Raw genomic sequence first — 53,781 nt, 5'->3', positions numbered from 1 at the left:
CAGGCCATTATTTAGTCCAGTCTATTACCTGGTGATGTGAGGGGCTGGGGAACCTCCATCATGACGTCCTTGTACAGATCTTTGTGTACTTCTAAATACTCCCACTCCTCCATGGAGAAATAAACGGCGACATCCTGACACCTTATAGTAACCTGACATATACAATGATACCGTCACCCCCCCGCTCCGTTCATAATGTTACTGTATAATGTCCCAGCATTCCCAGCAGTGTCACCTCTCCAGTCAGCAGCTCAATCATCTTGTAGGTGAGTTCTAGGATCGTCTGATCATTGATGTCCTCATGTATCAGGGGGTGACATGGAGGCCCCGTGATTGGGCTCATGGGTCTTCTCCATCCCTCAGACAAAGGGGCCTGACAGCGCTCACTATAGGTCTTCTTCACTACAGCGTAATCCTGATTAAGGAGAAACACATTAATAAATCTCACTACAGACATTTCCAGAGTCCTCACCTCTCCAGTTCTGTCCATCTGTTATTCCCATAGATAAGAATGATGTAATGTGACGTCATCAGAATCTCTCACCTCTCCAGTAAGCCGGAAGAGGATCTCTAGGGTGAGGTGTAATATCCTCTCGGCCATCTTGTCCCTGTCCCTATCCATCCTTGATGGTCAATCAGGAAAATTCTCTTCTATAGAAGATCTCCACTGAGAGGATCCAATATTGTAGGGACCTAAATGTGGAGAAGATGACCTAATGGAAATTCATAAAGATCGCACGTAATAAATTACTGGAGATAATAAGTGGAAACATGTGAGGTGAAATAATGTGTAGATGTCATATTCTTTCGTAAGGACAGGAACTGAGTAGACTATTAATTGGCTGTAGCGATAGCATGTTCATCCGGACAAAGCAGGAAATACAGAGACTAATGGGAGACCTGAAATGGAAGTAGTGGGGGGTCGTTTAGCTGAGTATTATTATTTGTTTTATTTTGCAGAACGCTGCAAAGTTTTTTCTCTATATCTATTTAGTGATAAAACCGATTTATTTTAGACCACACACATTAACAAGCATGTTCTTCCTCGGAGTCGGCAGCTGAATATGTTGCTCATAGTGACCTCCACTGAATTCAGCATCACTAACGCTGCAGGAGCCAGGTTCACAAATAACTACTACACAACGACATGACAACTCCATTGCATACTACAGTTGTATATATATATCTACCCATAGTCCTACATGGATGACATTACCACCATCCGCCTGTACAAATCCTCTCTGAACTGAGATCCATTCCCATGTTAGAACAGAATAAAAGATATAAAAGCTGGTTCACACACACAGCATTGTGAGACTTTATTTTTGTCCAAAAAGCTGCAGATTGATGTTACATTAGCCTCTACGCCAGTTACTGTCAATACATCTACATATACAGTGTTCTTAGCTTCCTTGTAATTTCTCTTTACTCTGGATATGGTGTTATTTTCTGTCATTTTCCATTAGGCTTCACTATAGGAAAAAAAGGGAAAGAAAACTAGTGCTTAATTATTCAGAAAGCATCACTGTGGAGCTGTCAGACTACAGGAGGCTGAATACAGAGGGTGAGGACCACGTTCTCCAGCTCCGAGCCTGTTATATCAGCAGACCGTACGTGACTGGGATCCTGTCAGAAACATTCAGTGGAGGGAAAACTTCTTATCTCTATATATAATCCTGCATGGAGAAAGAACTACATCTCCCATCAACCCCCGGGAGTGAGACAGGAACGGAGAGGAGCCAGAGAGGTGAGGAGAGGAGAGTAGCTGGAGGGATGTCAGTCCTGTCAGGAAGATAATTGAGAGAAGAGGATCCACTATAGTCTGACTGAGAGTCTTCTGTTTTATCTGAGGAAGAAAGTGAGAACATACTCCATTCTTGATTAAAACTGAGAAAAAGCTTCTTCCATTTTCCTGAGGCAGACAGATATTATTATTATTTATTATTATAGCGCCATTTATTCCCAATCCCAATATGGAAGATATTGTCTTCCAATTTATATGAGGTATATTTAAAGACAGCCTCCTCCATTATATCTGAGCTAACGGAGACAAGGCCTCCTCCATTATATCTGAGCTAACGGAGACAAGGCCTCCTCCATTATATCTGAGGTAACAGATAGAGCCTCCTCCATTATATCTGAGGTCCCTGACAGAGATAGAGCCTCCTCCATTATATCTGAGGTCACTGACAGAGATAGAACCTCCTCCATTATATCTGAGGTCACTGACAGAGATAGAGCCTCCTCCATTATATCTGAGGTAACAGATAGAGCCTCCTCCATTATATCTGAGGTAACAGATAGAGCCTCCTCCATTATATCTGAGGTAATAGAGATAGAGCCTCCTCCATTATATCTGAGGTAACAGATAGAGCCTCCTCCATTATATCTGAGGTAACAGATAGAGCCTCCTCCATTATATCTGAGGTCACTGACAGAGATAGAGCATCCTCCATTATATCTGAGGTAATAGAGATAGAGCCTCCTCAATTATATCTGAGGTCACTGACAGAGATAGAGCCTCCTTCATTATATCTGAGGTAATTGAGATAGAGCATCCTCCATTATATCTGAGGTAACAGATAGAGCCTCCTCCATTATATCTGATGTCACTGACAGAGATAGAGCCTCCTCCATTATATCTGAGGTCACTGACAGAGATAGAGCCTCCTCCATTATATCTGAGGTCACTGACAGAGATAGAGCCTCCTCCATTATATCTGAGGTCACTGACAGAGATAGAGCCTCCTCCATTATATCTGAGGTAACTGATAGAGATAAAGCCTCCTCCATTATATCTGAGGTCACTGACAGAAATATAGCCTCCTCCATTATATCTGAGGTCACTGACAGAGATAGAGCCTCCTCCATTATATCTGAGGTCACTGACAGAGACAGAGCCTCCTCCATTATATCTGAGGTAACTGATAGAGATAAAGCCTCCTCTATTATATCTGAGGTCACTGACACAGATAGAGCATTCTCCATTATATCTGAGGTAACAGAGACAAGGCCTCCTGTATTATACCGGAGGTCACTGACAGAGATAGAGCCTCCTCCATTATATCTGAGGACACTGACAGAGATAGAGCATTCTCCATTATATCTGAGGTCACTGACAGAGATAGAGCCTCCTCCATTATATCTGAGGTCACTGACAGAGATAGAGCCTCCTCCATTATATCTGAGGCAACAGAGACAAGGCCTCCTCCATTATATCTGAGGTAACAGAGATAAAGCCTCCTCCATTATATCTGAGGTCACTGAAAGAGATAGAGCCTCCTCCATTATATCTGAGGTAACCGACAGAGCTAGAGCCTCCTCCATTATATCTGAGGACACTGACAGAGATAGAGCCTCCTCCATTATATCTGAGGTCACTGAAAGAGATAGAGCCTCCTCCATTATATCTGAGGTAACCGACAGAGATAGAGCCTCCTCCATTATATCTGAGGTCACTGACAGAGATAGAGCCTTCTCCATTATATCTGAGGTAACAGAGGCAAGGCCTCCTCCATTATATCTGAGATCACTGACAGAGATAAAGCCTCTTCCATTATATCTGAGGTCACTGACAAGAGATAGCGCCTCCTCCATTATATCTGAGGTACAATGACAGAGATAAAGCCTCCTCCATTATATCTGAGGTCACTGACAGAGATAAAGCCTCCTCCATTATATCTGAGGTCACTGACAGAGATAGAGCCTCCTCCATTATATTTGAGGTACAATGACAGAGATAGAGCTTCCTCCATTACATCTGAGGTCACTGACAGAGATAGAGCCTCCTCCATTATATCTGAGGTAAATGACAGAGATAGAGCCTCTTCCATTATATCTGAGGTCACTGACAGAGATAGAGCCTCATCCATTATATCTGAGGTTACTGACAGAGATAGAGTCTCCTCCATTATATCTGAGGTACAATGACAGAGATAGAGCTTCCTCCATTACATCTGAGGTCACTGACAGAGATAGATCCTCCTCCATTATATCTGAGGTACAATGACAGAGATAGAGCCTCCTCCATTATATCTGAGGTCAATGACAGAGATACAGCCTCCTCCATTATATCTGAGGTACGATGACAGAGATAGAGCCTCCTCCATTATGTCTGAGGTCAATGACAGAGATAGAGCCTCCTCTATTATATCTGAGGTACAATGACAGAGATAGAGCCTCCTCCATTATATCTGAGGTAACTGACAGAGATAGAGCCTCCTCCATTATATCTGAGGTCACTGATAGAGATAGAGCCTCCTCCATTATATCTGAGGTCAATGACAGAGATACAGCCTCCTCCATTATATCTGAGGTACAATGACAGAGATAGAGCCTCCTCCATTATATCTGAGGTCAATGACAGAGATAGAGCCTCCTCCATTATGTCTAAGGTGAATGACAGAGATAGAGCCTCCTCCATTATATCTGAGGTACAATGACAGAGATAGAGCCTCCTCCATTATATCTGAGGTCAATGACAGAGATACAGCCTCCTCCATTATATCTGAGGTACAATGACAGAGATAGAGCCTCCTCCATTATATCTGAGGTCAATGACAGAGATAGAGCCTCCTCCATTATGTCTGAGGTCAATGACAGAAATAGAGCCTCCTCCATTATATCTGAGGTACAATGACAGAGATAGAGCCTCCTCCATTATATCTGAGGTAACTGACAGAGATAGAGCCTCCTCCATTATATCTGAGGTAACTGACAGAGATAGAGTCTCCTCCATTATATCTGAGGTCACCGACAGAGATAGAGCCTCCTCCATTATATCTGAGGTCACTGACAGAGATAGAGCCTCCTCCATTATACCTGAGGTCACTGACAGAGATAGAGCCTCCTCCATTATACCTGAGGTCACTGACAGAGATAGAGCCCCCTCCATTATATCTGAGGTCACTGACAGAGATAGAGCCTCCTCCATTATATCTGAGGTACAATGACAGAGATAGAGCCTCCTCCATTATATCTGAGGTCAATGACAGAGATACAGCCTCCTCCATTATATCTGAGGTACAATGACAGAGATAGAGCCTCCTCCATTATATCTGAGGTAACCGACAGAGATAGAGCCTCCTCCATTATATCTGAGGACACTGACAGAGATAGAGCCTCCTCCATTATATCTGAGGTCACTGAAAGAGATAGAGCCTCCTCCATTATATCTGAGGTAACCGACAGAGATAGAGCCTCCTCCATTATATCTGAGGTCACTGACAGAGATAGAGCATTCTCCATTATATCTGAGGTAACAGAGACAAGGCCTCCTCCATTATATCTGAGATCACTGACAGAGATAAAGCCTCTTCCATTATATCTGAGGTCACTGACAAGAGATAGCGCCTCCTCCATTATATCTGAGGTACAATGACAGAGATAAAGCCTCCTCCATTATATCTGAGGTCACTGACAGAGATAAAGCCTCCTCCATTATATCTGAGGTCACTGACAGAGATAGAGCCTCCTCCATTATATCTGAGGTCACTGACAGAGATAGAGCCTCCTCCATTATATCTGAGGTCAGTGACAGAGATAGAGCCTCCTCCATTATATTTGAGGTACAATGACAGAGATAGAGCTTCCTCCATTACATCTGAGGTCACTGACAGAGATAGAACCTCCTCCATTATATCTGAGGTAAATGACAGAGATAGAGCCTCTTCCATTATATCTGAGGTCACTGACAGAGATAGAGCCTCCTCCATTATATCTGAGGTACAATGACAGAGATAGAGCTTCCTCCATTACATCTGAGGTCACTGACAGAGATAGAGCCTCCTCCATTATATCTGAGGTCAATGACAGAGATACAGCCTCCTCCATTATATCTGAGGTACAATGACAGAGATAGAGCCTCCTCCATTATATCTGAGGTCACTGACAGAGATAGAGCCTCCTCCATTATATTTGAGGTACAATGACAGAGATAGAGCTTCCTCCATTACATCTGAGGTCACTGACAGAGATAGAGCCTCCTCCATTATATCTGAGGTAAATGACAGAGATAGAGCCTCTTCCATTATATCTGAGGTCACTGACAGAGATAGAGCTTCCTCCATTACATCTGAGGTACAATGACAGAGATAGAGCCTCCTCCATTATATCTGAGGTCAATGACAGAGATAGAGCCTCCTCCATTATATCTGAGGTACAATGACAGAGATAGAGCCTCCTCCATTATGTCTGAGGTCAATGACAGAGATAGAGCCTCCTCCATTATATCTGAGGTACAATGACAGAGATAGAGCCTCCTCCATTATATCTGAGGTAACTGACAGAGATAGAGCCTCCTCCATTATATCTGAGGTCACTGATAGAGATAGAGCCTCCTCCATTATATCTGAGGTCAATGACAGAGATACAGCCTCCTCCATTATATCTGAGGTACAATGACAGAGATAGAGCCTCCTCCATTATATCTGAGGTCAATGACAGAGATAGAGCCTCCTCCATTATGTCTGAGGTCAATGACAGAGATAGAGCCTCCTCCATTATATCTGAGGTACAATGACAGAGATAGAGCCTCCTCCATTATATCTGAGGTACAATGACAGAGATAGAGCTTCCTCCATTACATCTGAGGTCACTGACAGAGATAGAGCCTCCTCCATTATATCTGAGGTACAATGACAGAGATAGAGCCTCCTCCATTATATCTGAGGTCAATGACAGAGATACAGCCTCCTCCATTATATCTGAGGTACAATGACAGAGATAGAGCCTCCTCCATTATATCTGAGGTCAATGACAGAGATAGAGCCTCCTCCATTATGTCTGAGGTCAATGACAGAGATAGAGCCTCCTCCATTATATCTGAGGTACAATGACAGAGATAGAGCCTCCTCCATTATATCTGAGGTAACTGACAGAGATAGAGCCTCCTCCATTATATCTGAGGTAACTGACAGAGATAGAGTCTCCTCCATTATATCTGAGGTCACCGACAGAGATAGAGCCTCCTCCATTATATCTGAGGTCACTGACAGAGATAGAGCCTCCTCCATTATACCTGAGGTCACTGACAGAGATAGAGCCTCCTCCATTATACCTGAGGTCACTGACAGAGATAGAGCCTCCTCCATTATATCTGAGGTCACTGACAGAGATAGAGCCTCCTCCATTATATCTGAGGTACAATGACAGAGATAGAGCCTCCTCCATTATATCTGAGGTCAATGACAGAGATACAGCCTCCTCCATTATATCTGAGGTACAATGACAGAGATAGAGCCTCCTCCATTATATCTGAGGTCAATGACAGAGATAGAGCCTCCTCCATTATATCTGAGGTACAATGACAGAGATAGAGCCTCCTCCATTATATCTGAGGTAACTGACAGAGATAGAGCCTCCTCCATTATATCTGAGGTCACTGACAGAGACTCCTCCATTATATCTGAGGTCACTGACAGAGATAGAGCCTCCTCCATTATATCTGAGGTCACTGACAGAGATAGAGCCTCCTCCATTATATCTGAGGTCACAGCAGAAATAGAGCCTCCTCCGTTATATCTGAGGTCACTGACAGAGATAGAGCCTCCTCCATTATATCTGAGGTAACTGATAGAGATAAAGCCTCCTCCATTATATCTGAGGTCACTGACAGAAATATAGCCTCCTCCATTATATCTGAGGTCACTGACAGAGATAGAGCCTCCTCCATTATATCTGAGGTCACTGACAGAGACAGAGCCTCCTCCATTATATCTGAGGTAACTGATAGAGATAAAGCCTCCTCTATTATATCTGAGGTCACTGACACAGATAGAGCATTCTCCATTATATCTGAGGTAACAGAGACAAGGCCTCCTGTATTATACCTGAGGTCACTGACAGAGATAGAGCCTCCTCCATTATATCTGAGGACACTGACAGAGATAGAGCATTCTCCATTATATCTGAGGTCACTGACAGAGATAGAGCCTCCTCCATTATATCTGAGGTCACTGACAGAGATAGAGCCTCCTCCATTATATCTGAGGTAACAGAGACAAGGCCTCCTCCATTATATCTGAGGTAACAGAGATAAAGCCTCCTCCATTATATCTGAGGTCACTGAAAGAGATAGAGCCTCCTCCATTATATCTGAGGTAACCGACAGAGCTAGAGCCTCCTCCATTATATCTGAGGACACTGACAGAGATAGAGCCTCCTCCATTATATCTGAGGTCACTGAAAGAGATAGAGCCTCCTCCATTATATCTGAGGTAACCGACAGAGATAGAGCCTCCTCCATTATATCTGAGGTCACTGACAGAGATAGAGCCTTCTCCATTATATCTGAGGTAACAGAGGCAAGGCCTCCTCCATTATATCTGAGATCACTGACAGAGATAAAGCCTCTTCCATTATATCTGAGGTCACTGACAAGAGATAGCGCCTCCTCCATTATATCTGAGGTACAATGACAGAGATAAAGCCTCCTCCATTATATCTGAGGTCACTGACAGAGATAAAGCCTCCTCCATTATATCTGAGGTCACTGACAGAGATAGAGCCTCCTCCATTATATTTGAGGTACAATGACAGAGATAGAGCTTCCTCCATTACATCTGAGGTCACTGACAGAGATAGAGCCTCCTCCATTATATCTGAGGTAAATGACAGAGATAGAGCCTCTTCCATTATATCTGAGGTCACTGACAGAGATAGAGCCTCATCCATTATATCTGAGGTTACTGACAGAGATAGAGTCTCCTCCATTATATCTGAGGTACAATGACAGAGATAGAGCTTCCTCCATTACATCTGAGGTCACTGACAGAGATAGATCCTCCTCCATTATATCTGAGGTACAATGACAGAGATAGAGCCTCCTCCATTATATCTGAGGTCAATGACAGAGATACAGCCTCCTCCATTATATCTGAGGTACAATGACAGAGATAGAGCCTCCTCCATTATGTCTGAGGTCAATGACAGAGATAGAGCCTCCTCTATTATATCTGAGGTACAATGACAGAGATAGAGCCTCCTCCATTATATCTGAGGTAACTGACAGAGATAGAGCCTCCTCCATTATATCTGAGGTCACTGATAGAGATAGAGCCTCCTCCATTATATCTGAGGTCAATGACAGAGATACAGCCTCCTCCATTATATCTGAGGTACAATGACAGAGATAGAGCCTCCTCCATTATATCTGAGGTCAATGACAGAGATAGAGCCTCCTCCATTATGTCTGAGGTCAATGACAGAGATAGAGCCTCCTCCATTATATCTGAGGTACAATGACAGAGATAGAGCCTCCTCCATTATATCTGAGGTACAATGACAGAGATAGAGCTTCCTCCATTACATCTGAGGTCACTGACAGAGATAGAGCCTCCTCCATTATATCTGAGGTACAATGACAGAGATAGAGCCTCCTCCATTATATCTGAGGTCAATGACAGAGATACAGCCTCCTCCATTATATCTGAGGTACAATGACAGAGATAGAGCCTCCTCCATTATATCTGAGGTCAATGACAGAGATAGAGCCTCCTCCATTATGTCTGAGGTCAATGACAGAAATAGAGCCTCCTCCATTATATCTGAGGTACAATGACAGAGATAGAGCCTCCTCCATTATATCTGAGGTAACTGACAGAGATAGAGCCTCCTCCATTATATCTGAGGTAACTGACAGAGATAGAGTCTCCTCCATTATATCTGAGGTCACCGACAGAGATAGAGCCTCCTCCATTATATCTGAGGTCACTGACAGAGATAGAGCCTCCTCCATTATACCTGAGGTCACTGACAGAGATAGAGCCTCCTCCATTATACCTGAGGTCACTGACAGAGATAGAGCCCCCTCCATTATATCTGAGGTCACTGACAGAGATAGAGCCTCCTCCATTATATCTGAGGTACAATGACAGAGATAGAGCCTCCTCCATTATATCTGAGGTCAATGACAGAGATACAGCCTCCTCCATTATATCTGAGGTACAATGACAGAGATAGAGCCTCCTCCATTATATCTGAGGTAACCGACAGAGATAGAGCCTCCTCCATTATATCTGAGGACACTGACAGAGATAGAGCCTCCTCCATTATATCTGAGGTCACTGAAAGAGATAGAGCCTCCTCCATTATATCTGAGGTAACCGACAGAGATAGAGCCTCCTCCATTATATCTGAGGTCACTGACAGAGATAGAGCATTCTCCATTATATCTGAGGTAACAGAGACAAGGCCTCCTCCATTATATCTGAGATCACTGACAGAGATAAAGCCTCTTCCATTATATCTGAGGTCACTGACAAGAGATAGCGCCTCCTCCATTATATCTGAGGTACAATGACAGAGATAAAGCCTCCTCCATTATATCTGAGGTCACTGACAGAGATAAAGCCTCCTCCATTATATCTGAGGTCACTGACAGAGATAAAGCCTCCTCCATTATATCTGAGGTCACTGACAGAGATAGAGCCTCCTCCATTATATCTGAGGTCACTGACAGAGATAGAGCCTCCTCCATTATATCTGAGGTCAGTGACAGAGATAGAGCTTCCTCCATTACATCTGAGGTCACTGACAGAGATAGAACCTCCTCCATTATATCTGAGGTAAATGACAGAGATAGAGCCTCTTCCATTATATCTGAGGTCACTGACAGAGATAGAGCCTCCTCCATTATATCTGAGGTACAATGACAGAGATAGAGCTTCCTCCATTACATCTGAGGTCACTGACAGAGATAGAGCCTCCTCCATTATATCTGAGGTCAATGACAGAGATACAGCCTCCTCCATTATATCTGAGGTACAATGACAGAGATAGAGCCTCCTCCATTATATCTGAGGTCACTGACAGAGATAGAGCCTCCTCCATTATATTTGAGGTACAATGACAGAGATAGAGCTTCCTCCATTACATCTGAGGTCACTGACAGAGATAGAGCCTCCTCCATTATATCTGAGGTAAATGACAGAGATAGAGCCTCTTCCATTATATCTGAGGTCACTGACAGAGATAGAGCTTCCTCCATTACATCTGAGGTACAATGACAGAGATAGAGCCTCCTCCATTATATCTGAGGTCAATGACAGAGATACAGCCTCCTCCATTATATCTGAGGTACAATGACAGAGATAGAGCCTCCTCTATTATGTCTGAGGTCAATGTCAGAGATAGAGCCTCCTCCATTATATCTGAGGTACAATGACAGAGATAGAGCCTCCTCCATTATATCTGAGGTAACTGACAGAGATAGAGCCTCCTCCATTATATCTGAGGTCACTGATAGAGATAGAGCCTCCTCCATTATATCTGAGGTCAATGACAGAGATACAGCCTCCTCCATTATATCTGAGGTACAATGACAGAGATAGAGCCTCCTCCATTATATCTGAGGTCATTGACAGAGATAGAGCCTCCTCCATTATGTCTGAGGTCAATGACAGAGATAGAGCCTCCTCCATTATATCTGAGGTACAATGACAGAGATAGAGCCTCCTCCATTATATCTGAGGTACAATGACAGAGATAGAGCTTCCTCCATTACATCTGAGGTCACTGACAGAGATAGAGCCTCCTCCATTATATCTGAGGTACAATGACAGAGATAGAGCCTCCTCCATTATATCTGAGGTCAATGACAGAGATACAGCCTCCTCCATTATATCTGAGGTACAATGACAGAGATAGAGCCTCCTCCATTATATCTGAGGTCAATGACAGAGATAGAGCCTCCTCCATTATGTCTGAGGTCAATGACAGAGATAGAGCCTCCTCCATTATATCTGAGGTACAATGACAGAGATAGAGCCTCCTCCATTATATCTGAGGTAACTGACAGAGATAGAGCCTCCTCCATTATATCTGAGGTAACTGACAGAGATAGAGTCTCCTCCATTATATCTGAGGTCACCGACAGAGATAGAGCCTCCTCCATTATATCTGAGGTCACTGACAGAGATAGAGCCTCCTCCATTATACCTGAGGTCACTGACAGAGATAGAGCCTCCTCCATTATACCTGAGGTCACTGACAGAGATAGAGCCTCCTCCATTATATCTGAGGTCACTGACAGAGATAGAGCCTCCTCCATTATATCTGAGGTACAATGACAGAGATAGAGCCTCCTCCATTATATCTGAGGTCAATGACAGAGATACAGCCTCCTCCATTATATCTGAGGTACAATGACAGAGATAGAGCCTCCTCCATTATATCTGAGGTCAATGACAGAGATAGAGCCTCCTCCATTATATCTGAGGTACAATGACAGAGATAGAGCCTCCTCCATTATATCTGAGGTAACTGACAGAGATAGAGCCTCCTCCATTATATCTGAGGTCACTGACAGAGACTCCTCCATTATATCTGAGGTCACTGACAGAGATAGAGCCTCCTCCATTATATCTGAGGTCACTGACAGAGATAGAGCCTCCTCCATTATATCTGAGGTGACAGCAGAAATAGAGCCTCCTCCGTTATATCTGAGGTCACTGACAGAGATAGAGCCGCCTCCATTATATCTGAGGTCACTTACAGAGATAGAGCCTCCTCCATTATATCTGAGGTACACTGACAGAGATAGAGCCTCCTCCATTATATCTGAGGTCACTGACAAGAGATAGAGCCTCCTCCATTATATCTGAGGTTACTGACAGAGATAGAGCCTCCTCCATTATATCTGAGGTACAATGACAGAGATAGAGCCTCCTCCATTATATCTGAGGTCAATGACAGAGATACAGCCTCCTCCATTATATCTGAGGTACAATGACAGAGATAGAGCCTCCTCCATTATATCTGAGGTCACTGACATAGATAGAGCCTCCTCCATTATATCTGAGGTAACTGACAGAGATAGAGCCTCCTCCATTATATCTGAGGTCACTGACAGAGATAGAGCCTCCTCCATTATATCTGAGGTCACTTACAGAGATAGAGCCTCCTCCATTATATCTGAGGTACACTGACAGAGATAGAGCCTCCTCCATTATATCTGAGGTCACTGACAGAGATAGAGCCTCCTCCATTATATCTGAGGTCACTGACAGAGATAGAGCCACCTCCATTATATCTGAGGTCACTGACAGAGATAGAGCCTCCTCCATTATATCTGAGGTCACAGACAGAAATAGAGCCTCCTCCATTATATCTGAGGTCACAGACAGAAATAGAGCCTCCTCCATTTTGTGTAGGAGACACTGACCATTGATTTTTGGGAAATGAAGAGACCAAGCTACATAAAAGAAGACTGCTTTAATACTGAGGTAACTGGACAGATAGGAGAAGCATGTGTGTCTGGTATGTAACTTACGATGGACTTATGGATAATGTCCACGGCATTAATATCTGCCCACCAACTAATTATACCTGGGAGGTTTGGACATTACAATAATCTAACCCTGTTCTGAGTGTAGATCAGTAGGAGATCTCTATCCACCAGGACTCCCCTCAGCCTCCTATAATCCCTCCTGGCCAATGAGGCCAGTGTCAGACTGAATACTTCTCACTGTTATCTAGTGTAGTAGTTATAGTGGACAATCTGTATATTGTGAATGAGACTTTGTTTGAGAGGAGATTGCTAAGATAATACCTGTGTCAGTTATGAGGTCCGTTTTGTTGTATTGTATCGAGAAGAGTTAATTTAAAGGGGTATTTCCTTCTCCAAGATCCTATCCCAATATGTAGTAGGTGTAATAATAATAATATTAGCAAATACCTCCAAGTAGAAATGTATAGTTCTTCTGATTCACTGTATCTCTTTCCTCATGTGCAGGCATTGCAGGACCTTAGGTACCCATGGTTACGACCACTAGCAACTAGCTAACTAACTGTCGCTATATCAATGGCCGTAACCATGGATACCTGAGGTTCTGCAATGCCTGCACATGCGGAAAGAGTTATAGCGAATCAGAAGAACTATACTACATTTCTAATTGGACGTATTTGCTAATATAATTATTATTACCCCTACTAAATATTGGGATAGTATCTTGGAGATGGGAATACCCCTTTAATGGTTCAATATGACTCTTCCGCTGTAATATTCTGAGTTTCAGTTTTGAATACATTTTTGAGAAGATAAATAACCAGAGCACATTACTTTGTGATTACTTTAGGACTACACAGGTTCAGTAAAGATCTAGTTTGGGCAGAGATGTCGGTGAGTTACAACAGATCTCTAAAAGCTTAGAGCTCATACAGAGGTCAGTCTCTCTTGTACAAGTTCTGCCCCTGATTTTCACGGACAGAACACGTAGCTATTATAATCTATTGAGCTGTTCACATGTCCGTGTATTCTTGCAGATTGGGTGGTCCACAAAAAATCATGGAGACTTGTCCAATATTGAAAAGAGTCTAGGATCAAATGGGCAAATGCAGGTCTATGGATCTGTGAAAAATTTGGACAGCAGTCGGATACCAACCGTGTGCTGACTGTTTATAATGAACTTTTTGATATGAGAATCAGTTTTTTTTTTCACTTGACAAAAACTGATGAAGCTCTGACCAAATTCTAATGGTAAAAATTGACCAAATTCTGATGACACTCTGATCGAAAAACGCTGATGAAACTAGGGACAGTTTTTTTTATGTACGAGAAAAAAAAATCACTGTCGGCTAAATGAGGCCATAGACGACGGAAGAGTCACGTCCAAAGGAAGATTTAAAGCCTACTCTCGTGAATCTGGGCTTCCCATCTCCAATGTAGGCTGAATATAATACATATTCAATATGCTGTACATCTTTTGCTCTCTTTGTTTTTAGATTCTCTTACATCAATTTCACTAAACTATATTATAATTTAGCCAATGTGTTTGAATTCATTGATCTTAAAACTTCAAATCTATTCTAAAACATGTATTATATAGTGTTTATATCTATTTTTAAAGCAATCTTATTACCTCAGTGCATCTCCCAAATGATTGATCATTTTATCAACCTTATTGTAAAAGTGACAGGTCTTAGTGTTGTATGGTTGGTGGTGCTATACAGTCTAATATGAGTCTTATCATGTAAATGAGTACATCATGGAGGACAATTAGAAAAGGGTGATTGGATGACCAGGAGCAGAAGCGGTGAGAAAAAAAGGGAAGGTCAGGCTGGGGTCGGATAGTCCCATTGAGGAACTTACCACTTATTTTACCTTGCTTAGGTAGGCTGCTCACCTTTACATACTATTAATCACATTGATAGGCTTAGAAACTGTGCCTGTGCTATGTAATCATAGTGATTAATAGTATGTCAATGTGAGCACCATGACATAGGATTGACCCCTGGAATATACTGTATGTAACAGCCATGATCAGACATAACTGTTGTCTCAGTTGTTTAACCTCTTTAGAGGTTAGATAAAGGGAAGGGTTGATGTTGACTCCTGGTGTCTTTGACCCATTCCAATGGGTTGCCATGGCTGCCTGGTACTGGGTTCAAATCCCACTCTGGATCAGCATCTTCAATGTTTGTGTATGTTTTCCCCGTGTTTACTAGAGTTTCCTCTCCACACTCCAAAGACATCCTGATCAGGAAGTTTATATTGTGAGCCCCAATGGGGACAGTGATGTCTGTAAAGCGCTGTGGAATATGATGGCACTATATAAGTGAGTAAAATAATACACACAACACAGACCTGAGCCGACCCGTAGATCTGCTGCACACAGTGCAGAAACCCAGCTATGGAGTATATATTATTAGTTAGTGCACAGGGTGCACTGATGGGGTCATGAAAGAGATATCATACTGTGTGTGCAATATGTGTCCGTCTGTCCTGCCTTTCAAAACTAGGATGTGTATCTACATCAAAGCAAAAGCTATATGTATAAAAAAAAAAGTTCTGACTATAGAGAGAAATACACCTTACTAACCCCCACACTGAGGTTTAAGGGGTAACGTTTCAACTTGTGGAGAGAGACATGCCTAGCCTGGCATGTCAGAGTAAGGATATTTATAAGCCATGCATGCTCCTCTAGTAAATTAAATATGCAAATTGTCTCTTCAGAGAGGAAGAGGACTAGAACTCTAGCGCCATCTATTGGAAGCAGTGATCCTAAAAGTCAATATCGACTCGTTAACAAAAACAAACCTTGCACTATGACTTAGGATAAAAGCCAAACCAGAATCCCAATTTGCAGACACGGTGTTTCAATTTGCATATTTAATTTCCCAGGGGAGCATGCATGGCTTATAAATCTGTTCAATCTGACATGCCAGGCTTGGCTTGTCACTCTACACAAGGAAGAACGTTAAGCCCCCAGTCCAGAGCTTCTCACCTAGCCAAATCAGATCTCATAATTTGCACTGATGAGGGGCAATCACCCTGAAACACAGTGTCTGCAAATTGAGATTCTGGTTTGGCTTTTATCTCAAGTCATATTGCACGACTCGTTATAGAGGTGATATTGACTTGTATCATTGCTACTTCCTATAGGTGGCGCTAGAGTTATAGTTCTCTTCCTCTATGAATAGACAATTTGCATATTTAACATCTGACTCGTTATAGAGGTGATATTGACTTGTATCATTGCTACTTCCTATAGGTGGCGCTAGAGTTATAGTTCTCTTCCTCTATGAATAGACAATTTACATATTTAAGATCTGCACTGAAAGGGTTAATGTCCCCTGCCCCCAGTAATGAGGAATCTCCACATACCTCCACCTGCAGAGCCACCACCACATATATGGCTGTTCTGTGCGCACAGGACCTGTGATGAGGTCACAGGAGGGGAGGAGTCAGGGGTCACATGATCAGGGGCCTCAGTGGATGCAGGACTCTGCTGTGCTGGTTGTCATGGTGCTGGATGAGGGGAAGGTTATGTGTGGGGTCAGGAGGGGTTTACAGTGTGGATGTAGCAGAGCCGCGTGTGTACGAGGCGTACGGAGAGGAGCCGCGCGTGTACGAGGTGTACGGAGCGGAGCCTCGTGTGTACGAGGTGTACGGAGCGGAGCCGCGTGTGTACGAGGTGTACGGAGCGGAGCCGCGTGTGTACGAGGTGTACGGAGCGGAGCCGTGTGTGTACGAGGTGTACGGAGCGGAGCCGCGTGTGTACGAGGTGTACGGAGTGGAGTCGTGTGTGTACGAGGTGTACGGGGCGGAGCCGCGCGTGTACGAGGTGTATGGAGCGGAGCCGCGCGTTTACGAGGTGTACTGAGCGGAGCCGCGCGTGTACGAGGTGTACGGAGTGGAGTCGTGTGTGTACGAGGTGTACGGGGCGGAGCCGCGCGTGTACGAGGTGTATGGAGCGGAGCCGCGCGTTTACGAGGTGTACTGAGCGGAGCCGCGCGTGTACGAGGTGTACGGAGCGGAGCCATGTGTGTACTAGGCGTACGGAGCAGAGCCGCGTGTGTACGAGGCGTACGGAGTGGAGCCGTGTGTGTATGAGGTGTATGGAGCGAAGCCGTTTGTGTATGACGTGTACGGAGCGGAGCCGTTTGTGTATATGAGACATACAGAGCGGAGCCATGTGTACGGAATGCAGCTGTGTACGCAGTTTACGGAGCAGAGTCGTGTGTAATGTGTGCTGAGTGGAGCAGTGAGTACGATGGGTATGGGTCAGAGCCGTGTGTGTGCGGAGCGGAGCCGTGTGTACGATGGGTATGGGGCGGAGCCGTGTGTGCTTACTGTAGCGGCAGCAGATCTGGATGTGTTCATCTTACTTCTGAATATATCCTTTTTTACTATAAACCAGTCAGTTAGTCTCTCACCACACCCGCAGTTATCTTCCATCACTGCTTTGGTTCAAGCCACATAAGATACTGGGACTCACAAAAATGCTTTTATTTCTTCACATCATAGTAAAATCATCATCTTGGCATGTAACACCGCTCGTGTCAGACTCCGTGTCCTTACTGACAGTCACATTTTACAACTACTATAAACTATTCATACAAAATAATTCACCACGTCACCCTCCCGCATCCCCTTACACTTCTCAGTGGTAGTGGGACATCACGTGAAAGACATTTGAAGTTAAAAACATCACACAATGACATTAACAACAAAACCTAGACAAAGGTTGAAATTCGTTAATAATGGTATACAGTGGCATGTAGAAGTTTGGGCACCCCTGGTCAATATTACTGTTATTGTGAACAGTTAAGCAAGTTGAAGATGAAATGATCTCTAAAAGATCTCAAGTTAAAAGATGACGCATTTCCTTTGTATTTTAGGCAAAGAAAAAAAATATCCTGGTGTTTGCGTGGGTTTCCTCCGGGTTCTCTGGTTTCCTCCCACACTGCAAAGACATACAGAAAGGGAATTTAGATTGTGACCCCCGATGGGGAGAGTGCCAATAATGTCTGTAAAGCGCTGTGGAATTAATGGCGCTGTATAAGTGAGTAAAATAAATAAATAAATATTGTAATTTTTTACATTTAAAAAAAAATACAAAAAGGAAAATGGGCCAATGCAAAAGTTTGGGCACCCTTGGAGATTTATGTGTTCAGATAACTTTGACCAAGGTTTCAGACCTTAATTACCCTGTTAGGGTTATGGCTTGTTCACTATCATTGTTAGAAAAGGCCAGGCAATGCAAATTTCCCAGCTTTATAAAAAGCCAGCCTATTCTAACCTTGTGAGAAAAACAAAAGCAATAGGTTCTTCTAAGCAGCTGCCTAGCACTCTGAAAATGGTGGAGGCCCACAAAGCAGGAGAAGGCTATAAGAAGATAGCAAAGCATTGCCCTTTCCTCAGTTCAAAATGTAATTATGTAATGACAGTTAACAGGAACAGTGGAGGTTAAGATAAGGTCTGGAAGCCTAAGCAAAATTTCAGTGAGATCTGCTCGTAGGATTGCTAGAGAGGCAAATCAGAACCCCCGCTTGACTGTAAAAGAAAGATTTAGCAGACTCTGAAGTTTTGGTACATTGTTTTACTGTTCAGAGACACCTGCACAATTATGGCCTTCATGGAAGAGTCATCAGAAGAAAACCTCTCCTGCGTCCTCACCATAAAATTCAGCGTCAGAAGTATGCAAAAGAACATCTAAACAAGCCTGATGCATTTTGGAAACAAGTCTTGTGGACCGAGGAAGTTAAAATAGAACTCTTTGGCCACAATGATCAAAAGGTACAGGTGCTTCTCACAAAATTAGAATATCATCAAAAATTTAATTTATTTCAGCTCTTCAATACCAAAAGTGAAACTCCTATATTATGTAGAGTCATTACAAACACAGTGATCTATTTCAAGTGTTTATTTCTCTTAATGTTGATGATTATGGCTTACAGCCAATGAAAACGCAAAAGTTATCTCAGTAAATTAGAATACTTTATAACTCCAGCTTGAAAAATGTTTTTAAAATCTGAAATGTTGGCCTACTAAAATGTATGTTCAGTAAATGCACTCAATACTTGGTCGGGGCTCCTTTTGCATCAATTATTGCATCAATGCGGCGTCACATGGAGGCGATCAGCCTGTGGCACTGCTGAGGTGTTATGGAAACCCAGGTTGCTTTGATAGCAGCCTTCAGCTTGTCTACGTTGTTGGGTCTGGTGTCTCTCATCTTCATCTTGACAATAATAATAATAGATTCTCTATGGGGGTTAAGTCAGTCAAGTTTGCTGGCCAATCAAGCACAGTGATACTGTTGTTTTTAAACCAGGTATTGGTACTTTTGGCTGTGTGGACAGGTGGTAAGTCCTGCTGGAGAATGAAATTTCCATCTCCAAAAAGCTTGTCAGCAGGGGAAGGCATGAAGTGCTCTAAAATTTCCTGGTAGGCGGCTGCGCTGACTTTGATCTTGATAAAACACAGTGGACCTACACAAGCAGATGACATGGCTACCCAAACAATCACTGATTGTGGAAACTTCACACTAGATCTCAAGCAGCTTGGATTGTGTGCCTCTCCACTCTTCCTCCAGACTCTGGGACCTTGATTTCCAAATGAAAATTTTCTCCTTGGCCCAGGTAAGACGCTTCTGGCGTTGTCTATTGGTCATGAGTGGCTTGACACAAGGAATGCGACACTTGTAGCCCATGTCCTGGATAGGTCTGTGTGTGGTGGCTCTTGAAGCAATGACTCCAGCAGCAGTCCACTCCTTGTGAATCTCCCCCAAATTTTTGACAGGCCTTTTCTTAACAATCCTTTCAAGGCTGCGGTTATCCCGGTTGCTTATGCACCTTTTTCTACCACATTTTTTCCTTCCACCCAATTTTCCATTAATATGCTCGGATACAGCACTCTGTGAACAGCCAGCTTCTTTTGCAATGACCTTTTGTGGCTTACCCTCCTTGTGGAGTGTGTCAATGACTGCCTTCAGGACATCTGTCAAGTCAGCAGTCTTCCCCATGATTGTGAAGCCTACTGAAACAGACTAAGGGACCTTTTTAAACGCTTCGGAAGCCTTTGCAGGTGTTTTTTGTTAATTATTCTAATTTACTGAGATAATGACTTTTGTGTTTTCATTGGCTGTAAGCCATAATCATCAACATTAACAGACATAAACACTTGAAATAGATCACTCTGTTTGTAATGACTCTATATAATATATGAATTTCACTTTTTGTATTGAAGAACTGAAATAAATTAACTTTTTGATGATATTCTAATTTTGTGAGAAGCACCTGTATGTGTAGAGACAAAAGGGCGCAGAATTTCAGGAAAAGAACATCTCGCCAACTATTAAGCAGGGGGGTGGATTAATCATGCTTTGGGGTTGTGTTGCAGCCAAAGGCACGGGGAAGATTTCCCGGGTAGAGGAAAGAATGGATTCAATGAAATTTAAACAAATTTTTGATGCAATCATAACACAATCTGTAAAAAGAAGTTGAAGTTAAAAAGAGGATTGCTTCTACAAATGAATTATGATCTTAAACACACATCAAAATCCACAATAGACTACCTCAAAAGGCGCAAGTTGAAGGTTTTACAATGGCTCTCACAGTCCCCTGATCTTAACATCATTGAAAATCTGTGCCTAGACCTCAAAATAGCAGTGCATGCAAGACAACCCAGGAATCTCACAGAACTGGAAGAATTTTCCAAGGAAGAATAGATGAAAATCTCTCAAATAAAAACTGAAAGAAAGACTCTTGTCTGGCTACAACCCCTGGCAAAAATTATGGAATCACCGGGCTCTGAGGATGTTCATTCAGTTGTTTAATGTTGTTGAAAAAAAGCCGATCACAGACATGGCACAAAACTAAAGTCATTTCAAATGGCAACTTTAGTGCTTTAAGAAACACAAAGAAATCAAGATAAAAAATGTGGTACTCATTAAGGGTATTTTTTTTCAGACCAAGCAGAGGGAAAAATTATGGAATCACTCAATTCTGAGGAAAAAATTATGGAATCACCCTGTAAATTTTCATTTCCAAAACTAACACCTGCATCAAATTAGATCTGCTCGTTAGTCTGCATCTAAAAAGGAGTGTTCACACCTTGGAGAGCTGTTGCACCAAGTGGACTGACATGAATCATGGCTCCAACAGGAGAGATGTCAATTGAAACAAAGGAGAGGATTATCAAACTCTTAAAAGAAGGTAAATCATCATGCAATGTTGCAAAAGATGTTGGTTGTTCACAGTCAGCTGTGTCTAAAATCTAGACCAAATACAAACAACATGGGAAGGTTGTTAAAGGCAAACATACTGGTAGACCAAGGAAGACATCAAAGCGTCAAGACCGGAAACTTAAAGCAATAGGTCTCCAAAACAGGAAATGCACAACAAAACAAATGAGGAACTAATTGGAGGAAAATGGAGTCAAAAAAGACTAAACAGCGGGGGAGGAGGTGGGAGGAAGCATTGTAATTCACACAGGAGGCATGGATTTCTTCCAGTCCCCGGGACTGGAACACATCAGAATCTTGTAGGAATAAAAAGACAAGCAACCAGCCCTCTAATGTGAGGCATACAGCTAGGTATAGATTTACATTTCTATCACCTGTATGCCCATATTAGGTCAGATAAGTCCCAGGGGGTGGTAGATTTCCTTTAAAATTCAAAGGAAATGTGTCATCTTTAACTTTAGGCCTTTTAGAGATCATTTCATTTTCAACTTGCTTAACTATTCACAATACCATTAATCTTTACCAGGGGTGCCTAAACTTTTACATGCCACTGTATTATACCTCTGATTGAAACTTTGTGGAGATCTTGTGTGTTAGGCTGCGTGACCACTATGCGTTTTTAAAGCGTTTTTGCCGCGGAATTTCCTCAGCGAAAACGCTTAAAAAACGCTTGCCAATACGTGCTCCATGGTCCCCAATGAAATTTCCGCTGCAGATTATCATTGCGGAAAAATCCGCAGCATGTCCATTAATTTTGCAGACACGCAGCGTAATTGCCGCCATTGACTTGCATTGAATCGCTTAATATCCGCATGACTACATGTGCACATGCGGATATTAAGTGATTCAATGTGTGGATGGTACCCGAGTCTGGGTACCATAGCACCTGCTAAAAAAAAAAAAAATATATACATTATATACATTACACTCACCTTCCGATGTCCCCCGGTCTCCTCTATGGTGCGTCCTGGCTCCCCGGTGGCTCACGATGGGCCGCGTGACCTGTCATGTGACTAAATGATGTCATGGAAGGTCCTTTTACACCACCGCGAGCCGTACAAAAGACTGGACGCACCGGAGAAAAGACCGCGGGCCATCAGAAGGTATTATGGTTTTTTTAACATTTTTATTCTTTTTTTAACTATTAACTTGGTCACACTATATAAATCCATGCCGGTTGCATGGATTTATATAGTGTGACAGTGTGACACTATATAAATCCATGCCGGTTGCATGGATTTATATAGTGTGACAGTGTGACCAAGTTGTCAAGCGCTTTTCCAAGTGATACTAAAATCACTTGGAAAAGCGCTTGATAAGCCGCATGCATAAATGCATGTAAAAAAACGCTTCTACTTGGTAGGAAAAACGCATGTAAAATCCACACGTATTTTTCCTGCCAGTTAGATGCAGAAAACATCTGCAGCATTTCTGCATCGTGGGCACTTAACCTAAAGCAAAGGTCCAGAAAGGCTAAGAAGTCATTTTCTCTTATCACCACCACTGGTGTGTAATTTAATCCCTTTACCATCTTGTATTCTTCCGTTTTCATTTTTTGCTCCCCTTCTTCCCAGAGCCATAACTTTTTTATTTTTCTGTCAATATGGGCGTGTGAGGGCTTATTTTTTTGCAGGACGAGTTGTACTTTTGAACAACACCATTGGTTTTACCATATCGTGTACTGAAAACGGGGAAAAAATTCCAAGTGCGGTGAAGTTGCAAAAAAAGTGCAATTCCACAATTGTTTCTATATTTTTTTTCTTATTTTTACAATGTTTGCTAAATGCTAAAACTGACCTGTCACTATGATTCTCCAGATCAATATGAGTTTGTAGATACCAGACATGTTTAGGTTCTTTTTTAAGTGGTGAAAAAAAAGTCCAAAGTTTGTAAAAAAAAGAAAATAGCGCCATTTTCCAAGGCCCGTAGCATCTCCATTTTTCGTGATCTGGGGCTGAGTGAGGGCTTATTTTTTGCGCGCTAAGTGGACAATTTTATTGATACCCTTTTGGAATAGATACAATGTTGTGATCGCCCATTATTGCATTTTAATGCAATGTTGCGGTGACTTTTTTATTAGGGTAGAATTGGGCAATTCTGAACGCGGCGATACCAAACGTGTATTTCTTATTGTTTTTTAATTGTTTTATTTTGTCATGTCTCCGGAAAGGTGTGGGCTCATCGTCGGAGCCCGCGCCAAAGAGGGGGATGCGACCTTGCATGTACTCACACGTCCAAGGTTGTAAAGGGGTTTAAAGTGGTAGTCCCCCATTAAGGAAACCTTTGTCCTCTGGGGAATATGACTGTGCAATGCTCACTGTCCCCAGGTCCAGCGTTGAGTATTTGGCGCTGCTCGAGTTGTTCAGTATTGACTGCAGCACTGATGCCGCCTCAGCAGCAAATAGCTGTACTCGGCGACTCTAAGGTGGGCGTTCCATTTACAAAGGCAAAGCCGCTGAGGACAAGATTTTCTGAAATCTGTATGTGATTTGAATATTGATATATTTTTTATACATATTTTTAAAAACATTTTCTTTATTTTTTATTTCTTTTAGGTGACTAACTTTTTTACAAAAAATGTGATCATGGATGTTGGCTCCTGATCAGACCGAAGACCCATAACCATCCTATAGGCCTGTTCAAATTTTACTAAAAAAGCAAAAAGAGCTTCTTGCATGTTGGTTTTAAGATGATCTAAAATGTCGACCGTTGTCGTATCTTCACCTATGTGTCAATTCATTGTACTCATTTAATTTGGGTGTGGTCTGTAAGCTTTTTGATGTGTGATTGAAAAATGCCCGCATTATAAAAGGCATCCATCTTATAATTGTAATTTGCAATGTCTTTTATAATTTTCATTATTTGATCATGTATTTTAAGATTAAGTTGTACTGCTCTGTCGTGTAATTTTTTCCATTGTAGTTCATCCGGTTAACATGCATTACAATTGCAATGGGGCATAGAGCATACAGGCTCATACACACTGGCAGTATATAGGTTAACATTAGTGTTGAGCGAGTATGTTCTATTAACCCTTTTGGCGAGTATGCTCGGGCCGAGTATTTACAGCTGCTCGGTGATATGGTTAAATCGCTCCTGTGTGCATGATTTGCAACTGTTTGACAGTTTTATTACATGTGAGGAATGTCTATTTCTTACACATTCCTCACATGTAATAAATCTGTCAAACAGTTGCAAATCATGCACACGGGAGCGATTCAACCATATCACCGAGCAGCTATAAATACTCGGAGCTCGGCCCGAGCGTACTCGGACAGAACATACTCGCTCAACCCTAGTTAACATGCATCACATTGATAATGGGGCAAGTTTGCTGTGGAGCTATAGAGCAGTGGTGATGGAGTTAAATTATTCAAGAATTTGAGTACCCACACCTGGGTAAGGGGTTTTATAAGAATGTTGGTTATTTTGAATGTATATTTTTATTTGTACCTGATGAAGAGAGCAGCTCGCTCTAGTAACGCATTGTTTTAATAAAAACATTGTTTTTTTTACCAATTCATTGTAGTGACAGTGCCATTGGATCGTCATTTTTTAATATTTTTTATTTTGGATCTGTATCTTCCCCCTCAGCTGGGGGCTGATGACAAGGGCTGCAGTCTAACATCAGAGTTGTGCCTGAGATTGCACAACGATTCCAGGTGACCCTTTTTAGTCTTGGGCTCGAGTAAGTCCGTCTGATTCACTCTGTTTCTTTTCTTGCATTGAACTCCACTCATTCCTAGGTCAGTTTAAATATTATTTCAACTCATAGACTTACATTGGATACTATTTTTTTCCGGTTTCATCGCTTGATATGGTGACTTGCTGCTATCCTTGAAGCTTCTAGTAGCCATTTTGACATTTAAGTCCTATAGTTCTGACAAACAGAACAGCTGTCTCTGCCAAGATTCTCAGAATATCTCAGACACTTCACATAAGCCTTTACCTGCTTGTTGGACCTAAGCATGTTAAATCAAGTATATTATCATTAGAATATTAATATTTTACAGCAAGGCACTAATTACATATGTCACGGATATCTACAGTATCTATCTGTCATCTATTTAGTCCATATCTATCTAGCTATGTATCTAACTAGATGTTTTGTTTTTTTTAATTCGTTTATTAAACAAAAAAAAGTACACGTTTTATATATAATCAATATAACGTATACACACTCATCATAGTAATAATAATAAAACAGCAAATTTGTATAATGAGTTATTTGTATAAACTTCAATTCCACAAGTCCATATTCTTTTGCGAGGCTTATGGAACAATTGAGGATTAATTAGAAGACTTATTATTCAAATTTATATACGTTTGGTTCTACATAACTCAGAATGATATAATAGATATGTTGGATATATTGTATTCTTAAAGAAAGAAAGACTAAGACTACCCTGCTGCCAAGAAAGATTTATACATATTCTTCAAAAAAGAACCTATTACGATTGTGACATTGTTAATAACATTGTGATGCTATCAAGTGTGGGTCAATGAATCCTTTACTACAGCTATTTTAATGGTACCAGACCATTATCTACGTGTTGATATAGTAAGAGGAGACGAGTTCCACACATCCCAAATCTTATTGAATTTCCCCAAGCAGCGTCTATTCTGATACATTGTTCGCTCGTAAGATATAATTGAGTTTACCAGTTCAATCCAAGCTCCAAGAGATGGATGCAGATTACCCATCCAGTGTAAGGCCAATATTTTCCTAGCTAAGTCTCCCGTAGGAAAATTTTAACATGGTACCCCCATATCTCTTCTTCTAGCACCCCAAATAAGCATACTAATGGATTAAGAGGAACAGGAGTAGATATAAGGGAAGTTAACAACGAGGCTACCTCATTCCAAAAGGATAGGTAGCTGGGCATCCCCACACCATATGTATAAAATCCGCATCCATTTTATGGCATCTTAAGCATTCTGAAGTTTGAGATCGTCCCATTCTGAATAACCGTAACGGGGTCAGGTATGATTGGTGTACTATATATAATTAGGTCATTTTGTTATTAGCCTATGGGGACACCTTGGTTGGAGATTCAAGAATCTCTTCCCAATCTTCATCTTGGATATCAGGAATGAGGAGTTTCCATTTTTCTCTTACTGTCAATAGAGTAGAATCAATACTCATGGACAACATGTATGTATATAAGGTGGAAATAAGGCCTTGGGGACCTTGTGATTTGAGGATCCCTATTAAAGGGAAAGACGATATTGTTTGAGTTGTATTTATGTTACGTAAGTGTGATTGAATTGCTGATCTGAGCTGTAGATAGCGAAAAAACTGGGGCCTGTGAATTCTATATTTAATTTGTATTTGTTCAAAGGACATTAGGACACCGTGATCATATAAATCTTTAACCGAGGAAACATTATGGGAAATCCAAAATTGAGTGGATGGGTGGTTTAATAGCACTGGGAAGTAAGTATTATTCCATAATGGCATTTCAGCTATGATGCCATCAAAGCGAATCACTTTTTTAATTTGTCTCCAGACTGATCGTGCCAATCGGAGTAAGGGTAACAATCTAGGGGTATTGGGTTTATCTGCTTCTAAAAAACCCAGCAGGCAATCAACCTTTTCAGCGTGGGCCAAATGGCTCTCCGAATTAGGTAGGTAATTATTGGGCATCCACTTATTCAAAGCTTTGATTTGCCCAGCCAAATAATACAAAAAGAAATCCAGCAGTGCCGCTCCTCCCATTTGTTTAGACCTATGTAAGGTGGACAATTTGAGTTTGGGTCTAGTCTTCCCCCATATGAAGGACGAGATTAATAAATTAAGATTTGAGAAGAAAGATTTAGGAATAAATACTGCACTATGCTGGAGGGAATAACTGAGCTTTGGAAGTAGAAATCTATGTATAGCTTTGCACATATTTAACAACTAAAAATCTGTAATTTCTATTCCAGTACGTATCAGATGGACGGCACACGCATGACGCACACGTTCACAAGTATGTCATATGGACACACAACACTGATAACACTGGTACTGTTTTTTCCAGTACCAGTAAAATCAGAACGAGTAAAGGGGGCCTAATTCTATAATAAGCCGATGTCAAAACAATCGACACAGAAAACAATTAAGGAGCAAAGGATGGCAGTGGGTGGGGAAAACTGAAAAGAGGACGAAGAACTGTGCGAGTAGGCCCAAGATCCCTACATTTGTGGCTCAATAGCATACAAATTACAAAGAGGATTACTTTGCAACACAAAGAAGAATTCGAAAAACAAAGCTATGGATTGATTCTCAATTATAGCTACCTAACAGAGATGTGTTTGGTTTGTAGTAGTAAAACTTACTTACAGCTTCCTTTTAGACTGGCTGTCCAACTTGGGAAACCCATTCTTAATTACTATATTCCACCATGTAAAATAATAATATTCTATACTCACCTCTGGTGTTGGCACAATTCCAGTGACGTTGGCTAGCGAGATATAACATTCAGCATCCGCTAAAGGCCAGCTTCATTCTCACTTCCTTCTGCTGCTCTCTGACTTCCTCTGGATATCAATTTTATACGAAGGATATGAGAATAAAGCTGATTGGCTGCAGGGCTGGTGCAACATAATGTCCTGGGATTCTCAGCATCCACATTGCCGGAACGGAGGGGTATACAAGCTGTTACTATTTTATATGAGGAGTGTAGTAATTGATAAAGGGTTGTTTGACCCATTTAAAAAAATGCAATTCTGACGTTATTTTTTTAAGGATTTGTTTTTACGGCCTTCTTTATGTGGTAAAAATGACTTGGCAAAACAAAATCTTCCAGGTCAGATTGACAATACCAAACCTAAATTTAAAAAAAATAATTGGTTTGCGTTGCCATTCTCTGAAATCAATAATGTTTTATTGATACTATAGATCGCTGGCTCTATACACGTGCAGTATATAAATATTTGACATGATACTATGAAGCCCAGCCCAGCCAAAGGCTAAGCTCTATAGCTGCACCAAGATGGCTGCAGTGAGGCTTTTAACAGGCCCCAAGCTACCACCATGGCAGCTCATTGGCACTCCAGGATTGCATCAAAAGCACCAGCAATTTTACAATTAACAAGCTTCTGATAGTGAATGCAGCAAATAAATGACTAAACAGGAGCAATCAGAGCTAGAACTAGTCATTGTTATTACGGGTGTCTGCCAGCTGTATGATTCAGCCGGCATCTGCCAGGTTTGGTGCAGACGACTCAACTCCTGAGGCAGGTTTATACATACAGAACTGACATAGGGTGTACTATTAAAGTGGTAATCTAGGGAGATACAAATGTATTTCAATCTCCATTCTGTGTAAACTTATGAAGGCCTGATTTTAGATGTAGCTTCATATGACTTTACTACTTCTCACTATGACCTCACATGATAGCATTAGTGCTTCTGGGTTCCCTGGGGCGGTGTTTGATTTCCCGGGCTGGAAAGATGTCACCAGTGCGCCGTTCTTGTCCACAGACAGAGAGCAATGACCTGGACGGTGGACCAAGGTTGCGTAAAGTTATCTGCTTATGTCTTGGAGATTGAAATACATTTTTATCTCTCCCAACTACCCCTTTAAGCCCTACAACGAGAAAGGATTAAAATAAAAATATAATGGCTCCTTAATTTTTCTGACATGCAACAAGGTGTAATTTCTCTGTAAATAATTTTTAACATTCTGAAGATTACTATGTCTTTTCCCCTGTGTGACTTTTTTGATGTCTAACAAGATTTGGTTTATGGTTAAAACTTTTCCCACATTCTGAACATGTAAATGGCTTCTCCCCCGTATGAATTCTCAGATGTGCATCAATATTTGATTTCTTATTAAAACATTTCCCACATTCTGAACATTTATATAGCTTCTCCCCTGTGTGAGTTCTATGATGCCAATCAAGATGTGATTTCTGTACAAAACATTTCCCACATTCTGAACATGAATATGGCTTTTGGACTCTGTGAGCACTTTCTTGAGAAACAATTACATAACAGACTGAATGTTGAACATCAGTCTTTGACGAATCAGAAGATATAATCTGCTGAAAAGGATCAGATGATAACATTTTTCTGTCATGGACTGGAGGTAGATCTGGTATAATGGCATGTTCTCCATATGTAGACGGTGTGAAACCATGATCATCTTTTTCAGAATCGTAAGATTTCAGATATCCCTCTGAGCTCCTGGTATAGTCATCTGCCAAGAATAAAATTTAATTTATTTTTCCATAAGACCACAATAAAATTGTATAATGAATTATAAAATTACACTTCTCAACACATAGTTGTACACACGTGGTCAAAATTGTTGGTACCCCTCGTTTAATGAAAGAAAAACCGACAATGGTCACAGAAATAACTTGAATCTGACAAAAGGAATAATAAATTTAAAATCTATGAAAATGAACAAATGAAAGTCAGACATTGCTTTTCCACCCTGCGTCCACAGAATTAAAAAAAAAAATTAAACTCATGAAATAGGCACAAACAGAAATGACTGTACCCCTGAAAATAATGTGACAAAAGGGACATGTTAACCCCTTAACGACCTTGGGTTTTTCCATTTTCATTTTTTGCTCCCCTTCTTCCCAGAGCCAGAACTTTTTTATTTTTCGTTCAATATGGCCATGTGAGGGCTTATTTTTTTGCGGGACAAGTTGTACTTTTGAACGACATCACTGGTTTTACCATATCGTGTGCTGGAAAACAGGCCTGTGGAGTCGATAAGTCAAACCTTCGACTCAGACTCCTCAATTTCCATGACACCGACTCCAACTCCGACATACATGGCTCATGTTTAAGTGATACATTTACGGTAGGACACATTTTTCTCAGCTAAAAGTCTAGACCCTTAGATCACGAATAGGACATTTCACAACTTTCCCAAATTCTTATGAAAAAATATTCCCCACAAACTGCATTGAAATACTGTACCCAATTTATTATATATTGTAGGAGTCGGTCCATTTTATATTGACTCTAACTCCGACTCCACCAAAATGGGCACCGACTCCAACTCCATGACTCAGACTCCACAGCCCTGCTGAAAAATGGGAAAAAAGTGCGGTAAAATTGTAAAAAAAAAATGCAATTTCACAGTTGTTTTATGTGTTTTTTTTTTTACCAAGTTCACTGAATGCTAAAACTGACCAGCCATTATTATTCTCCAGGTCAAGTTCGTAGACACCAAACATGTATAGGTTCTTTTTTATTTAAGTGGTGAAAAAAATCCAAAGTTTGCGAAAAAAAAAAAAAAAATGGCGCCATTTTCCAAGACCCGTAACGCCTCCATTTTTCGGGATCTGGGGTTGGATGATGGCTTATTGTTTGCGCATCGAGCTGACGTTTTTATTAATACCATTTTGGGGTAGATCTGATGTTTTGACCGCCCGTTACTGCATTTTATTGCAATGTTGCGGAGACCAAAAAAACTTAATTCTGGTGTTTAGAATTTTTTTCACGTTACGCAGTTTACGGATCAGATTAATTCTTTTTTTATATTGATAGATCGGGCTATTCTGAATGCGGCGATACCAAATATGTGTATGTGGGTTTTTTTTTATTATTATTTTATTTTGAATGGGGCAAAAGGGGGGTGATTTAAACTTTTTTTTTTTATTTTTAAAAACATTTTTTTTAGACTTTCTGCTTGCTTCAGTAGTCTCCATAGGAGATTTGGTCGTCGGAGCCCTCACTGATCCAGCCTTTCCGACCTGGTGTGTACTATTACTGACCAGATCGGAAAGGGGTTAAATCAAGTTGTGTCCACTAATTAGCATCACAGGTGTCTACAATCTTGTAATCAGTCAGTGGGCCTGTATATAGGGCTACAGATGCTCATTGTGCTGTTTGGTGACATGGTGTGTACCACACTCAACATGGACCAGAGGAAGCAAAGGAAAGAGTTGTCTCATGAGATTAGAAAGAAAATTATAGACAAGCATGTTAAAAAGGTAAAAGGTTATAAGACTATCTCCAAGCAGCTTGATGTTCCTGTGTTGCACAGAATATTCAGAAATTTAAGATCCATGGGACTGTAGCCAACCTCCCTGGACGTGGCCGCAGGAGGAAAATTGATAACAAATCAAAGAGATGGATAATACGAATGGTAACAAAAAGAGCCCAGGATAACTTCTAAAGAGATTAAAGGTGAACTTCGAGCTCAAGGAACATCAGTGTCAGATCGCACCATCCGTCGTTGTTTGATCCAAAGTGGACTTCATGGGAGACGACCAAGGAGAACACTATTGTTGAAAAAAAAATCATAAAAAAGCCAGATTCGAATTTGCCAAACTACATGCTGACAAGCCACAAAGCTTCTGGGAGAAATGTCCTATGGACAGATGAGACAAAAATGGAAGTTTTTGGCAAGGCACATCAGCTCTATGTTCACAGACGGAAAAATGAAGCATATCAAGAAAAGAACACTGTCCCTACTGTGAAACATGGAGGAGGCTCTGTTATGTTCTGGGGCTGCATTGCTGCATCTGGCACAGGGTGTCTTGAATCTGTGCAGGGTACAATGCAATCTCAAGACTATCAAGGGATTCTAGAGAGAAATGTGCTGCCCAGTGTTAGAAAGCTTGGTCTCAGTCGCAGGTCATGGGTCTTGCAACAGGATAATGACCCAAAACATACAGCTAAAAACACCCAAGAATGGCTAACAGGAAAACAATGGACTATTCTGAAGTGGCCTGCTATGAGCCCTGACCTAAATCCTATTGAGCATCTTTGGAAAGAGCTGAAACATGCAGTCTGGAAAAGGCAACCTTCAAACACGAGACAACAGGAGCACTTTGCTCATGAGGAGTGGGCCAAAATATCTGTCGAGAGGTGCAGAAGTCCCATTGAGAGTTACAGGAATCATTTGATTGCAGTGATTGCTTCAAAAGGTTGTTCAATAAAGTATTAAGTTAAGAGTACCGTCATTTCTGTCCAGGCCTATTTCATGAGTTTTATTTTTTTAAAAATTCTGTGGAAGCAGAAAAGCAATGTCTGACTTTCATTTGTTCATTTTCATAGATTTTTAATTTATTATTACTTTTGTCAGATTCTTATTTCTGTGACCATTGTGGGTTTTTCTTTCATTAAACGAGGGGTACCAACAATTTTGAGCGCGTGTATATCTAGGTTTTCTTGCACCCGGGCAAGAATTCAGTTTGGTGCCCCTGCATCCCAAGCACATATGTGATTTGCACACTTAGTCACGTGCTGACGAGCTGCTGTTCCTAATTCTCTCAATGTTCAGTAAAAAACTGAGGGAAGCAGGAAGAAAAGCTAGTTGTCACGTGACCGTGAGTATGAAAATCGCATATGAGTGAAGTAGCTATGAGATGACTGCCGGAACAAGCAAGCAGAGCTGAATCCTGATAGTGAGTATATTACATGCTGTTAGGATTGGCATGTTACAGGACTTCATTTTATAATTAAAGGGCTTGTCCAGTTTTGAGATGAAAGTCTGCAGTCACTATGTGACTGCAGGCTTCTGAATTCTCACATCGCTTTGCACTGTACACTTTTAGGATTCTCCTTTGCCGGTGGCAAGAGTGGACGGTCATGTGAGTACAATTATGCGATTTGTATACTTCTGGCAACATTCCGACTAGATATGTCCAGCCTCGCTCAACTGATTTTCATTAAGTGAGGTCACGCATGCTTAGTCAGTATGTGACCACATGTATGCAAATTGCACGAGAGAATCCTGACAGCGTGCAGTGCACACTGAGAATTCAGAAGTCTGCAGTCACATAGAATAACTGCAGACTCATCACAAACTTGGACACCTTTTAATGCTCCTAACATAACTAAAAACACGAGAATTAGTCATTATCACAAAACAACATTTACATCCAACTCTGATTGGAGTCACTCTTTTTTTTCTTCATCTTGCCCAGACTGCATGATGACTTCAGTCACATCCTGTCTCTGCAGACTTCCATCTTCTCCAGTCTTCTGCAGCACATCCTCACACTATACCCTTAAATATAGCAGTGTCATTATAATGCTCCTGAATAAAAATAACTGCCCCCTCGCTGAGCCCCTGAACAAACAATTGTCGATCACTATATTCACTGTACAAAATATGAACCACACACTGTCCCTCTTATGGTACATTCCCCTTAACACTGCCCTTTCCTTTCCATACTGGGCCTCCTCTTCAAACTGTCCTTTCACAATGGGTCCCCCTATAGGGCCCAGTCTCTATACTGTGCTCTCTCTTCACACTCCGCCTCCTTGACATACTGTCCCCTCCTGACTATGTCCTTACACTGTCCCCCCATGCTACCTCCCCACACTACTCAGTCCATATTCTGTGCCCACTCACACTTTTCTGGACCCATACTGTCTCCTCACGCTATTCCCCTCTATAGGCTCCTCACACGTTTCCCCCTCCCTTTTCATGCTGTCTCCTGTCACATCCCGCCTGCTAACCATCCTCATATATTATGTGGCTGATCAGCTCACTCGGCTTCACATTGAGGTATAAATGGAACACTGTCTCTTTAAATTTTCAGTTGGTTTATTGTGCAGCATAAACCAATAAAAGGTTCATGGAAAATAAACATGGCCCATTCGGCCTAACGGCAAACAAAAAAAATGGGGAAAGAGTCCAGCAAAGTCCTTGCGTCAGCCGGGGTCCGGCCACTCCGTGTTAGCAAGAACCACACGGTTCAGGTTCAGCAGGTACAAACACACGCTCCTCTCTCTGGAGCTGGCCTCCAGATACTGACCACCCCCTGAGTCAATAGGCTGGCTTTTTATAGCCCCTAAATCATGCCCTGGAGTGGAGATAGGGTGGATAGCTTCCCTCCCAGCACTTAGCTATCCACCTGTAAAGCATGCCCTTGTAATTTTGGCAATTAACCCTCTCTGCACTTAACATGCAGGAGAAACCTCTATGTTTTACATGACTGAAGCAATAAGTCTCAAGAGACGCGTATCTCACCTCCAGTATTCTGCCAGTGACCTTGTCACACCGGTCACTGTCCATACTGCCTCCTTACACATCTTTCCGATGTGCCCGCACCCATTCCATCACCCTTGCTCCTCATACTGTGTCCGCATACATTCCCCCCTCGCTACTCATTCTGTGTCTGCACCCATCCCCCCATACTGTTTCCTCATACATGGCCCCATCTCCACCCTTGCACCTCATATTGTGTCTTCAAATTTCTCCTGCTCCCCCTATTGTTTTTGTACCTGTCCCTTCCTTGCTCCCCAAACTGTGTCCTCAAATCTCCCTCCCCCATATTGTGTCTGCACCTGTTTCTTCCTTGCTCCCCAAACTGTGTCTTCAAACCTTTAAAACCCTGCCCCACCCCCGTTACAATAAATCTTCAGTGTCTTCAGCTCTAGGAGCACTTACCACCAATGTTCTTCGCACCTCTGCAGCACTGGCAAATGCCGTCAGCATCGTGAGCACATGACCTGATCACGATGCTTACGTGGCCATGACCCTGCGGTCAGAGCTTCAATTGTACTCGCAACTGAGAGACGCGAGTACAATTCCTCACTTGGAGCCGGCGCGCCTCAACTGCTGATTCTCAGCCCAGGGGGCAGCAAAATGCAGCCGCTAGGGAGACATCTCGACTCGCTATGTCAGGTGGCCTGACTGCACCCCCATGTTGCTGCACCCTCTGTCTCAAAATTTAAATGTTGAGTAATTATGGAAATACCAGGATGGGTAGACAGTTAATGGTATGCAAATAATGAAAAAATTTAATAAAATTTTTTGGGGTCATCTCGAATTAAAAGTATAGAGTATGAGCGCCACGTGTAGAAATACAGACACTTACACGCTTTGGCATGGTATCAGTGAGGTTATGTGAGGAACATTGTGTCATGCTGAGTGCAATTGATCAAACAAATCATGAAGATCCAGTGCTGGCAACTGCCTTTGCAATGAAGACGTACCTGATGTGCTTGATGAGAGACAAGTCTGGAGATGCTGCAGGCCATTGTAGCATGTTTAGGCCATGCAGCCTGCTCACAAAAGAACCAGCGTGGTGCGGCCCGGTGGCCTCGTTTTGAAAACTGGTTTTTGGAACACTTTGGTGCATTCAGTGTGGCAGAACATTTCTCCAACAACCATTATCATCAAGTAACCACTATTATGGAGTAATTTGGCATTTATATTTGCGCCTTATTCTCTATATGTTTTGCTCTTATTCCTCCACAACTTTGCTTATCCAGATATTTGAGACAGATTCATGAAATGCGCCAAAAAAAAAGACATTTGGTAAAAGTGGCATTTCACTGAAATTCCTGCCTGGAGTAAGGCTTCTGGCGGAATTTTCAATCTGGCACATTTTTGCAACTCTTTCAAGGTTTTGCAACTTTTGGTGCTAATCAGTCACCATAACTGGTTAAAGACTAAAACAAAAAGCATTTTTTTTCTATTTTGCGCCAAATAGATGAACAGGGCGCGTAATTTGAGAATTTGGTGCAAACATCGTCAGAGAATACAACAAAACACATAAAATAGAAAAGTGACTTCAATAAATCGCAAATGATGAATTGGGCCGCTGGTCTCAACTGACTCCATGATTTTTAGGTCTCTATGGGGCAGGTCAATTTGGTGAGCTACAAGCTGCCCATTACAGCATCTTTTCGGATTACCAATTCTTTTCATGTTTCTCTTCTTAAAGGGACTCTCTCAGCACAGAATAACTGTTGAAACCAAGTACAGGAGCTTGGTGATTCACGGCAGGGCCAATCATTTAAACTATCTTACCACCTACTTAGTTTCCATGTGTCTCTGCCATTCCCTGACTCTATGAAACCAGAGCTGACAATCAAAGAAGAGAGTAGAGAATATTGAGGGAAGCCAATCAGGTGGGAAGGTACATATAAATGATTGGGTCCTCCGTGAAGCACCACACGGCGAGACTTGGTTTGAACAGTCATTCTGTGCTGAAAAAGTCCCTTTAAGCGCCTAATTCTAAATCCTTTCTCTAGAATTCCCTTAGTTACCACATACTCTTTTTCTGGTCATGATACTGAATTAGAGGTCAAATTTTTTTTTTAGATGTAATGGAGATCTAGAAAGCTATTTTATATTGGGATTCAAAATACCACGGTTCAGATTTCAGGAAGCAGGTCTCGGGAGACAAGATCGTCTCCAAACATCTCAATCTGCGAATGCGATGCCTGCTGTGGCCATTTTCCCAAAGCCCACTGCAGGGAAATGAATGGGGAAGGGACTCTGCTCACCGCCCACAACTTAGGAAAGCCCGTGGCCTGCAGCCTCGCATCGCCGGGATACCCCCATCTCCCAGCCCGCGACCCGCAGCATCGCTCCACTCCTACGGCCGCCGGCCTCCTGCAGCACTTCCCCTGCCTCCAGTGACCCCGTTCCACCGCCGACGCTCCCCCAGTTAATTATCTAAACTCGGACTATAAGAAGTACCACCATTTTATTTAAACATTTTTTAACTATTTTCCAGCCCAAAATTTGGGATGCGTCTTATAGTCTAGTGCGTCTTATCGTCTGCAAAATACAGTAAAAAATATGAATGTACAAACAATATTGCTGTGCACGTGTTCAGTCTTTTATTTCTTCTTTTAGCTGCTTCAGGGTTTGGAAACCATAAAGTGGTAAAAGAAGTAACATCTTAATTTTTCAGGGGAAAGGAACAGACAAGCATATGACCACTACCCAAAGTTGTGACAGGGGCGTTTCCATATTGCCAGAAGAAATTGTATGTAGATCGGCCCTTTAATTGTTTTGTCGGTATGAAAAAAGAATGATTATCTGGTACTCACCGTAAAATCTCTTTCTTGGAGCCTTCATTGGGGGACACAGGTAACCATGGGTGTATGTTGCAGTCGCTAGGAGGCCGACACTGGACAAAAAAAGAATTAGCTCCTCCCCTCAGCTGTTTACACCCGACTGGCTAGAAGCTCGTCAGTTAGTGAAAAAAAGCAGTAGGAGGAACAATAACAAAATATAACTATGTACAGGCCCAACAGAGGCACACAACCAGGGAGGGTGCCGTGTCTCCCAATGAAGGCTCCAAGAAAGAGATTTTACAGTGAGTGCCAAAAAATCCTTCTTTCTTCATCGCTTCATTGGGGGACCCAGGTAACCATGGGAAGTCCCAAAGCAGTCCCAAGGGAGGGAACAGAATAGCCAGAACAGACAACGGATGACCGCTGCTTAGAGAACCTTTCTTCCTAGGCTTGCATCAGCCAAAGCGAAGGTATGTACTTGTGAAAGTGTGATGCGAAGACCAGGTCCCAGCCCTGCGGATCTGAGATGCAGAGGCCTGGTGGCAAAAGGCCCAAGAGGCCCCCCCCCCCCCACCCTGGTGGAGCGAGCCCTTACACCCAGAGGAGGAGGCCAATCCTTGACGTGATATGCCTCCAGTATGGTCAAGCGGATCCAGTGGGTAATGGTAGATTTATAAGCAGGTAGACCCTTGCAACGACCCTTAGGAATGATAAACAAGGTGTCTGAACGTTGAAAGGTAGACGTGTAGAGCTCTGACAATATCCAGCTTGTGCAGAGACTTTTCAAGAGGATGAACCGGAGCTGGGCAGAAAGAAGGCAAAACAATGTCCTCATTGATGAGGAAGGAGGAGACCACCTTAGGCAGGAAGGAAGGAACTGGTCTGAGGACCCACCTTGTCCTGATGGAGGATGAGGAACAGAGAACGTCAAGAGAGAGCGCTGCCAGCTCAAAAACTCTTCTGATGGATGTAAAGGCTACCAGAAAGGCAACCTTCCAGGAAAGAAAAGATGACGTGATGTCCTGAATGGGCTTGAATGGAGATTGTTGAAGAGCGCCTAAGACCAGATGACGGTCCCACAGGTCTACAGGAGGACAATACGGTGGTGCCAAATGAGCGACGCCTTGGAGGATGGTCTCGACCTGGGGGCGAGCGGCAAAATTTCGCTGGAAAAGAACTGAAAGTGTGGAGATCTGGCCCTTGACTATAGGAAGGCAAGAATGGAAGGGCGAGAAAAGGGCATTAGAGCTAACTGGTTGTCATCACACCAGTGAAAATAAGGAATTAGTCCTACCGGTAATTGTACTTCCAGGAGTCAATCATGACAGCATGACGGGAGGTTGTGCCTCTCATCCTCTAGGGACTGGAAACACATGAGAGGTTAGAAGCCCCTCCCCCCCCTCCTGCTCCACCATACCCTCAGTGCTTTTTCCAAACACTACACCAGGATGGATGAATTTTATTCTGCTTTACTGAATTGTCTTTACACAGATGTTCTGGGTTGCCATATGTATAAGGAGTTCGGGGGTGGGGGGGGGGGGTGGGGGATGTGTTAGTGCTTTCATTCCTTATTTCCCCAGAACGTCCCTCATGACAGGACGACGGGAGTAATACCAAATCAGACGGCATATTTTTAGGGTGGGACTACCGTCTGAAGGACTTTCCTTCCATAGGCTAATTGTTGGGTAGATGAAATGTCCAACTTATAATGTCTACAGAAGGTATTTATATTGGCCCATGTTGCAGCCCTACAGATTTGTTCTAAAGACGCTCCTGCTCTTTCTGCCCAGGAGGCTAATATGGCCCTAGTGGAATGAGCCTTAATGTCCGGTGTTGGTTCTTCTCCTTGCAGCTGGTATGCCATTGAAATGATCGAGGTTATCCATCTGGCCAAGGTTACTTTTGAAGCTTTTTTGCCCTTGTTTTTACCTGAATATTGAATGAAGAGGTTCAAATCCTGTCTCCATTGTTTTGTAACCTCAACATATCGCATCACCGCCCTTCTGACTTCAAGTGTGTGGAATTGACTCTCTTTTTCATTCTTTGGGTGCTGACAAAATGATGGTAAGATAATCTCTTGATTTAGGTTTTTCTGGGATACCACCTTTGGAAGAAAGGACTGGTCGAGTTTGAGAATTATCCGGTCACCCAGGATACGGAGATAAGGATCTGTAGTTGACAGGGCCTGGATCTCTCCAACTCTCTTGGCTGAGGTTATTGCTACTAAGAAGGCAGTCTTCATTGAAAGTAACTTTATACTAGCTTCCTCCTGAGGTTCGAAGGAACTCTTACACAGAGATGTCAAAACTAAATTAAGGTCCCATGGGGGTATTAGCTTCCTTCTCGTAGATTTCAATCTAGTGACTGCCTTTGCAAACCTTGTTACCCAATGATGATCCACCAGAGGGTAATCCAGAAAGGTACTAAGAGCTGAAATCTGTACTTTAAGTGTGCTGGGTCTTAAACCTTTCTCGAAACCCTGTTGAAAGAATTTGAGGATGTTTGGAATATCTGGTTCAGAGCCGGACTCCAGAGGTTTTCCCACATAAGAGCAGTATTTTCTCCAAACTTTGGTGTAGATGGCACAGGTGATAGGCTTACGACTGGCTTGCATGGTGGAAATTACTCTATCTGACAGACCCTTAGCACTTAGGATCTGCCTTTCAGGATCCATGCTGTCAATTGTAAGAACTGTACGTTCTGATATGCTAGAGGACCCTGGGTCAACAGATCACCTCTCTCTGGTAGGAAAAACGGTCCTTTTATGGCGATGTGACCTAATAGCCCCATGGTGGCCCAAGAGAAGCTGGTTCCTGCTATCAGCATCACTGTGGCTCTTTCTTTCTGAATCTTCCTTAAAACTCTGGAAATTAGAGGAAAGGGGGGAAACGCATATTGCAGGACTTCGCCCCAGTTCTGGGCTAAAGCGTCTATCCCGTTGGAAGTATCCACTGAGTCTATTTTTTTTTTCCACTTTTGCATTCTTGCAGGTAGCAAAGAGGTCTATTGACGGGATGCCCCAGCGGTGAGTGAGTTGATGGAATACGGCCTGATTTAGTTCCCATTCGGATGATGAGACTGTTTTCCTGCTGAGGAAGTCTGCCACTAAGTTGTCTGACCCTTTGAGGTGGACTGCTGTTATGGAAAGAACTGTCATCTCTGCCCATCGGAATATTTGTTTGGCTAGGCACTGTAGGAGCATTCCTCTTGGGCCTCCTTGGTGCCGAATGATGGAGACAGTTGTTACATTGTCTGAATAAATTTTTACATTTTTCCCTTTGAGGATATGTTGACGACATTTCTGGAGTACTTTCCAAGCCGCCTTCAACTCCCTGTAATTGGAGGATTGCCTGCTTTCTTCTGGGGTCCATGTACCCTGTATGTACTGACCTTCTACTTCCCCAACCCAACCTAGCTGGCTGGCATCCATGGTAACTTGTAACTGCGGAGACTGTGTCCAGGATATTCCTCTCTGTAGGTTGATCCGAGATGTCCACCAGGTTAGGGAAGACTTTAGCTCTGAGGAAACTTTCATCTGTTTGTCCAGACCTGATTGAAGTCTGTACCAGCTGCTCAGAACCACCTGTTGTAGATCTCTTGAATGTGCTTGAGCCCATCGAACACTTGGTATACAGGATATCATGAGTCCTAGAATCCTCATGGCATACCTCACAAATACTGCCCCTTCCTTCTGGAACAAACAAATCCTTCTCCGGATATCTTCCATTTTGTCTATAGGAAGAGACGATCTTCCTTGCTGCGAATCTAGAAGAACTCCCAAGAACACCTTTCGCATTTCTGGATGTAGACTCGACTTTTGCCAATTTATACCCCAACCGAGGTTTTCTAGAAGCTGAATGGTCCGGGATAGATGTTGATTGAGGAGGGGTACCGAATCCGCTATCAAAAGTAGATCGTCTAGATACGGTATTATATTTACACCTTCTTTACTTAGGGCTGCTGCCACCTCCGTCATTAACTTCGTGAAGATCCGGGGTGCTGCGGATAGGCCGATAGGCAGGCAGTGGAGCTGAAAGTGATGAATCTTCCCTTGGTATCTTAATGCGAACCTCATGAAGGCACGGCAGGATGTATGAATAGGTACATGGTAGTATGCATCTGTTAAATCTACCGTACACATTACTGAGATCTGTTTTATTAATGGAATGATAGTTCTTATAGTTTCCATCTTGAATCTTTTGTATTCTATACTCATTCAGGGGTTTCAGGTTTATGATCGTCCGGAACTTCCCTGAGGGCTTCCTTAGGGAAAAAAAGAGTAGTGTAGTGACCCTGTCCTATTTCCATGGGTGGAACTGGCCAGACTACCCCTGCCTGTAATAGATCCCTGACATCTTTCCAGGGTCTTTCTGAAGCGGCTGGAGTCTGGGGAACGGTAAGATGATATTTGTGAGGCGGCGGTTGTATAAACTCTATTTTGTAACCAGTTTTTATTGTTCTTAATATCCATGGGTTTTTGGTTATGGTTTGCCAACCTGTGGAAAAGAACCGGAGTCTCCCCCACACTGGTATGGTGTCAGGGCCTTTTTGATGAATCTGAAGTGAATTGGGTGGATCTACCTTTACCTCCCTTGGAATAACTCCACCTTCCGGTTTTACCCTTCCCCTTGTAATCCTGGTTCTGTGATACTCGGGATTTACGAAAGGAGTGATACTTTTTGTTTCTTTCCTCCGGAAACCCTTTCTTTTCATCTGAGGCTCTCTCCAAGATCTTATCTAGGACAGGACCAAACACATTGCCCCCTGAGAATGGGATTGCACGAAGTTTATTCTTACAATGGGAGTCTCCTGACCAGGATTTTAGCCATATAGCACGTCTTGCCGAATTGGATAACACGCTACTTCTAGCTGAGAATCTGACGGATTCTGCAGATGCGTCCGCCATAAAACAGGGTGGCTGATTTTAATATGGGAAGAGTATCTAGGATGACCTCCCGAGAAGTATTGGTTTTAATTAGTGACAACAGCTCATCTATCCAAAGGGACATAGATCTTGCTATCGAGGTTGCGGCTATATTGGTCTTAATAACTGCTGCTGAGGCTTCCCAGCTTATTCTCAGGAGCCCATCCGCCTTTCGATCCATAGCATCTTTAAGGCAAGATGAATCCTCAAAAGGAATAGAGGTCATTTTTGCTACCCTGGCCATAGGTATGTCAATTTTAGGGACTTCATCCTAAACTTTCACTTCCTCTGGGCTGAAGGGTAGGCGAGCCCTGAAGTCTCTTGGAATGGTGAGACGTTTTTCTGCATCTTCCCACTCTTACAAGATCATAGATTTCAAATACTCTTTTACTCTGGATTCTCAGACTTCCAAACATCTCGTCTTGTATGGTATGTGGGATCTGAGCATCCTCAATCCCCATAGTTTTCCTAACCACCCTAACCAATTCATCTGTGTTTTCGGATGAATAGAGATATCTCTTCCAATCCTCAGAAGGGGCCTGTGGGGACATTTCTCCTGTCTGTAGAACTTGATCAGTCATAAGAAAAATCTTCTGCGTCAGAAGATTCCTCCATTTCCCATCAACCCTTTTGTGACGGGACGGTTCCTGTACTGACTGAGGTGGTATAAGGCTGGAGATTGAACTCTGAACTTCCTCACAGATCATAGATCGCATGTCTGCTATAGAGGTGGATTGTTCCCCCTTGAAGACCTTCACTATACACTCTGCACAATGTTGTTTCTTGTGTGCTTTCGGTAAGTGACTATTGCATGTAGGGCATCTCTTAGGTTTTTTACGGGCTGTGGTGCCTGATTCCAATATGCCCCTCTCCTGTGAATGTTTTAATGAGAATAGGAGAGTTTTTAATGTAAATCACTCGATCTGACATTAGGGAATAGCTCCATGTACTTACACTGCCCAGGGACTCTGATTGTACCTCTGCCCGTGGATTAGAATCCATTGTTTGGAAGAAAAAGGTGGGACACAGCACACAGAGGAATAAGCACCCTTTATAGGGTCTTACCTTTCCCTAGATGTCGGATGCCGCTACGAGCTTCCCCTGCGTTCCACATTGGAACGCACGCCGCAGAGTCCTGAGCCGCAGGTCCCGCTGGAACTGGAAATGCGTTCCAGGCTGGAATGCATCCGCGTCATCGCTGGCCGCTGACCCGGAAGTGCGCCCTCCAATGGAGCGCATGCCTCTGGACTGCTGCAGGGTAGTGTAGCGTGACGCCGACAGCCCTCCTGAGAGGGAGGCAGCGTCGGCGTCAGGAGCTACGTTCCGCTCTACTGACAGGCTGAGGGACATCTTTAGTGAGGTTTCGGCCCGGAGTTTCTTGACAGCAGGAAGGGGTGAGATGATTCCCCCTCGATCCCACTGGGCTCTCAGGTATGAATCTTTGCGCCGATGCGCTCCTCTCTGCGTCTGTCCTGCTAGGGACAGGAAAAACACAGTGTGGTGGAGGGGGGGGGGGGGGGCTTTTAACCCTCTCATGTGTTTCCTTCCCTAGAGGATGGGAAAGGCAACCTCCTGTCGTGCTGTCATGAGGGACATCCTGGGGAAAAAGGCCCTCCAGGTCCGATGACAAATGAAAGAAGTCACGGGTTTCTTGCACTGATCATGGTCTGAATGACATGAGGAAAGAAAACTGCTTCCTTCAGAATGGCGGCTTCAATGGCCATGCCATTAAATTCAGACACAGAGAATTCTGATAGAAGAGAGGACCCTGTGAAAGTAGATCTGGACGGTCTGGGAGTTTCCAGGGTGTGTCTAGGAGCAGGCCGACTACCTCTGCATACCAGGCCCGTTGACAATCCAGCCCAGCCGGGCAATGGTGTCCAGAGTGATCTGAAGGCTCAGTCAACAGTCCTTGAGGGAAGGACCCTTAATCAACAGATCGTCCAGAAAGGGGATAATTACAATCCCCCTGGAGAGTAGGATGGTCATGACAGTGGCCATCACCTTCGTGAAGACCCTGGGCGCAGAGGCAAGGCTTGAAGGGGAGCGCTGTGAATTAGTAATGCCTCCCTTGAACCACAAAACGAAGGAATCTCTGATGTGATGCACAAATCGGGATGTGCAGGTACGCATGCTGAATGTCCACCGAGCAGAGAAACTCCTTGGGTTTCATTGAGGCAATTACTGAACGGAGCGACTCCATTCTCAAGTGGCGGCTGTGCATCCATCGGTTCATGCGTTTGAAGTCCAGGATTAGGCAGTGGGAGCCGTCCTTCTTTGGGACAACAAAAAGATTGGAATAGAAACTAGAAAAACATCTGAGAGAGGGAACAGGTACTATGACTCCAGACAGGTGGAGAAATGAAATGGCATGAAGGAAGCCTGCGACTTGAGCTGGGAGCTTTGGGAGGCGGGGCATGAAGAAACATTTTCATGGGGGTGAAGAAAATGCGATCTTGTAGCCGGAAGTCACGATCTCTCTGACACAGGCGTCGTCGACTACTGATAGCCACGCGTCTTGGAAAAGAAAGCGTCCACTCACCTGGGAGGAGTCCCAGGTGGAGGTGGCCCGTCATGCTGAAGAGAATCTACTGGAACGGGACCCAGAAAACTTGGAAGAGTCAGATAGGGGTGGGCTTGAACAATGATTTATTTCCCTTCCGCTGTGTGGGAGAGCGATCCAGCTGTGAGGAGGTGGTCAGCGAAGCAAATTGATGAAAGGGCTGAAATTGAAGAGAGCGTCTCCTTGTAAAGAGACGCTTAGGTTGGGCTAGGGGAGGGAGGTGCTCTTGCCCCCTGTCGCATCTGAAATGATTTTGCCTAACTTAGACCCAAAGAATCTTGAACCCTGGAAGGACAGGTAGGCAAGGGACTTCTTGGAAGCCAGATCCGCAGTCCAGGCCTTAAGCCAAAGAATTCTGTGTATAGCAATAATATTGCTAGTGACGCGGGCTGAGGAGGAAGGTGCTGCTGAGACTCCCATTGAATAAGATGGCACCCCTGTGGACCCCCGCTGACATGGCAGCTGTGGAGAAGAGGAATGACAGTACCTTTTGATGTAAGCCCCAGCTCCTCTTCTCTGCTTCTGAGGCTTGCAACAGGAGGTCCTCTATTGGGAAAGGGGAGATCCTGACAACTCCTCCTACCCGCACCGTCCGGTCCTGGACGGTGCAGAACACAGTGTCAGTCCCTGAAAGAAGGGGGAAGGTCAGCTAAAAGGGACCACAGTCTTCCTCCCAGGCCACTCCGAGGAGGGGACTGGGGTGGGGAACGGGCAAGGACCAGCCACTGGAGATCACCCTGAAGCACAGAGAGGTGACAGGGGATAAGGTCCTGCCCAGCGGGTCCGAGAGTGGGCAATGTGGGTGACACCACACTGCTCTCTCGGTCGCTCCTGTTTGGGAAAACAGGGTGAGAAGTACACCCTGTTACCCTGAAGAGAAGGTGAATTGAAAAAGAAAAGACGGGTATCAGATCCAGGTCTGCCTCCTACTGACCCTAAGCTTAAACTGACGAGCTTTGTGCCAGTCGGTGGGTGTATACTGCTGAGGAGGAGCTAATTCTTTTTTTATCTAGTGTCAGCCTCCTAGCAACAGCAGCATACACCCATGCTTACCTGCGGCCCTCAATGAAGCAATAAATCAAGTATCATGTCAATTGTGCCCATTGAAATTTTGACAATAACACTGTGTACAAATAGAAAAAAAGCATAGATAACATTTGTTTTTCTTAAATGGTTTATAAATCAGATTTTTTAAATCTGTACAGAAAGGAAAACATAAAACCTACAATCCATAATAACACCAGCTAGTGATTGAGTTGAATTTAGTGGTCACTACTCACCTGTGCGGTTATCTGTAGGAATCTCCTCTTTACACTGCACATCACACCTCAGATATGTCTCTGTATTATTAATATGGAACAGATCTTTACCCTGAAACAAAGATTGTAGGAGTCACAGAAAGATGAAAACTTAGTATGATGACCAAAAATTACATGTCAGAAGTACAAGAAAAAGAAATATCTTTGTACTGTGCCAGTAGATAGAAAATTATTAAGATTTGAGAGTCCTCAGTGGTTGATACCTTTTAATGGCTATTCGAAAAGATTGTAGCAAATTGCAAGCTTTTGAGAATACTCAGGCCTCTTCATCAGGCATAGAATAATACAAAATCTGAAGAACCACAAATTTATACACAGCAGGGTCCTGTTCTATGCCTGATGAAGAGACCTGAGTAGTCTCAAAAGCTTGCAATTTGTTACCATCTTTTTGGTTAGCCAAAAGATATCAACCACTGAGGACTCCCAAATCTAAATATGTCAGAAGTAGACCTCCTTTGGCCTTCAGAACTTCAAACAGGAGACCAGCGAGCCTTTCTTTTTTTTCACTTCGAGTTCAGGATGCATTTAGAGTATGGAGCATAATAAGGAACATTTGAATTACATAAAAAAAAAAAGCTTATCGAATTTCGTGACTAAATTAGAGGAACTGTCAAATTCAAATTTTGCTAGATCAAGAGTAGAATAATGGAGAAGGGTACGCCATGCGCAGTGCAGAAGTAAGAAAGAGAGCAGAGGGAGCTGTGCAGAGAATCGGACGAGGGGCTATGGCACCAGGATAGGTGAACAATCAGGTGAGTATCTAATTTTCATCCCTTTGCCAGCCTGCTATATATTATCCTGCTGCCATTTTACTGAACTCACATGAAGTAACAAAACATTCAGAAGAATCCAAATTTTTTGTAAAATTTGAGGTGAATTCAATTTACCTCAAACCAATTTGGTCAACTATAAAAAACAAGACTGAACACAAGACCTACACAGCCTTCTACACATCATAGGGGAGATCTCATGACATCTTCTCTCCATCTACCTGATGATCCTGAGGAACATCGAGATTTGCTTGTTTACAGTTTTCTGGAAGTAGAGGACGAGGACATCTCTCTGGTGCTGTCCTCTTACTGGATAGAACTGGAGGAAACACATACAGGGACTTAATTCATAATTTATATACAGATAAATGTAGGCCGTGTGTATTTAGTCCTGTCTATTACCTGGTGATGTGAGGGGCTGGGGAACCTCCATCATGACATCCTTGTACTGATCTTTATGTCCTTCTAAATACTCCCACTCCTCCATGGAAAAATAGACGGCAACATCCTGACATCTTATAGGAACCTGACACATACAATGATACCGTCATCCCCCCTGATCCCTTCATAGCATTACTGTATAATATCTATATTATACATTTATAATATATAGTATAATATCCTCCCTATCTCACAACCTTAAACAGCTATTCAAAACTTTCAATTCTCTCCTCTGACCCCCAGCACCTCCTCCCTCTCCTCTTAGCGAATGACTTTGCCTCATTTCTCAAGCAGAAAATCGGTAACATCAGATAAAGCTTTGACCTCCTGCTCTGTGGCCTCCCTTCTAACACTCTCGCATCCCTCCATTCTGTCTTAAACTCTGCTGCCCGACTAATCCACCTGTCCCCCACCCTCCCCCACTATTCCTCTGCCTCTCCCCTCTGTCAATCCCTTCTCTTGCTCCCCATTGCCCAGAGACTCCAGTTCAAAACCCTAACCATGACATACAAAGCTATCTACAGCCTCCATATATCTGTGACCTAGTCTCCCGGTACTTACCTGCATGCAACCTCCGATCCTCACAAGATCTCCTTCTCTACTCCCCTCTGAGCTCCTCTTCCCACAATCGCATACAAGATTTCTCCAGTGCATCCCCCCTACTCTGGAACCCTCTACCCCAACATATCGGACTCTCACCTACTGTGCAAAGCTTCAAAAGGAACCTGAAGACCCACCTCTTCCGACAAGCCTACAACCTGAAGTAACCCTTCTTTCACCATACCTCTGCAATACCAGCTCTACCCTCCTCTACTGTATCCCCTCCTATCCCTTGTAGACAGTGAGCCCTCGCGGGCAGGGTCCTCTCCTCCTGTACCAGTCGGTGTCTTGTATTGTTCAAGATTATTGGACTTGTTTTTATTATGTATACCCCTTTTTCACATGTAAAGCGCCATGGAATAAATAATAAATGGCGCTATAATAATAAATAAATAAATAAATAATGTCCCAGCAGTGTCACCTCTCCAGTCAGCAGCTCAATCATCTTGTAGGCGAGTTCTAGGATTTTCTGGTCATTGATGTCCTCATGTATCAAGGGGTGAGGTGGAGGCCCTGTGATTGGGCTCAGGGGTTTTCCCCATCCCTCAGACACAGGGGCCTGACAGCCATCACTAGAGGTCTTCACTAATATGTAATCCTGGTTATGGAGAGACACATTAATAAATCTCACTACAGACATTTCCAGAGTCCTCACCTCTTCAGTTCTGTCCATCTGTTATTCCCATAGATAAGAATGATGTAATGTGACGTCATCAGAATCTCTCACCTCTCCAGTAAGCCGGAAAAGGATCTCTAGGGTGAGGTGTAATATCCTCTCTGCCATCTTGTCCCTGTCTCTATCCATCCTTGATGGGTCACTCAGGAAAATTCTCTTATATAGATCTCCACCGAGAGGATCCGATATTGTAGGGACCTGAATGGGGAGAAGATGACGATGTAAGAAATCTCCGGAGCTGTTACCGGCTTCACATGATCACTACATCCAGTCATGGCCCCGTCCTGCCCCCGGTATAACACACAATCACATTATAGTCACATACAGAGATTTATCACAGAATATCTCCAATCCAGCACCAAAACACATAAGTAAATAATGTAAAAATGTTGATTATGTGTCATTAAATGTGACAACACAAAAACACCACAATAGTCTCAGTGCTAAAGGGGTTAATGTCCCCTGTGCCCAGTAAGGGGGACTCTCCACATACCTCCACCTGCAGAGTGGCTAAATCCAAGTGGGTTAAAGGACCTCTGCCGACGTCACACCCATGTGACCGAGTGAGATGTTACAGGAAGGAGCCTATACCAGGAAGTCCAGTTGTGCTGTCTGGCTGCTGATGACTGAGGAGGTAGTGTCTAGAATGGAGTTGATTTTCGGAGGGAATGATGTCACTGCAAGGGGCGGGGCTGAGCCCTGTGAGCAGAGGACTGTGTTGTGTGTTGCTGCACCATGGAGCCTTGTAAGGAGCGAGAAGACTGAGGGGCTGCACCATGGAGCCTTGTGAGCAGAGGACTGAGGGGCTGCACCATGGAGCCTTGTGAGGAGAGGACTGAGGGGCTGCACCATGGAGCCTTGTGAGGAGAGGACTGAGGGGCTGCACCATGAAGACTTGTGAGGAGCAAGAAGACTGAGGGGTACAGTGTCCATTTTAGGACATGATCAGATATCAAAATCAAACATCATAATGATGTCAGTTTGAGGCTAAATACCCTGTCTGACAAGTGATTCTGACAAGTGACTTTTACAACTGTAATAATAATTTTAAAAAAAGTCACCCAAAATTCTGTGTCCAGAAACCAATGCACTAACCACTGAGCTATTAACTCAGTTGAAGAAACCTAAGACTTATGTTTGGTTATATGATTTTCAGTGCAAACCTGATTGAAACTCATTGGGACTTATGCACAGACTGCAAGCAAGCCAAATTCAAATAATGTTTAATTTTGATGTGTGAGTCTGATGTGTGACTTTCTTTAACCCCTTAAGCCCCGGAGCATTTTTCGTTTTTGCATTTTCGTTTTTGCTCCCCTTGTTCCCAGAGCCATAGCGTTTTTATTTTTTGGTCAATATGGCCATGTGAGGGCTTATTTTTTGCGGGATGAGTTGTACTTTTCAACGCCATTACTAGTTTTATCATATCCTGTACGGGAAAACAGGAAAAAAATTCCAAGTGCGGTAAAATTGCAAAAAAAGTGCAATACCCCAGTTGTTTTTTATTTATTTTTTTTACCATGTTCACTGAATGCTAAAACTGACCTGCCCTTCTTATTCTACAGGTCATTACGAGTTCATAGATACCAAACATGTATAGGTTCTTTTATATTTAAGTGGTGAAAAAAAATTCCAAAATTTGGTAAAAAAAAAAAAAAAAAAAATAGCGCCATTTTCTAAGACCCGTAGCGTCTCCATTTTTCGTGATCTGGGGCTGGTTGATGGCTTATTTTTTGCGTGCCAGGCTGACGTTTTTATTGATAACATTTGGGGTAGATCCGATGTTTTGATCGCCCGTTATTGCATTTTATTGCAATTTTGCGGCGACCAAAAAACGTAATTCTGGCGTTTAGAATTTTTTTCTCGCTACGCCGTTTACCGATCGGAATAATTCTTTTTTTATTTTGATAGATCGGGCGATTCTGAACGCGGCGATACCAAATATGTGTATGTGGGTTTTTTTTTTATATATTTTATTTTGAATGGGGCGAAAGGGGGGTGATTTAAACTTTTATATTTTTTTATTTTTTTTTATATTTTTAAAAACTTTTTTTTTTTACTTTTTGCATGCTTCTATAGTCTCCATAGGAGACTAGAAGCAGCAACTGTCCGATCGCCTCTGCTACATACAGGGGACCAGCAGATCCCCTGCATGCAGCAGAAATGGTCCTGTGCTATGAGCGCCGACCACTAGGTGGCGCTCATAGCGACAAGATCATGACAACCACAGGCGTCTGCTGCAGACCCTGGGTTGTCATGCACGCCCATCGGCGACCCGCGATCACGTGACGGGGTCGCCGGTGGGCGGGGCTTATGACGCGCTACCCGGAAGCGCGCGTTAAATGCTGCTGTCGGAGATTGACAGCAGCATTTAACTGGTTAACAGCCGCGGGTGGATCGCGATTCCACCCGCGGCTGTTGCGGGCACATGTCAGCTGTAAGAATCAGCTGACATGTGCTCGGTTCAGTGAGGGCTCAGCGCCGGAGCCCTCACTGAACCGGCGGTACGCAGATATGCGTACTAATACGTCCCCGGTAAGTAAGGGGTTAAACAGCAGAATCACAATGACTTTTAGTCACCCTGAGTATTTTCATGGTTGATCTCATAAGACAAAAAAAGCTGCCAGGTACTATCAGTTGACTGGATAGCTCAATGGTAAGGCATCAGCCTCTGAAACTACAGTGTCACAGTTCAAATCCCAATAGAAATATTATGGTTATTAATTTTTTTAATTATGCCTGTTTAGCACACAAACTACAGGGGTGTTTTACTTTTAATATTTGACATTTTTATTGTCATCCTGATGTGTTAAGAGTTTCAGACACGCTGTCTATTTGCATGGTAAATTATATAGCCAAAGTAAATTGGGAGGCACTAATTTACTACATATCTATTTCCAAGTGACTGTACATTTGCATAATTTCTTAAAGGGGTGTAATGATAAAATTTCTTTGTCAATTTTTCTTTCCATCCACCCAAGAACTGGCTGCAAACTCCCAATTTACTTTTGCTCTGTAATTATTATTATATATCACTACCTAAATAATCAAATAATAAACCTATAGTTTAATGATAAGGCTTCTGTGTCACATAGTTTTGGTTTGAAAGGATAATAATAATAGTAATAATAATAATTAATAATAAAAAGTTCAGTGTCCCTACAGGTTTTTGTTGGCTTATGAAATTTACCATGATAATACTCAGGGGGTCTAAAAGTGATTGTGATTCTTATTCCGATGTGTGAGAAAAGTCATATATCAAAGCCAAGCATTAGTGAAGTTTGTGTGCTAGCCAGCATCATTTAAAAAACAAAATTTTATTTTACTGCACCAGGGATTTGAACTCCGAATGCCCACTCTTTGAGGCAAGAGTTACCATTCTGCCATGAACTCAAATTGTGCTGCCAGATGGTTTTTCTTGGTTTATGATATTTACTATGCAAATACTCATGGTGTCTGGAACTCCTTCTGATTTTTATGTGTGATGAAAGTCAGGTATTCTTACCAGCTTCCGCCATCATCTTCACAAGGTCTTTTGCTTTTGTCCTTGGGTTGATATCCACGTCGGACCAAAGCACGTTCATCTCTGGGACACAGAATCCGTCTCCTTCCTGACCGGTATGATGGCTGGACATTCCCATCTTGTTTGTACTTGCGTATAATTGTTTGCACAGATGAATGAGGCACCTTCAGGTATCTTGAAATTGTACCCAAGGATGTGCCAATCCATAATTCTCTTCCTGCTTTCTTAGCTGATTTCTTTAAACTTTCCCATGATGCGACGCAAAGAAGCAGTGTGTTTCAGGTGTGCATTAAAATACATTCACAGGTGTTTCTCTAATTAACTTAGGTTTTTTGGCAACATCTATCAGAAGCTTCCAAACACATGACATCAACATATGGTCAGTCCAGAATTGTTTAAAGGCATAGTAATCTTAGTGTATGTAAACTTTTGACCCTGCAGTAAGTAATAAAAATGCCTAAATTAAAAATTATGGTAATCCCAATTGACCTAAAACGGGAAAGGTTTATTCTGATTGCATGTCAGATATTGAAAAAAACATGCATATGTGTCTTTTTATATAGTGCATGTAAACTTCTGGTTTCAACTGTACATAGCCATCAGATTTTGTTTCGGCCAAAAGAGATTTTAAGCCACCACCACAATAAGGTAGATTCTTCTGGCTGGGCCCTACTCTACTCTAACCTATTAAACATTTCTTAGAATACCCAATACTCTTTTAGATATATATTTCTTTATGGGAATGTGTCACATACATTTTTTAAAAATGACCAACAATACCATATATAAGGGACAAATACCATCACACCAGGGCTGGACCACATATTACCACCACATAGTGACCGAATAATACCACACGCAAGGGACAAATACCACCACACCATGACCAAATCACATATTACCACCACATAGTGACTGAATTCTATAATACTGATCATTAATAAAAAAAAACCCACAATACTAATATTACCATTAGTGCCATTATACACAGGAGATCTGTACATAGTATACAGTGTATAGTGTAAGTGCATAGGTAATACAGGGATCACCAGTGACATTATACACAGGAGCTCTGTATATAGTGTCAGTGTACAGGTAATACAGTGATCACTAGTGACATTACACACAGGATCTCTGTACACAGTATACAGTGTATAGTGTCAGTGCACAGGTAACACACTGACTCACCGGTGACGTCTAGTTGAGGTCCTTCATCTTCGCTTTTCCTCTTCATCCAGCACAAACCGCCATCACTTCTTCCAGCCAGGACTCATCTCTGCAGAAAATAACAGTTATCTAGAGCACATTCCCCAATTTTTCCCCAACTTCTACACTACACCAGATGAAGAAAAAAAATGTGACAGTGTCGCCCTGCACAGTAACAGGACCCCCCCTCACTGAAAACAGTATCCTCAAAAATAAAATACATCACAGCAGTAATAATATCCCTTAAATAGCCCCTACAGTAGTAATGTCCTATATCCTACCCCCATACGTCTCTCCATTTTGCCCCATGTCATCTCCCATTTTGCCCCCATGTCATCTCCCATTCTGCCATGTCATCCCCCATTGTGCCCCCATGTCATCTCCCATTCTGCCCCGTGTCATCTTCCATTGTGCCCCCATGTCATCTCCCATTGTGCCCCATGTTTCCGTTGTGCCCCCATGTCATCTCCCATTCTGCCCCCATGTCATCTCCCATTTTGCCCCCATGTCATCTCCCATTCTGCCATGTCATCCCCCATTGTGCCCCCATGTCATCTCCCATTCTGTCCCATGTCAT

At 42.9% G+C, this 53,781-nt stretch overlaps 2 protein-coding genes across 3 annotated transcripts in view; both read right to left on the bottom strand.

Annotated features, from left to right (window-relative positions):
• LOC141271997 (uncharacterized) overlaps positions 1–16,668 on the bottom strand; it is a 23,911-nt gene extending 7,243 nt beyond the window's left edge. Inside the window, exons 1-4 of the mRNA XM_073682270.1 lie at positions 16,604–16,668; positions 545–693; positions 236–415; positions 29–152 (exon numbers count right to left, since the gene is read on the bottom strand). Coding sequence (XP_073538371.1) covers positions 29–152; positions 236–415; positions 545–622 — 382 coding nt within the window. The 5' untranslated portion in view covers positions 623–693; positions 16,604–16,668. The remainder of the gene's footprint in view (positions 1–28; positions 153–235; positions 416–544; positions 694–16,603) is intronic.
• An 8,482-nt stretch (positions 16,669–25,150) lies between these two features.
• LOC141272026 (gastrula zinc finger protein XlCGF66.1-like) lies at positions 25,151–49,117 on the bottom strand. 2 transcript variants are annotated; one of them, XM_073682310.1, is made up of 7 exons: positions 48,972–49,117; positions 48,530–48,676; positions 48,224–48,400; positions 47,164–47,287; positions 46,983–47,080; positions 45,953–46,043; positions 25,151–29,650 (listed from the first exon to the last, which is right to left on the bottom strand). In XM_073682310.1, the coding sequence occupies exons 2-7, from the start codon at positions 48,605–48,607 to the stop codon at positions 29,145–29,147; spliced, it is 1,074 nt and encodes a 357-aa protein (XP_073538411.1). In that variant the 5' UTR covers positions 48,608–48,676; positions 48,972–49,117; the 3' UTR covers positions 25,151–29,144. The 2 variants fall into 2 exon arrangements, with proteins under 2 accessions (XP_073538411.1, XP_073538412.1); XM_073682311.1 differs by lacking the exons at positions 48,224–48,400; positions 48,972–49,117 and having other exon boundaries at positions 48,458–48,667.
• Positions 49,118–53,781: the final 4,664 nt, after the last annotated feature.

This window comes from Phyllobates terribilis, unplaced genomic scaffold, assembly GCF_046119375.1.
Source record: "Phyllobates terribilis strain yellow unplaced genomic scaffold, ASM4611937v1 Scaffold_5__5_contigs__length_657084704, whole genome shotgun sequence".
Classification (NCBI taxonomy): Eukaryota; Metazoa; Chordata; class Amphibia; order Anura; family Dendrobatidae; genus Phyllobates; species Phyllobates terribilis.
The sequence above is the reverse complement of the archived record's forward strand: the minus strand, read 5'-3'. Positions and strand labels throughout refer to the sequence as shown.

Excerpts from the sequence above, each read along its gene's own strand:
- LOC141272026 (XM_073682310.1), bottom strand. The coding sequence starts at position 48,607 with ATGGATAGAGACAGGGACAAGATGGCAGAGAGGATATTACACCTCACC. Across the intron at positions 48,401-48,529 it reads TTTTCCGGCTTACTGGAGAG|GATTACATATTAGTGAAGAC; the intron begins GTGAGAGATTCT and ends CTCCATAACCAG. Across the intron at positions 46,044-46,982 it reads ATGTTCCTCAGGATCATCAG|GGTAAAGATCTGTTCCATAT; the intron begins GTAGATGGAGAG and ends TCTTTGTTTCAG.